General features: G+C 46.1%; 2 long non-coding RNA genes across 2 annotated transcripts; both read left to right on the top strand.

Annotated features, from left to right (window-relative positions):
* Positions 1 to 32347: 32347 nt before the first annotated feature.
* On the top strand, positions 32348 to 41600 carry LOC117096520. Its single transcript, XR_004442511.1, has 3 exons — positions 32348 to 32522; positions 35167 to 35237; positions 41379 to 41600. It is a non-coding gene; the product is annotated as an uncharacterized LOC117096520 (long non-coding RNA).
* Positions 41601 to 68181: 26581 nt separating this feature from the next.
* On the top strand, positions 68182 to 69009 carry LOC117097759. The gene is made up of 2 exons (XR_004443052.1): positions 68182 to 68278; positions 68713 to 69009. It is a non-coding gene; the product is annotated as an uncharacterized LOC117097759 (long non-coding RNA).
* The last annotated feature ends 2763 nt before the right edge of the window (positions 69010 to 71772 follow it).

Genomic DNA, 71772 nt, shown 5'->3' with positions numbered 1-71772 from the left:
CACTTCAGTTGTCACGCAAGACACGCTGTTTCTGACAGGCCGCCGCGGCCGGGTAACACGGGCAGATGCAGAGGTCACTGTCCTGCAGCGCTTTTTTGAAAGCACGCCATTTTTCTTCCCTGCCCAATTAACTTTCCAGAGACCCATCCCGAAGGACTGGATTCATCACTAGAACCAACAAGAAGAGGATTTGTAGAGCTGGCTGCCGCACCGCCGAGGCTCCTAGTGGGTCATTTGCGTGGCTTGCCTGACCTCAGCAGAAATCCACAGCGCCGGGCCCAGAGCTGTGCAAGCACCTGCAGTTGAAGAATTCACAATCACAAGTCATGGGTCTAAATTGGCAGGCTTTCAAGAAAGTCCCACCGATCTTCAAGTATACAGCCGCCAAGGGCCACGTAAAATGTTTGTAGCTTTAATATACAGTTTCATTTGCTTGAATATCAGCTTGGGTGCAGATAATCAAAGAATGGCTCAGGGTGGAGAATTTAATATGAGAATTCAGCCGGGGCTGCCAAGCCGTATATGTGCTAATGTTGCAATTTCAACCTTGGACTTAAGGTCAAGATTAATTTCGTGAAAAATATTATTTTGTGATGTAACAGACACCTTCTGAGTTGGAGAGCGGAGGAATTCAGGAGGATGGATGAGGCACAGGTGTGTAGAGCCCTCATGGCAAAAGTGGCTGCATTGCTCCCTCAAATGTTAGTTAATATTTGGGCAGATTTGAGAGATAACAACATAGGCAGATTTTTCTTTAACTTTTTATTATGGAAAATCAAACATATGCTGTATTAGAGAGAATAGTGTAGGAAGTGGAAAACTTTTTCTGTACAGGGCCAGATAGTAAATATTTTTGGTTTCCCAGGCCATATGTTCTCCGCCTCAACTGTACAGCTCTGTTGTCACACAAAAGCAGCTACCAATAGTGTGTCAGTGAATGAATGGTTGTGTCTTCTAATAAAACTTTATTTGTGGACTCTGACATTTGAATTTCACTTTTTTTTTTTTTGAGACGGAGTCTCGCTCTGTCGCCCGGACTGGAGCGCAGTGGCCGAATCTCGGCTCACTGCAAGCTCCGCCTCCCGGGTTCACGCCATTCTCCTGCCTCAGCCTCCCGAGTAGCTGGGACTACAGGCGCCCGCCACCTCACCCAGCTAGTTTTTTGTGTTTTTTAGTAGAGACGGGGTTTCACTGTGTTAGCCAGGATGGTCTCGATCTCCTGACCTCGTGATCCGCCCGTCTCGGCCTCCCAAAGTGCTGGGATTACAGGCTCGAGCCACCGCGCCCGGCCGAATTTCACATACTTTTTACATGTTATTAATAGTCTTCTTTTTTCCTGATTCTTGTACCATTTAAACATATAAAAATTTTTCTTAGTTCCCAACCCTTGCAAAAATAGCTGGTGGGCTAGATTTGTTTGGCCTGCAGGTCACGGTCTGCCCAGCCTTGAAACATGGAGAAGGACCCCCTATCCCCAACACCCTGTTTCAACAAAAGTCAGCTCATGGCCAATCTTGTTTCGTCTATTCTCCTATCCTTTTTCCCTCTCCTTGCATTCTTTGAGGCAAACCCTCATCAACAAATTATTTCATCCGTATTCATATTTCAGTACTTATCTCTAAAAGAGGATTCAAATTTTAATCATAAAACTACAAGATCATGATCCCATCTAAAAATATTAACAATTCCATAACATCATCAAATATCCAATCAGTATTCAGTTTTTCCAATTGTCTTATAAAGGTTTATCATTATATATTTTAGATTTTTCCCCCATTCAGTTCATTTGTTTGAATCAAGATCTAAACAAGATCAATATATTGCAAATACATTGCAATTGCTCGATAGATCTTCTAAGTCTTTTTTGCTGTCGTCGAGACAAGGTCTCATTCTGTCCCCAAGGCTGGAGTGCAGGGGCCAGATCATGGCTCACTGCGGCCTGACCTCCTTGGGCTCAGGTGATCCTCCTACCCCAGCCTCCCCTGTAGCCTGGATTATAGGCATCCACCACCACACTTGGTTTGTATTTTTTGGTAGAGATGGGATTTCACCATGTTGCTCAGGCTGGTCTTGAACTTTTAGGCTCAAGTGATTGGACTGCCTCGGTCTCCCAAACCACTGGGATTACAGGCATAAGCCACCATACCCAACTTCCTAAGTCTCTTTTAAATTGTGAGTTTCCTTTCCCACCCCCACCTCTTTTGTACACATTATTCGTTGAAGAACTTGTGTAGTTTGTTCTGTAGGATTTCCTGGAGTCTGGGCTTTGCTGATTGCATCTCTGTGCTGTTATTGGTTCTGTTGTTTGTCCTCTGTATTTTCTACAATACTACAGTATTTTCTGCCAATTGGAAATTAGAGCTAAATGTTTGATGACATTCAGGTCTTATTGTTGTCTTGTATTTTGGTAAGATTACTTTACAGGTGGAATTGTGTTCTCCCATCAGAAAGCACGGGTGTACTTGCTTCTCTTTTTCTGATGCTAGCAGCCATTGATAATTATTGCCTAGGTTCATTACTTAAAAAAATTAATGGGCTTTATTTTAAAATCCGTTTTAGATTTATAAAAAAGTGAGCAGATAGTACAGAGTTCCAATATACTCCCTTTCATACACAGTTTCATCTATAATTAACATTTTGCCTAAGTGGGGTATATTTATTGCAGTTGATGAACTAATATTGATATATTCCTATTAAGTAAAGTCCATGGTTTACATTGGGGTTCACTGTTTTATACAGTTCTATAGGTTTTGACAAATGCATAGTGACGTGTTTCTACCACAAAAGTATTACACAGGAATAGTTTCACTGCCCTAAGAATCTCCTGTGCTCCACCTATTCATCCATCCTTACACCTAAACCCCTGGCAACCATGGGGCTTTTTACTATATCTATAGTTTTGCATTTTGCAGAACATCGTATGGTTGGGATCATACTGTAAGCAGCCTTTTCAGATTTATTTCTTTCACTTAGCAATGTGCATTTACAATTCCTCCATGTCCTTTCGTAGCTTGACAGTCCATGGTTCTTTTTAGCACTGAAAAATATTTCATTGTATGGATGTGCCACACTTTGTTTATCGGTTCACTGAGTGAAGAACATCTCAGTTGAGTTTTCGGCAACTCTGAATAAAACCTCTATAAACATTTATGTGCAGATTTCTATGTGGACGTAAGTTTTCAACTTAATTAGGTAACTACTAAGGAGCATCATTGTTGGATTATTTGGTTAGAATATGTTCAGCTTTTTAGAAACTACTAAACTATTTTTCAAAGTGGCTGTACCATTTTGCATTCCTACCATCAATGAATAAGAATTCCCGCTATCCCACATCCTTGACAGCATTTGGTATTATCAGTTTTTTTGGATTTGGGCCATTCTAACAGATATATAAGGATGTGCCATTGTTGTATTTACTTCACAACGTAAGATATCAAATGGAATGTCTTTTTTATATGCTTATTTGCTATCTTTGTGTTTTCTTTAGTGAGGTTTCTGTTCAGATGAAATTGAGTTTTTTCATTGTTGAGTCCTAAAATTTATTTGTATATTCTACATGTAAGTCCTTTGTTAAATATGCACTTGACAGTATTTTCTCCCAGTCTGTGGCCTTGTCTGTTCATTCTTTTAATAGTGCATTTTACAGAGCAGAAATTTTTAATTTTGATAAAGTCCAACTTCCCAAATTTTCCTCTCATGGATCATGCATTTGATTTTGCGTCTAAAACATTATCACCCAATGCAAGGTAACCCATATTTTCTCTTATATTATCTTCTAAGAGTTTTATAATTTTGCCTTTTACAGTTGGGCCTATAATCCATTTTGAGTTAGCTTTTGTGGAAGGTGTAATGTCTGTATCTAGAATTGTTCTTTTGCATGTAGATGCCCAGTCATTCCTGCAATTATTTGTTGAAAAGCTTATCCTTTTTCCATTGAATTGCCTTTGTTTCCTTGTCAAAGATTAATTCATTGACTACATTTGTGTGGATCTATTTCTGTTCTGCTCCACTGATCTATTCGTCTATTCTCTCATCAATATCACGCTGTCCTGATTACTGTAGCTTTATGGTTAAGTATTGAAGTCAGGTAATGTCAGTCCTCTGGCTATGTTCTTTTTCAGGATTTTGTTGGCTTTTTTGGGTCTTTTACCTTTCCATAAAAACTGTAAAATTCAGCGTTTTGATAGCCACAAAAAAACTTATTGGAATTTTAATAGGGATTGCATTGACTCTATAGATGAAGCTGGGGAATGTTGGCATCTTAATAATATTGAGTTTCCTTATCAGTCAACATGTGATATTGCTCCATTTATTTAGATCTTTGATTGTTTTCATTAGAGTTTTACAGTTTTCCACATATAGATTCTATACATGTTTTGTTTGATTTATAATACCAAAGTATTTCATTTTTTGGCGTTAATGAAAATGGAATTATATTTTTTAATTTTAAATTCCAATTGCTTATTGCTGGTTTAGATCCATTCAATTTTTAGGACTTGCATAATGGTGATATTCTAATTCTCTTCTTCCTTCTCCATTTATTAGCTGATATATTCTATTAAAAATTCCTCTCATCAACTCTTCAGTTATCCAGAGATGGAGATCATTTAAGAAAGAAAGGAAAAATGCTTGATTTTTTCGCCTTGATTTATCAGTTTTTTGAAAGTATTGAATTGGTTCTTTAACATCTCCAAAGTTGACCAATAAGTTTGTTTATTTTTTAGTATAATTATAAAAAAATAGATACATTTCAATCTCTTGCATTTAGGATTTTTGTTGGTGCTCACACTGACCCTTTGATGGTGGGAGCCTTTTCCATTGACATCTGACATGACTTTGATAGTTTCTTTATTTCCTTAAGTTCATGCTTGTCTTATACACGTTCTTCCCCAGACCTGATACCAGCCATTTCTCCAAGGAGCCTACATTCCCTTTAGTAGGAAACATTGTTTAGAAGCCACTAAGGTATACATTTTTGTCTTTTCAGTGGTCAGAGGTAAGGATTAAAATCTATTTTATTTGTTTAAGATAAATTATATCATGAGTTTACAATGATAAGTCACTTTAGAAGTCTGGGGAATCTCATTGGTTTTGTAAGTTTTTTTCTTTCTTCCATGCTGACATTGCTTTATCTCACAATACACATACAAACCAATGTTATTACCAACAATATCTTTACTGAAAACAGTTTAGATTTTCAAAATTTTTTGTCTAGTCCCTGTCCTTAGAGTATATTCCTCAAGAAGCATACAATGGAATAATGGAATAATTGTGTTTTAAATTTACCTGGTATAGTTCTGTCTGTGTGGTTATAACATCTAGAAGATATGGAGCTAATTTTATTTGTTTCAATTGGTTTTGATTTTAGGAACTGCTTTTTTTTTTTTTAATTTAGGCTTTAAAAATAGTTACACACATTTGTTACACACTTTTCATATTTTTGCCAGTTTATCTTTGGAACGAATTTCTAGAAGTGGGATTGCTGCTTCGAAGGGCAAATGTATATGTCATCTTGCCGGATACTGCCACATTTCCCTCTGCCGCGGTTGTACCATTTCACCTTTTACTGGCAGTGCCTGATGTCCCATTCTGAAGGTTTCTCCCTCATGTTTGTAGAGTGTGTTAGGGGCTCATTAAGAGTTTTCTTAAAACATATCTCACTTTTCCTGGCAATAGTCCTAGGAATTAGGTAATGTTCTCACCCTGACTTTATAGATGGGGAAATTGAGGCTCAAAAGAGCCAAAGTGTCCTGCACAGAATAGGAAACAAGCAGATTATAGCCCTGATTCCTTGCTTAGCCACAGAGGGTCCTTAGGCAAGACACAGAGTCCTATGTCTTCCTGTAGCGTGGCTCTGGGCTTTCCAGTATTGTTTTCGTTTTTCCAGCTGGATTTGCCTCTCCCACAGAGTCTGAGATGGGGGAGTCCCTTGGCTATTTGATTCTTTACTTATTTAACACATGGCACTAGGCGAGAGGCATATGGCAGTGAGGATGATGTTTGCGCAGTCCCGACTGAGCTGATCTGGAGTGTTGGTCTAGAGGGAGTTTCAATACTTAGACATTTGCAATGGGATCTAGTGTCAGGGTGGGAGAGTGGAGGTGCTGGGAAAACAACTGTCGGGGGAGCTTGAAAGAGGAAGAGAGGTCAGAAGAGGTTTCCCAGAAGAAGTGACAGCTAAGCTGAGTCCTGAGTCCTGAGGGTGAGTAAGATTTAGACACACCAAGAGACAGGACAGGGGAAAAGAAGAACCTGGACAGAAACAGGATCAAAAATCAGGAGGCAAAAGAGAGGGCATGGGGCATTGAAGAAACTGAAGGAATTTCTGAAGGGCTCTCAATTTTAGTCTGTGTGATTGTAGCAAACCGAACTGCAGATGGCTTCCTTAGAAGTACAACACCAGTCTCTGGGGAACCAGCTTTTGGAAATCAAAACCTGTGACATGATGGTGAATATCCTAGGTCCTGCTACTTTCTGTGCATGGGGTTATATGCCAGAGTATCTCTGACATATGGCAGAAATGGCCTTTTCTTCACATCTTGTCATCTCCCAGCCTGGTGCAACATGCTATAGACCACCGACACTTACAAGTGACTGGTGCACTAGGAAATTCTGAATGCTTGCCTACCAGTTAAAGGCAATGTAAAAATATGCAGATTAGTGATTTGATTATTAGAAACTAAACTTAGGGCCTGTATCTGAAAACAGAGAGGAAGAAAGAAATGTGTTCAAGAATCCGAATTTGCATTTGTTTACTACAACAAAAAGTGGGTTGATGAGTTCATGGACTGATAATTACACTGCACCTTGATCAACATGTTCTCCGTGGGCAACAACTACAAAAAAACAATGATCTTTGTCCCAAGATTCCACATATCCTGGGCCTGGCTGATAGGGGTTAATCAAATTAGTGAGCAAGATATATGAGCAGAGAGACCTGAGTGAGCATCTTTGATTTTGTACAAGTGAACCATGAAAAGAAAACTTCTGGGACCCATTCCATCTCAATCTCATGAGGATCTGAGCCTGTTCCCCCTGGGGCTGTCTCAGTCCAACCACGCCAATTGGTCCACGGAGGAGTGTGCGTAGTTAGGTACATGCAAGCAGCCTTGACTCAAATTTTGTGATAAGTGACCTTCTTTTTTTGAGATGGAGTCTCACTCTGTCGCCCGGGCTGGAGCACAGTGGCATGATCTCGGTTCACTGCAACCTCTGCCTCCCAGGTTCATGCCATTCTCCTGCCTCAGCCTCCCGAGTAGCTGGGACTACAGCCGCCCGCCACCACGCCTGGCTAATTTTTGTATTTTTACCAGAGGCAGGGTTTCGCCATCTTGTCCAGGCTGGTCTCGATCTCCTGACCTCGTGATCCACCTGCCTCAGCCTCCGAAAGTGCTGGGATTACAGGCGTGAGCCACCGCACCCAGCCTGTGATAAATGACTTTCTAAACACCGGAATCCTGTGTTATTTGATGGTCTGTCCTACTGAAGCCTTTTTCGTAAGGTTTCTCATGTGTAGAGCAAAGCCATTTTATTTTTAGCTCTTACGGTTATAGAGGGGTTGCACAGCAGTGAATGGGTTTGGACCTGAAATGCAGGAGCTTGATTTGAAGTTTCATGACTCATATCAGCTCCACATTCCAGAATCATTTTCCAGGATCCCGAGATTCATTCTGTTCTCTCCCTTGGCTCATCCTTCATGCCCAGACGTTGATGACCATCTAGATGGTGATGAATTCCAAGTTTATGTCTCCAGCCCACGTGCCTCCTCTGCATATCTCCAAAGGTCTGCTCAGCCTCACCACTCGGATATTTCCCCACATCCACCCCTCCAGCCTGGCCCACTCCTGGTGAATGGCACGGCACTCATTAAGTTATGCAAGCCGGACTTGTTGGAGTCCTCATTGATGCACCCGCCCCCTCATCGTCAGAAATCTCTCCTCTCTCAAGTGCCTGTTTCTTTCACCTCCTCTGTAATTCTTGCTTCCACTCCTTATTTCCAGCTGTTCCTGCACTCTGTTTCCTGGCCTCATACCCCAGCCTTGCATGCCTAAGCCAGCTTCCTACCTGGTCCTCCTCTATTCAATCTATTCGCCTAAACACTTTTCTATATGTAAATCCAATTGCCTCTCACTTTGTTAAAACCTATGGGTCCCAGTCTCCTTTAAGATAAAGACTGCGTTCCTAAGGATGTGCCCAAGGCTCCACCATATCAGGTGCCTGTCTGTACCTATCCTGGCTCCTTGTGCTCAGGTGCCTTTGCCCCTTCGCATAGCACGTCCAAGTACTATGTCCCCACCCACCAGCTTCTGGCACCTGCTGCCCCCTGTGCCATCCCTGCCTCACTCCTCCTTCCTGTCTCAGGCATCTTCCTTTTTTGGTCACAGCTGCCCTGACCCTCAGCCTAGGGTGGGTGTCTGGCCACCTGCTCTTGAAAAGCCACTTCTTCCATGCTAAACCTCAGCTCCGCTTGGGATGATTTATTTGTGGGTGTCATTACTCAGTCTTCTTGCGTCTCCCCGACTAGACCGGGCTTTCATGTGACCAGGGGCTGTGTCTGGTTTTGCCACTGTTGTATTCCCAGTCACATCCATGGTGCCTGGCATGACATGCTTGCATAATACGTTCTCAGTAAGTGAATGAACCAATGGACTCACCTACAGAAAGGACCTTTGATGTCTCTCCCAACTCATCAGAGTTATCTAAAATAGTCAGCTTTGAAGGAAAAAGGAGTATTTATTTGATGCCACAAAGAATTCTAACAGAAAAGAATGCTCTGAATCTTCTAAGGCACATGTAATAGGAAGGCAGGTCTGGAGTGAAAAGCTTGTCAAGTTAATGATTAGTTTGGTGTTTCTTTTCCTGTAGGATTATGACAAATGTAACAAGATTGTAGATGTAATTAGCCCTGGTGCTTTGGCCTTATGTTTTACACTTATCAGTTTTCGTGGAAGTAAATCTTGAATCCTACAGCTCGCATCAAAGTGGATGCTGCAAGTGCAGTGACATCATAGCAATAATGATGTGGAGTATTTATGACCAAACTTTTTGGTGAATGTACTTGTAATACATCTTCTGTTTAGTGTTACCAGAACACCACGATAATTATTGGGCTGGTTATTTGTTAAAACGATTTAGACAAAAATTTTAGGAGAAAATTAGGTGCCATCGAATGATAATCTGCCCTTAGCAGAGGATGATGAATAAATACGTGAAGATTTGCTCCCAGCGATTCAGAACTAATACTGAACAGGTAATAAACGAGGTTTTCAGTTATGCCTACAGAGAATAAGTGCGTCCTCCGAGCGGTTCAGACCTCTGAAACCAGTACTATTTCAGAATAGGAGAAACTAGTTAATTTCCACATACTGAGATCACCTCAGGGGAAGCTCAGTTGGATTTTAGAACTATCACAAAGAAATTGAACCCTGGTGTCCTAGATTAAACAAGAGTCAAGATCACAGTGAGAAGAGAAGAAATCTGTGCGTGTGTGTGTGTTGATCAAGGAAGAATTTGCAGGTAGATTTTAAGCCTTCAGTTTGAGCGCATAACTTCCATTGACAGTAATAGGAATTGGATACGTAGCCAAAGAGAGAAAATTCAAACCAGTCCCCAGCACAGAGTATAAATTAGATATGTAAAAGAAAAATGGAACTAGGGATTTGTGAGGTGAGTCTAAGAGGAGGAAGACATCTTGAAACATTAAGAAACACTGCCTATTAAAGTCTGGAGGGGACTGAGAGATAGAACATGGCACACACGGATCCATAATCATCCTCTCAACCCTCTTAATGCTGACGGATGGGGCATTATTCTGTAAGCAGTTCATGTGACCAAAGAAATAAATATGCTGTTCTTGATTGGTTTTGTTTGTTTATTTATTTTTGTTTTTGAGGTGGAGTCTTGCTCTGTCCACCAGGCTGGAGTGCAGTGGTGAGATCATGGCTCACTGCAGCCTTGTTCCTGGGCTGAAGTAGTCCTGCTTCAGCCTCCAGAGTAGTTGGGTCCACCCACCACTATACCTGGCTAATTTTAAAAATATTTTTGTAGAGGTGGAGTCTCACTATGTTGCCTAGGCTGACCTTGAACTCCTGACATCAGGCGATCCTCTTGCCTTGGCCTCCCAAAGTGCTGGGATTCCAGGTGTGAGACATCAGACCCAGCCTGTTCCTGGTTTTTATGCTTGGAACATCTTATACACAAATGGACTTTTTTTTTTTTTTTTTTTGCCTTGAATCAGAGACAAAAATTGAGCTAAATAAGGAAAGGGAGTACATTTGTTAACTCCAACTCACTAACAGCTTCAGCTTTTTAATATTTTAAATAAGAGAAAATCTCTCCCTTCATTTTCATTCATCTAGCTGTGCCCATTCCACAATAGTAAATTTTAATTCATTTTGGCCAAACCCTGATCATTTTGACTCATTTAGAAGGTCAAGGAAGTAGAGTATGTCAGGTTGATTTATTTCCCCTATAAATTCTCCAGGTTGTCTGTTAAAGGGATTTATGGACATAAGTCATATCTACTTTTTTAGTTACTATAAGCCTATAACTTTTATTCTGATTTCAGAGAGGGAATGTCTTTGAAATAAATCTAAGATGGTAGCTCCCCAACCAAGATGATTAATAAAATCACTTGGGGAACTTAAAAAATATACAGATTCCTGGATGTCATCTCATATCTACTGAATCAGAGACTCTGGTGGTGGGGCCAAGGAGAAAAGGTCCTCAGGAGATTCTGATGCTGTTCCTCTGGGCCAACAATTAGAACGAGACTCCAACTTCTCTCTCAAGATAGTGGCCAGAAGGAAATCATTGCAAGTTCATGTTCTAGCATGTTAGAGGAAGGAAAGTTAGACTTGTGAAGAAACTAAATATCTCCAAGTCCAATTCAAACTCTTTTAAGTCACCAGAGGATTTCAAGTTTTTTCTTTGGGAGCAATTCAGGTCCCGGGTGTAACTGGGCCTTTAAGACTTCAGTTTTCCTTGAGTGGTTCCAGGTGACTGCTCCCCTGTAGGAACATTCTACTTTACCCACTCTGCTCTGCACCCAAAATCTAGGGAATACTTCAAGGCTCAGCCAGAGATCACCTCTTCCATGAAAACAGCGATGACTACAGGAGCTTTTTCTCCCTCTGAGAATCCCCTGGGTTAGTCAGAGGCGTATAATTTAACACTTAATTGTTTTCTAATTGCTTCCGATCTGTTCTGTTGCCTCACCCTATTATAAGCAGCTCAAGGGTGGAGACCATGGTTCTCTCTCAGTGTCTTTAACAAGGCTGGTTGCCTGCCTGGCTCACCACTGTGGCCCCAGAGGCCCAGGCTGGCATGAAATTGGCTCTCCATGAATATTTGTTGAATTAATGAATTTGTTGATGGCATGAGTGTTGGAACATTTAGTCAGAAAATCATGGCCTGAAAACAAATCACCTCGTAACGTGCTCCATTCTATTCCATTGGACCAACATTGAATCCATAGGTATGGGGGTCCTCCTCTGGGCTGGGCACTGTCTGTCCTAGGTGCTGGGGAAAGAGCAAAAATGTCCTCGATTGATGCACTAAGTGTGAACCTGTAAGGGAGGGTAAATTAAAAGCTTTTGAAAATGGAATTGCTTGGCTGGGCGTGGTGGCTTATGCCTGTAATCCCAGCACTTTGGGAGGCCGAGGTGGGTGGATCACTTGAGGTCAGGAGTTCGAGACCAGCCTGACCAACATGGAGAAACCCCATCTCTACTAAAAAATACAAAATCAGCCAGGCATGGTGGCACATGCCTGTAATCCCAGCTACTCGGGAGGCTAAGGCAGGAGAATCGTTTGAACCTGGGAAGTGGCGGTTGCAGTGAGCTGAGATCACGCCATTGCACTCCAGCCTGGGCAACAAGAGTGAAACTCCGTATCGAAAAAAAAAAAGAGAGAGAACATGAAATTGTTCTTCCATCCTGGAAGCTATGAAAAACAGTTCAGAGATCATTTCAGTAACAACCGTAGCTCAGAAAACATGGGACGATAGTCCAGTACCAGTAATTGGGTGTTGCAAGATTGCAGTTCAAAGTAGCCCAACGGACGAGACAGAACCACAATGAGAGCTGTTTTTCTTCCCTCCCAGAGCCTTCCTCAGCACATATTCAGACTGACAGAGGCCTCTACAAACTGGGCATTGTGGCTTGTTTTAATTTTGAATGTATTTTATGTTGAAAGTTTAGCTCTTTGGCAGCATGAACCGGACAGGCAGGCCTTGCCCGTTGGCCCTTGGTGTGCCTTAATGTTTTCCCATTTCATGACAGAATTCTAGAGTCAAGATGTGAAGACCTCACACTAAGCCAGTTGATTTGAAACCACCCAAGACTTGGCGATTTGGTCTAAAGAAATAATAGTATTAGCTTTGCAGAAAACACTTCTTTTCTATTTACAGTGATTTTGGTTTTTAATAATGTGATGGGTCCGTCTGTTCTTCCTGCTCCATATTTTACATGCCAGCATTGTCTTTCTGTGCACATGCTAAAGTCAAGAGTAGGCATTTCAGCCTAACCCAACGCTGCCCTTTCCTCAGCACACGGCTTGGCTCTGGCTCGTGGTAATTACCTAAGGAACTGATTGCAGGGAGAAGTGGCCCACTGAGATTTCTACTGCCAAGTAATTAGGGCCGGAGAAGTTCCACAGACCATTAGTGTCACTTTGGGGAACAGGATTTTACAAACATTGTGGTAGGCACTTGAGCTGAAGTCCTGTGTCTTTTTAAGGAGGAACGAACCTCAGAAAAAGAGAGAAAAGAGGTGAGACGCAAATGAGAAACAGATGGAGAGAAATTAATCCAAAAAGGAATATGAGGGAAAAGTAGAAAGAAACACAGACAGCCTTAGGTTTAGGTAGTTTTCTGTTTATCCGAGGAGATGGCCAGTGTATTCATTTAGAGGATTAGTTAGTTTTTTGACCCTGTGTCTGTCCCTGAGTCAAGGGGTGCCTGTCACACAGGAAGGGAAGTTTTGCTAGGCAAACTGCTAACCAAATGACACCCCCCATTTGTTTCACGCTGGCTTTCCTGGATTGGGAGCCCTTTACTGTAATGTGGTCCCCGGAGTCCCTCGCATGCAACACCAGATAATGGAGCCCTCTGGTGCTTCATCTAAGTCATCTTCTACAGCGGTCCAAGTCATTCTTCCTAGCAAAGGCGTCTTGGTGAAGTTGCGGTAATTATTTTGAAGCATTATTAAAATGCATTCGGTGTCAACAAATAGTCCTTTGATGTAGGGGTGAGATGGGACTACGAGATGCAGGAAAATGATTCGTTTCCTGTTATCGTGCTCAAGATATATTTGCATAGATCGCTTTTCTGGTTACTTTGAATAGAGGCACCACTGCAATGCACCAAGGCAAAGGTCAGAAGTGTCTCTGTGTAAAGTCCAGCATGGATTTCTGACCACCTGTACCCCTGAGATTTTCTGATTTGATGTCATTAATATTTTCATTAGGAACAATTATTACATGACAAAACACATAAGACTTCATTATTATACCTTTTTTTTTTTTTTTGAGATGGGAGTCTTGCTCAGTCGCCCAGGCTGGAGTGCAGTGGCGTGATCTCAGATCACTGCAACTTCCACCTCCTGGGTTCACGCCATTCTCCTGCCTCAGCCCCCCGAGTAGCTGGGACTACAGGCACCCGCCACCATGCCCGGCTAATTTTGTGTATTTTTAGTAGAGACGAGGTTTCACCATGTTAGCCAGGATGGTCTCAATCTCCTGACCTCGTGATCCGCCTGCCTCAGCCTCCCAAAATGCTGGGATTACAGGCGTGAGTCACCGTGCCCAGCCCATTATTATACTTTTTTAAGACCTGAAGATGAAACAAATCAGAAAAATAAAATGATGATAGTCTGAGATGTTTGTCTTAGAAACTGGGTCATTCTCAGAGACCTCAGAAATCTTAGACTAGGTACCCCCAAATTGACTCTCTTTCTTTTTCTCTTTCTCTTGTCGATCTATCATCATCTAGCATCATCATCATCATCATCTATCATCTATCTATATCTAATCTGTCTATTGTCAACTATTTATTTGCCTATTTCCATAGTATTTGATTCCTCACAGTAAGCTGTCTCCCCGGGTTCTGGAGAATTCTGCTGAACGTCCTCACTTCTTGTGGCAGAGTCCGGCTGTGGTTTGTAATCCCTGACACTATTCCTTGGGGCAGCAGCCATGCTCCTTGGTGTTTTAGATCTTCTGAAAACTCTGAAAGCCGAGGCCCAGCCAATCAACACCTCAGTGGGGGTTGTGCTAGAATTGCCTCTGTTTGATTTGGTCAATATAACTTGTCTCGGGAACAACCTGTTAGTTCCCCAGCTTGAAAACAATTCTACTTGCCAAGTTCCTGCTGACGGGCTGTGCTCCCTCGCAGCGCCAGTGGCAGCCAGCAATTCACCTCTAGGGGCCAGGGGGTGGCTCCGTACGAGATGAGACCCTGGGATCACAAGAAGTCAGAGGTGGGGCCGGGCACTGCATGTGCCAACAGATTTATATTCCGGCTTCACCTTGGCACTGCCTACTGGTCTCCCAAGCCCAGATGCCCCCTCACCTTTCCTGTGGAAGGGCCCTGTGGGCACTTTGTACTTGCTTCCCCAGTTGAACAATTGAACCAACCTTGAAACCATTTGTGGACACGACTGTCACCCACTGGACCATGGGCTCCCCAGGATGGAGGCCGTGTCTGATTCATCCTTGTTTTTCACAATGAATACAACACTCAGGTGTAGAGTGTGTAGCATTTATTTAGTGTTTATTATGTGAAAAAAATGAAGATACAAATGGAAGGAAAGGAGCAGGGGTGAGGGCATGGGACTTTGACAGTCATCACATCTGGTTCTAAGATCTCCTCTTTCTTCTCCCATCTCTGAGCAGTCCCTACGGGGTACATATGAACTTTTATGTCTCTTTCCTAATCCTTCTTAGTCCCAGAGAAAAAGTGACAGGGACCAGGCAAGACAACAAATGATCCACTCCCGTATTTGTTAGGATGGGCTAGGTTATGCTGTGGTTAACAAATAGCTACCTGAATCCTAGCATCTAAACGAAAAAGCTGCTGGGCACGGTGGTTCATGCCTGTAATCCCAACACTTTGGGAGGCCAAGGCTGGTGGATCACCTGAGGTTAGGAGTTTGAGACCAGCCTGGCCATCATGGCAAAACCCTGTCTCTATTAAAAATACAAAAAATTAGCCAGGCATGGAGGCAGGTGCCTATAATCCCAGCTACTCGGGAGGCTGAGGCAGGAGAATCGCTTGAACCCCGGAGGCGGAGGTTGCAGTGAACCGAGATCACGCCTCTACACTCCAGCGTGGGCGACAAGGGTGAAACTCTGTCTCAATTAAAAAAAAAAAAAAAGAAAAGAAAAGAAAAGGAAAAAAGCACTTAAAAATGTTCTTTGTTTATTAGATCACTTACTGTAAATGTGTATCACAGACTGGCTGGTTCTCTGCTCCATGTCGTTTTCCTCTTAGGACCCCAGTGCTGGAGAAACTTCCATCTGAGATGTTATTGATTGACAGCACAGAGGTCAAAACACTACAGCGAATCCCTCTCGCTCCTGATATTCTCTCACAGAAGTGACACCATCTCTGTTCACATTCCCATTGTCGAGACCGAGCCACACAGTCACACCTAATCTCAGGCAGCTATGAAATGCAATTCTGCCATGTGCCTAGGAGGAGAAATGAAAATATTTGGTGCAAGGTGCCAACAAGAACCACAGCTCAAAAAATGAGATCTATCTGTCTATATCTAGGGCTACCTCTCTCTCTATCGAATGAGACTCTGCCACGCTTTCTATTTTGCCGAATCCCATCTCCCTTTTCATCTATCTATAGCTAATCTGTCATCCGTCTATTTATTTGCCTATTTCCATAGCATTTGATTCCTCACAGCAAGTTGTCTCCCCGGGTTCTGTGACGTGATCCCAGTCCACCCAGCAAGGATAGGTCTGCAAAGATCCAGGTCCCTGACAGCTGTGAAGGGTCTATGGGAGCCTCTTGTCTCATTGGAGAGGTCTAGAGAAGCAGACATGATGAGACCACTCTTCCTGGTAGGTGATGAATTGAAGGGGGAGGAGAGCAAAGATTCTCAAAGTGAGGTCTCTGAACCAGCAGCATGGTCGCCACCTGAGAACTTGTTGGAAATGCAGATTCTTGGGCCCATCTAGAGGACCTGAAAAAACTCTGGGGACAGGAGGCAGCCCTCTGTGCTTCAGGCGACTCTGATGCTGCTGGTATCTGAGAATCACTGGCTTTGGCTTCGGCCGGTCTTTGTGTCTCCTGCAAACACATGGGGCATCTGTTGCAACTCACACTCTTAGGCCAACCTCAGACCTACTAGGTCGGAATGGCTGAGATTCCCCCAGGAGTTTTCACTTGAATAAATGCCCCTGGGGACGTTACTGTCTATCAAAGGTTACAGAAGACACTGGCAAAAAAAGGCCAAGGGCTCCAGGGTCTGGAAGGGTGGGAGTTCTGGGTTTGGAAGGCTTAGGAAAGTCAGGGAGTTGCTCTAACTACAGGAGACCAAGAAAGAGAAAAATCTGGGAAGTGTTAGCTGGCTAAATTAATGTAGTCAGCTTGTGATTATCCAGCTGGAGGACATATAGGCGCTTTGACCAGCTGTTCCCATTTAACCCAGTTAGGATACTGATGCTCCTTCAGCTCTCCGGCTGCACACTAGCACCTCTCTGACTTTCCCTCCACTCTTCCTGAGAGCTTCCTAGTGCTTCCTCCATGTGCTGGGGAGATGCTCCAAGGCTGCTGCATCATCTTCTCATCCTGCCCCCCAGCTCCATCCCAGCGGAGGTCCCCGGGGGACCCCTGTTGCATGGCAGCTGTCCTCTTTGGCCACAGAGTTGGGAGGATGCTGCTCTCCTCAGGTCCAGAACAGGTCCTCACCACTCTTCAACAGAGCAGGGACCAGGCTGAGATTTCAAACAAGGCTCTAGGGAAGGTTCAAGGAACAGTGAAAGGAAGTGCGACTCCAAAATGTGATCCTTGCTTTTCAGCCCTAGACCCACCTGGCATCTGGTGTTGGGCAGGCTTCCCCCTTCCCCTTCCCCTTCCCCTTCCCCTCCTCCTCCTCCTTCTCCTTTTTTGATGGAGTTTTTGCCCTCATTGCCCAGGCTGGAGTGCAATGGTGCAATCTCAGCTCACTGCAACCTCTGCCTTCTGGGTTCAAGCGATTCTCCTGCATCAGCTTGCTGAGTAGCTGGGATTACAGGTGCCCGCCACCACGCGACCAGCTAATTTTTGTATTTTTAGTAGAGACGGGGTTTCACCATGTTGGCCAGGCTGGTCTCAAACTCCTGACCTCATGATCCACCCACCTCGACCTCCTAAAGTCCTGGGATTCCAGCGTGAACCACCGCACCCAGCCGTCTCCTGCTTTCTTCTAAACCTGCCTCTACATGGCCATTGTAAATGCTCCCCAAATTTCTGTGTCTTGGAATCAGGGTCACAGTGGACTTTTGGCTTCTAGGAGGGTGCTCCCTTCACCACGGGACCCTTTCCCTGTCCCAGGGCTGGCTGCTTCCTGCCATGACTCTCTGTGGGTAAGACAGTTCCTTTTAAAGGAAGGTCCACTTTCACCCCAGTCAGTTCAGGTCTCCTGGGAGGCAGATACCAGGGCAGGATGAGACACACAGGAGAAATGTGTGTGGAGCATGAAAGGGGCTTAGCCTTAGTCATTGGCTGTCTTCCGTATCTCATCACCTGTCTGTAGGGTGTCAGAACAAATTAGTAACCATCAGCCAACTCTCCTGTCCTTGCAGGCATTATCCCCTTGTACACGCCAATGTCCAGTACTGGCAAGGGTGTCCCCCTTGGCCCAGACATTTTCACAGGTTGCAGCCTATGAAATCTTCAGCACTTGGGCTGTCACTCTGAGTCTGGGAATATTCAATCCCCACTTTCCATTCCAGAAGGAGTCTGACTTGCCAGCTGGGCAGCAAGTGAGCCAGTCTCCAATATCATCTTATCATCACTTTCCTCACACCACTCCTGGTACCCACTGTGAGTTCTCTGAGAAGTCAATGCCAGGTGACATGAGGGAAACAAGAGATTTACTGGGACAAATACCTGTGAATGATAAAAAGGGAGAGCAGCATCAGGTTGGGAGAGACTTCAGACTGAGAGGCAGCTCTGGCACCTGAGAAGGGAGAGCAGGAAGGAAAGATTAGACCGGAGGAGCCTCAGGCTGTAAAACATATTCTGAGAAAGTCTTGGCCAGGCCAGTTGGGTGACCCAAGCAAAGTGCATTTATTGGAAGAGCCTCATGCTGGGCAGCAACGGCCTGGGTCTGGGACCCCGGCTGTGCTCATCTTGTGCTGGGAGCAGCCCAGGGGAAGTGTGGCTTGGCATGAAGCCCATGGGGGGTCTGAAGGTGCAGCAGCTGGAGGCTGCCAGTCATCCCCATTCCCTGCAGCAGGCTCTCTTGAAGAGGGAGCCAAATGATGCATTTCTACGGCTGCCACATACCCAAAGAGTTTTGGTCCACAGTCCAATAGCCCAAGAAGACATTTGCACAGCCATGTCCTTTCCCAGCCACTGTCCCAGTCCTGGCTGTTGAGCCATCAGTGGTCTCCTGTGGCACAGCAGCAGCCTATCAGGTTCAGTGCCATTCCTTCTCAGCCTCTCATCAAAAGCTCAGCTATGCTTAGGATCCACTCCCATGCAGAGATGACTTGCTTCCTAATACAGTAACTTCATGGAAAGGTACTAGGAATCTATTTGAGTTTTTTCATAGCTGGAAGTTACATCAGAGAATTTTGTTTTAGTCCCTCCCCCAATCAGTTACGACCCCAACAGGAAACAAATGGCACACTCAGATTAGGGTAATTTGGGGAGGGCTTATTTACAAAGGTGTGGGCAGGACGCAGGAAGGCCACAATGGGTAGTGCAGTGCTCTGGGTCAGTGACAGCTAAGTTCTCACCATCCCTAGGTCCCGGATGGGGCAGGAGGACAGAGTCACACAGAGGAGACCATCTTGAGAAGAACAGTGAGCTCTGGATACAGGACACAGAGTCTGAAGCCGCCACTCCAGGAGTGAGCCTGAGGAGAAGGAGTCTGCCCTCACTCCATTTCCTCCCCCCATTGGCCACACCCAACCAGAGACCAGAGGGGAAGGGAGTCCCTGACGTGGTCCAAACAGGTGAGCTTCCCAGGGTGGAGAGCAGGTGCTGAGTGGACTGGGGTGGGGGAACAAGAGCACACCCTCTAAGCATAGAAGTGAGGTGCAGTCCAAGGTCACACAAATGGTTGAATAAAGGAGACGGGCAACAATTCATCCTTCATTCATCTACTTAGCAAATATATTTTCCAGGCAGCACAGTGTTAGGTACCGGAAATACAAAGATGAACAAGTATTAACTTTGTTCCCTGCTGGGCATCCTGAGGCCTTAAGGACATTGAGTGACATAAGGTTTGGAAGCTGTGGCAGTTCTATTTTTCTTAATGTCATGGTCTCCTATTGCTGACAGAGAATTGAGATATAAGCTACAGTTACTATTCTGAGTGAGAATCTGCCTGTATCAACGACTGAGAGGGGCTGGGAGGGGTCTACTCACCCACTGAAGCCTGAATCCCATCATTTGGGTTCAGAATTGGGTCATAAAGGGTTTTTTCATTTTTGAGAGTTCCGTATGATAATGCAGCCTCCAGCTCTCACCCCAGGAGGGTTAAGTCCTTCCGTCCCCAGCTCTCAATGTTGGCTGCTCTTGGGAATCGCCAGGAGAGCCTTCAAGAATGCAGATGCAGGCTGGGTGGGGTGGCTCATGCCTGTCATCCCAGCAGTTTGGGAGGCTGAGGCAAGAGGATCTCTTGAGACGAGGAGTTCAAGACCAGCCTGGGCAACATAGTAAGACTCTGTTTCTATAAAAAATAAAGAAATTAGCTGGGCGTGGTGGTGCATGCCTGTAGTCCCAGCTACTTGGGAGGCTGAGATGAGAGGATCCCTCGAGCCCAGGAGTTCAAGGCTGCAGTAGTGAGCTATGATTGCGCCATTACACTTCAACCTGGGTGACAGAGCAAGATCCTGTCTCTAAACAAACAAACAAACAAACAAAACCAAAAACAAAACACAGATATCTGGACCCACTCCCAGAAAGTCTGTTTAACTGGCCAGTGGGATCCAGCCTGCTACATGTTTAGATTCTTACCTACAGCCAGGCCTGAGTGCCAGGGAACCACTACCTGAAACCTTCACTGAGAATCAGTTATGAGCAAAACTGGTGCCAGGGTTGGAGGCAAACATTAGCACTGAGAGGGGAAACAGGGACACCAAAGACCCTTACAGTTTTGTTCAGTGTGGGCCACGCTGGGGTGGGGGACATTCGTGAACCTGCAGCAGGGCTTGCTATAATCCAACTGGCATGGGCGGCAGGGCCAAGGGATCCCTATCTGTTGGAACGAAGATGATTTGGAGGGGTGCATAGTGGGCGCACGTGGACTGCTTAGGAGTGAGCTGCCCTTGAGGGCAGGGCCCATCTGGGGTGAGGTGAGAGAGGATTTACCCTAAGGGAGCCCAAGTACTGGGCTGGGTCCTGTCTTATTTACAATTTTGATATTTTATTCATCAGGGATTTTTGCATTAATTTTGATTTGCATTAAAATATCATTTATGGTGATCACTGAGTTCTCTGGTGCTCCTTTCCATGTTTTTTTTTTTGCCAGAGCTGGTGAGACTCAGCTCACCTGGTCCCGGCCCTACTGTGGGGCAAGGGACATGCCATTTATTGCAGTGCTGTTGGCTGCAGCTTATGATGATGAGAACAGGCTTCTTTTGCAATGGGACAGACGTGGATTTGAACCTCAGCCTCAGTGGTGTGACCGTGGGCTGGTCACTCACCTCTCTGAGTCTCAGTTTCATTCACTGTTATCCTGGGGATAACAGAAATCCCTAGGCTAGGTGCTAGGGCTGCCAGGGTGAAATTCACGCATCGGAAGTACCTGCAGTGCCCTGGCAGGACCTGCATAAAGTGGGCCACCAGAGTGGGGTCATCAAGGCTCCTGGGTGGTGGTGCCCAGCACTGAGTCTGAGTGGGGCATGCTTCTTACCCCCCCAGCTCCCCACAGCCCTACCCCCACCCCCACCCTCCTGCGCCCCCACCTCCCTGGCTCAGCAGCAGATGGTTCTGCGCCTCCTCTTTTCAGGTGCGAGTGAGCCTTGGCAGCTCCAGCTTCTCCCTTTCATCCACCGGCCCCCTGCCTCCTCCTGCCCTGGCTGCCTCTCCAGGCTCCCTGACACCATTGTCCAGCCCCCGCGGTGTCCCTGTCCCTGCAGCGCACAGAGGCCCCTTTGTCTCTGGCCCACACCTGACTGCGGCTCAGCGAGGCGGTGACAGCACTGCTGGCGGGCAGCCAGGCACTTTCGGCAATAACAACATTAGTCATGCCTCTTCCAGAAAGGCCTCGTAAACCTGCAGGGGTCCCTGGCGGCCCTGGGCGGGTGTTTTTCATTTCCTTTCCCTGTTGATTTTTAAATGCGGCTGCTTTTTGGTGCCAAATGGAGACCCTCTGGGCCAGCCTTGGGACAGCTCCCTGGTGCTCTGGCTGGAGGGAACCGTCGCCACCTTGGCCCCTGCAGAGCTGAACACTGAGCCTTGTGAGTTCTGGGGTCGAGAGCTCCAGACACAAAGGCCAATCTGTGGGTTTCCCCTGGGCTGTTGGAGAAAACCCTGTGGCAGCTCCTGTTCTCCTTCCTTCCCAGAGCACCCTGTTGCCCATCACCTGGCACTGGCAACCGCCGAGGTGCAGGCCACTCCTTACTAGTGGTTTTCTTTTTCCTTTTCTTTTCTTTTTTTTCTTTTTTTTTTTTTTGAGACGAAGTTTCGCTCTTGTTGCCCAGGCTGGAGTGCAGTGGCGCCATCTCTGCTTACTGCCACTTTTGCCTCCTGGGTTCAAGCAATTCTCCTGCCTCAGCTTCCTGAGCAGCTGGGATTACAGGCGTGTACCACCATGCCACGCTAATTTTGTATTTTTAGTAGAGATGGAGTTTCACCATGTTTGTTGGTCTCGACCTCCTGATCTCAAGTGATCTACCCGCCTCGGCCTCCTAAAATGCTGGGATTTTGGGTTTTCTTAATCCTCCCTTGGAGACATCCAGAAGGAGGTGGGGATCATGACTGCTAAGGAGTGAAGCTACCTGCCCAGCATGTCAGGACGAAGCAGCCCCGCACGCAGTGGCTTCCTTCTCCAGAAACGCTGGAGCACAACGTGGAGTGGGAGGGCTGGCTTTGGGGAGGCTCTGGCACTGGAGTGTCTGCCTTGCGGGGGCCTGGTGCTGAGGGGGTGTCCCTGTCAGTGGGGGCTCCTGGCATTGAGGAGCCCCAGGCACTGAGGAGCTCCTGGCACTGGGGAATCCCTGGCAGTCAGAAGCCAGGCTGTTGGTACAACTGAAACGCAGAGCTGACGGTGGTGATCTTCAGGGCTGTCTACAAAGATCTGCGTGTTTTTCTCCCCCTAGGCGTGTGACAGGATTGCATTTTCTTGTCTTCTTGAACGCAGGCATTTTTTAGGTGGAAATGACTGTGCTTCTATTGAGTGAGCATTTGAAAAGCCTGTGCTTTGCTTTGCAACATTCTTTCCCTTTGCCATGGTAACTGGCAATGTCCTAGATAGTGGCCTCCCCTCCTTTCCCCCCACCCTCATCATCCTGGGGTCTGGAGTGAGGACGATGAGCCACTGACCCTGGTTGTCCCTCAGCATAACCTGGCCCATCCTGCCTGCTGCACTGACCGGCCCTCCCAGCTTGGCGCAGGCCACGGGGACAGGCAGGAAAAATACAATTTCTTGACCCCTTATAAACCTGCAGAGTCTTCTTGGTGAGCTGGGAGACTCTGCAGCAGGTCAGAGGAGCACCCTAAGAGCATGGCACCCATGACTCTCCATCTGCTCACGCCTTGCCCATCTTTAAAAAGGTGGATGAAATATTATTTACACCATGAAGTCTTCTATAAACAGGGTGGACAGTCTTACCACATAAAAACCCAGGACACACAGCTGAATTTGAATTTCAGATAAACAGTGCTATACAATGTATAATTTTTTAGTATGAGCAATGTTTGTGACATACTTACACTAAAAATTGCGCATTGTTTATCTGAAATTCAAATTCAGCTGGGTGTCTTGTATTTTATCAGGAAATCCTATCTATAAACCTTTCTTTCCTCGAAACCAATATAACATTTTTAACTCTATTTATGACTTTCTGCCCAGGATTGTAATAATAATGTTCCCATTTTATCTGTCCCGTTGGACTCTGGGCTTCTTGAGGGTACACCCATAAAACTCAGGTATCTGGCACAGCACCTAACCCAGGCCCCTCACTTAGTACAGGCATTAACTCAATGAAAAAGTTGGTTCTGATGTGCCAGAAAGCTTTTAAAGGTGCTCAAAGAGAAAAAAAAAAGAAAAAGGAAAGCACAAAGTATTAGACATTTGTATTTTTCTCCATTTTCCTGCTTCCTTCCAAATAACATCAGAGTCTAGCATTTTGTATTTTGCGGTAACCATGGTCTTAGTAGTTGGAAGGAGACCCTAACTTCTTTTCTAGGTTGTCATCGTCCTTTCCCAGCAGACCCTATGCTGAAAACCGAGCTAGTGCTTCCAGGGTCCCTGTGCCTCTCTGAGAAGCTGCTCTACAAACTCTTGCATCCCGGTGGGTATGGGGGCACTGGGAGGCACCGTCCTGGAAAGGGAATGTGCCACAGAGAGTCAAGGCACTGGGCCTTCCTGGGCTGCAGCACATAGGTGGATGAACTCCTGCGGCACTTCCACAGTATCAACTCTGCTACAGAACCCTGGGAATAAAGCTGTAGGGGACCGCAGTGGCCGCTCCTGTGTTGAGCGCCTTGGGTGTGGCACACACCATGCTTTCGACCTCAGAAATCAGCGTTGGGAGCATCGAGGTTCCTGCATATTGGACATTGGCCAGTTCCTGCTATTGAGCCCTTAGAGAAATGTCAACATCCAAGAGCAGATGTTCCTCACTCCTCACTGCCAAGAAACTACTTAATGCTTACCTCACTTTCCCTTAGTCTGGGCTCAGAGTAAGGAAGTTTCATCCTCTAATTGCAGAAGCCAGCACTGGGTTTCTCTCCCCATGATGCGCTAGGTAGCCGTGTTCTCCCTGGGGTCCTGGATTATTGCGGAAGGCAGAAACAGCCCCAGTTTTCAGAATCTTAGGAAACTTTAGACGACTACTACTGCCAGTGGTAGACAACGTACCTCTAACTCAACTCAAACGAGGACACTTTTACAAACATTGATGCAGCTGGTGAACTTCTCTACATTGCCGGTTTTCCCCACATTCATCCCAGTTCAGCTTCTCTTCCATCTCCATAACCGCCTGCATCTCAGGATAAACAGAGAGAGCCATGATCACCAGAACTGGACTTAATGGGCGTACGCCCAGTGTTTCTTTGTGGGGGTTTCTTATCTTCTAGCAGATGCTTGAGGTATGAAACCTGCATTTAGTCCCCAAAATGGGTTCAAATGGATCTATTGGCTCCCAGTGATCTCGACACTTAGGTCCATGTGAATATGCCCTAGCAGCAACATCCATGCCTCACGTACACACAAGGTAAGCACAGGAATACACAGACCTGCAAAGTGAACGGAAGCCTCACCTTTCCCTGGCAGAGAACAGGAATGATTCTGGAAGTTGAAAGTAGGAAGTGAGTCCGGGAAAGGCATCAAGGACAGCCATGACCCAGTTTAGCAATCCAGATCTCACCCTGACTCCCGTTCCGTTTCTTTTGGGTTCTTATTTTCCTTTCTGCATCTGCAGATGTTCCTTTATCTCTGTCCACAGTCAACCCAAGCATGGGATAGACCCCCTTGGCTTCCTGCAACACCTTCCCGCCCACTCCCCTTATCAGACATGTTAGGAATGTCCACTGGAAATTGAAGCAAAAAGGCAAATTCACCACATCCTGAGCTTTCCCTGCTTCTCTGTCTTCTTTCCCAATTTCTCCCACCCACGAACCCTGTTCACCTGAAGCTGTGACCAGGATGAGCTTCTAGATCCTTCTAGATCCTGGCCATGCTCTGCATCTTGACCTTGGTGATGGTTCCATGTGCATTTGCTTTACGATTATTTTTAAAACCGAACATATATGACTTACTCTTCTATATGTGCAATGTGTCTTACATTTAAAAAAAGAAGGGAAGACTTTCTGTTCATTTCTCATGTAGTGTGGCTCAGCTATCTCTTGTTTATTTCCTTCTATGTCCTTGGAGGCTTATCTTCTATTTCAAAGCAGTTTATCTAGGTATTTTGCTAAACATGGGCAGTCCTCCCATTAAAAGGAATGTCTTGGCATAAGATAAGGCAACATTTCATAGTAGGATGGACAGGACACAGTTTTGAGAACTGCTAGGGTCTGGTATGGCCAGAACGTAGGGTGTGAGGGGGCAGGGCCAGATGAAGATGGCGAGGTTAAGTGGGCCTGCTCTGGAGGACCCTGCAGGCCAGGCCAAGGCACATGCATCTTATCTTAGAGACAGAAGGAGCCATGGATCTAAGCAGGAGTATGCACCATTAGATTGGATCAGAGGTTTCTAGAAGTTGAGTTCAGGGCCTGGGAAACGAGGTAGGAGGGAATGTAATGAGTTCAGTCAGAAGAGTGGGCATGAGCAGGGGCAGTGTGGTGGAGAGGAAGAGGGGACAGGAGGCGTGCATTGGGATAGACAGGACTCCCTGGTTGCGTAGATATGACACGGACGGGAGAGGAGAGACTGAGATACTGTGGCATTTCTAGCTTGAGCAATGTGTGACTGTCATGCTGTTCTCGGAGACGGGGTAGTGGGAGGGAAGCAGGCCCTGGTCAGTGTCCACACGCGGATGCAGAGCACACGGAGCCCAAGGCAAATGACAGACAGAATTCTAGGGCCCATGGCCAACAGTCTACCCCTGTTTAGTTAAAAACAGTGACGAGCCAGTCCCAACCCTCGGTCTCACGGCCAGGGTGAGCAAACTCCTTAGTTGTGGGCATCACCATCTTAGGCAGGGACAAGAGTGGAAAGAAGGAAAGGAAGGGAAGAGAAAAGAAAGGGGATCAGGCGAGTCAAGGTAGAAGAAGAGGCCAGGAATAGCAAGTGAAATGGGAGAGGAAGCTAGTAGAGGAGGAATGTGAGAATGATGAGATAAAAGACCAATGACTGTGGTTATTGTTTTAGTCCATTTTTGTGCCCCTATAAAGAAATCCCTGAGGCTGGGAGCAGGGGCAGAGGGCAGGTGACACACTCGTTTGAACAACCAGAACTCCGGTGAACTCAGAGTGAGAACTCACTCATTACTACAAGGAGGGCACCAAGCCATTCAGGAGGGACCTTCTGTCATTGGTCCCATGACACAGATACCTCCCACCAGGCCCCACCTCCTGCACTGGGGATTACATTTCAATGTAATTGAAATGTAATTGATTGGGAGGGGACAAACCATATCAGTTGTCACAGGGAACAACCTTTTCTTCAGAGTGTATATTCATTCACTTATTCACTCATTCGCTCATTCATTCAAGAGGAGCTTAAGTGTCTGTTAGGTGCAGGCCCTGTGCACAGGCTTAGTGAAAACTCCGTCGTAAACAAATCAGATGTGGTTCCTACCCAGGTGGAATTTACAATCTGGTAGGTGAGGCAAATAATGAACAAATAAAAACAGAACAAATGTGTAATTACAAAGTGTGATAAGGACTGTGGAGGAAGAATGAAGAAGGCTATGAGAGAATAACAAGCGGACTGGATTTAGGAACGTGTCTGTCGCTGTGTGTATCTGCAGTTGTATGTGTGGTTGTGTGTGTGTGTGAGATTCTGTAAGGCAGGGTCAGGGAAGGCTTCTTTATGGAAGGATGAAAATCTCAAGGATGAAAAGGCAGGCTGTGCTCGTTGGAATAGGTGTAACAACCAACCCCCAAGTCTCAGTGGCTTACCATAATACAATTTTACTTTTCATTCACAATAGTCAGTGGAGAATCTGGGCAGCTCTTCAGGGCAGCTGCCTTCCAGATGTGGCTCAGTGTTCCAGGAGGCTTTGATCTTCCAGCATCTCCATGTTAACTTGTCTTCCAACAGCATCACAGCAGGGAACGGAGCGTGGAGAAATGCACTCTGATGCCGAAATTCCTCTGCTGCTGACACATGTCCCATCCACCGACATCTCACTGGCCACAGCATACCCCATGCCATGCCTAATTTCAAGGGGACAGGAGCTTAAAAGGCGAGAGAGCCAGAAATCTTGGGGAGTGCTAGTAATGCCTACCATATGGGCCAAGCCTGGGGAAAAGGGCATTCCAGGCAGTAAAGGAGCTCAGGAAATGGGGGAGGGGGGTGCGGGTGGCTGAAGTAGAGTGAGCAAAGGTAATGCAGTCAGAGTAGATTTTTTTTTTTTTTTTAAACAGAGTCTCACTGTGTCTCACCCAGGCTGGAGTGCAGTGGTACGAGCTCAGCTTACTGCAGCCAGGTTTAAGTGATTCTCCTGTCTCAGCCTCCCGAGTAGCTGGGACTACAGGCATGTGTCACCACACCCAGCTAATTTTGTATTTTTAGCCGAGATGGAGTTTCACCATGTTGGCCAGGCTGGTCACAAACTCCTGACCTCAGGTGATTCGCCCGTCTCAGCCTCCCTGAGCCACCGCACCCAGCCAGAGTTGATTGAAGAGGTGATCAGGCGTCAGATCCTACACAGGAAGGATTATGAATTCTATTCTAACTACAGCCTAAGGTTTTAGCACAAGGGAGTCAGGGTACATGATTTCTAGTTTAAAAAGGTGGTTTGAGTTGTTGTATGCAGAAATGGAGGAGTAGGCTATGGAAGCCGTTGAGGCTAGAAGTGATACTGGCTTGAGCCTAGAGCAGTAGTGATGGAGAGAAAATATAATTGAGACATATATTGGTGGTAGAGTTGATAGGGTTGAGTGATGGATTGGAATGGAGAAATAAGAAGGGTCAAGAATGACAGATAATTTTCTGGATCAAGCAACTTAATGGATGGTGATGCTGTGTTCGGAGGCAGGGAGATGAGGGGAGGAATAGAGAGAGATTGTGTGTGTGTATGTGGTGTGTGTATGTGGTGTGTATGTGGTGTGTATGTGGTGTGTGTATATGGTGCGTATGTATGTGGTGTGTGTGTCTGTGGTGTGTGTGTGTATGTGGTGTGCATGTGTGAAACTGGTGTGTGTGTGTCTGTGGTGTGTGTATGTGGTGTGTATGTGGTGTGTGTGTGTAGGTGGTGTGTGTGTATGTGGTGTGTGTGTATATGGTGTGTGTATGTGGTGTGTATGTGATGTGTGTGTATGTGGTGTGTATGTGTATGTGGTGTGTGTGTATGTGGTATGTGTGTGTGGTGTGTATGTGGTGTGTGTATATGGTGTGTATGTATGTGGTGTGTGTGTCTGTGGTGTGTGTGTGTATGTGGTGTGCATGTGTGAAACTGGTGTGTGTGTGTCTGTGGTGTGTGTGTGTCTGTGGTGTGTGTGTATGTGGTGTGTATGTGGTGTGTGTGTGTATGTGGTGTGCATGTGTGAAACTGGTGTGTGTGTGTCTGTGGTGTGTGTGTATGTGGTGTGTATGTGGTGTGTGTGTGTAGGTGGTGTGTGTGTATGTAGTGTGTATGTGGTATGTGTGTGTATGTGGTGTGTATGTGGTGTGTGTGTATGTGGTGTGTGTGTATATGGTGTGTGTATGTGGTGTGTATGTGATGTGTGTGTATGTGGTGTGTATGTGTATGTGGTGTGTATGTGGTGTGTATGTGGTGTGTGTGTATGTGGTATGTGTGTGTGGTGTGTATGTGGTGTGTGTGTGGTGTGTGTGTATATGTGGTGTGTATGTGGTATGTATGTGTATGTGGCGTGTATGTAGCATGTATGTGTATATGGCATGTGTGTGTATGTGGTGTGTATGTGATGTGTGTGTATGTGGTGTGTATGTGGTGTGTGTGTATGTGGTGTGTGTGTATGTGGTGTGTATGGGGTATGTGTGTGTATGTGGTGTGTATGTGGTGTGTGTGTATGTGGTGTGTATGTGGTGTGTGTGTGTGTATGTGGTGTGTGTGTGTATGTGGTGTGCATGTGGTGTGTATGTGTATGTGGTGTGTATGCGGTGTGTATGTGTATGTGGTGTGTATGTGGTGTGTGTGTGTGTATGTGTGGTGTGTGTGGTATGTGGTGTGTGTGTGTGTATGTGGTTGTGTGTGTGTGTATGTGGTGTGCATGTGGTGTGTATGTGTATGTGGTGTGTATGTGGTGTGTATCTGGTGTGTGTGTGTGTATGTGGTGTGTCTGTGGTGTGTGTGTATGTGGTGTGTCTGTGGTGTGTGTGTGGTGTGTGTGTGGTGTGTGTGTATGTGGTGTGTATGCGTATGTGGTGTGTATGTGGTGTGTGTGTGTGTATGTGGTGTGTCTGTGGTGTGTGTGTGTGTGTATGTGGTGTGTGTATGTGTTGTGGTGTGTGTATATGGTGTGTATGTGTGTGTATGTTGTGTGTGTGTATGTGGTGTGTATGTGGTGTGTGTGTATGTGGTGTGTGTGTGTATGTGGTGTTGTGTGTATGTGGTGTGTGTGTGTATGTGGTGTGTATGGGGTATGTGTGTGTATGTGATGTGTGTGTATGTGGTGTGTGTGGTGTGTATGTGTATGTGGTGTGTATGTGGTGTGTATGTGTATGTGGTGTGTATGTGGTGTGTGTGTGTGTATGTGGTGTGTGTGTGTATGTGGTGTGTGTGTGGTATGTGGTGTGTATGTGGTGTGTATGTGGTGTGTGTGTATGTGGTGTGTATGTGGTGTGTGTGTATGTGGTGTGTCTGTGGTGTGTGTGTATGTGATGTGTATGTGGTGTGTCTATGGTGTGTGTGTGTGTATGTGGTGTGTCTATGGTGTGTGTGTGTGTATGTGGTGTGTGTGTGTATGTGGTGTGTATGTGGTGTATGTGTATGTGGTGTGTATGTGGTGTGTGTGTATGTGGTGTGTATGTGTATGTGGTGTGTATGTGGTGTGTATGTGGTGTGTATGTGGTGTGTGTGTGTGTATGTGGTGTGTATGTGGTGTGTCTGTGGTGTGTGTGTGTGTATGTGATGTGTATGTGGTGTGTCTATGGTGTGTGTGTGTGTGGTGTGTGTGTATGTGTATGTGGTGTGTGTGTATGTGATGTGTATGTGGTGTGTCTATGGTGTGTGTGTGTGTGGTGTGTGTGTATGTGTATGTGGTGTGTGTGTATGTGATGTGTATGTGGTGTGTCTATGGTGTGTATGTGGTGTGTCTGTGGTGTGTGTGTGTGTGTGGTGTGTGTGTATGTGTATGTGGTGTGTGTATATGGTGTGTATGTGTGTGTATGTTGTGTGTGTGTATGTGTGTGTTGAGGGGGAGAGCTCTAGGGTTCGGTTTTGTACAGTGCAGTGAGAGACCCCTGTGAAGCACCCAGGTGGGAATATCAGAGGGCAGTTGAGTGTGATGCCTGACTCGCAGGGGTATTAACGTTAGATGAACAAATGCTCCACTGTTGCACTTACAGAGAAGGAGACTCTCATGTGACACCCTGGGCTGTCTCCCTACTCACCCGCCGTCCTTTCTGCAAGTACAAATGGTACTGCTTATTTTAAAATATAGTGTATTAACAGGAAATTGGAGCCACAATAAAGCCAACAGATCAGAAGATGATTGCCACTGAAAAGATAGTTGTGGCTGAACGCGGTGGCTTATGCCTATAATTCCAGCACTTTGGGAGGCTGAGGCGGGACAGGAATTTGAGACCAGCCTGGGCAATATAGGGAGACATTGTTTGTACAAAAAATTTAAAATAAAAAAAAAACAGGCACAATGGTGTGCGCCTGTAGTTCCAGCTACTCAGCAGGCTGAGGCGGGAGGATCACTGTTACCCGGGAGTTCAGGAATGCAGTGAGCTATGGTTGTGGCACTGCACTCCAGCCTGGGCAACAGAGCAAGATCCTGTCTCTAAACAAATTAAAAAAAAAAAAAAACCCCAAGAAGAAAAGATAGTTTGTTACTCACAGTTCCTAAGAGAAGAAGGCACAGCCTGCATGGGGTGCCACGTGGGGAAGCACTGGGTTGGGGAACAGAGGCAGAGGGAGAGGGAGGCAGGGTGGACAGGGCTGGGATTGGCTAGTTTGAACACTTTCAGTGGGCTCTGGGTCGTAGGGACTGTCCCTAGTCGTCTGCTCCCTGGCCCTGGGGTCATTAGGGGAGGTGCATAGTGGTTTGGAGCAGGAAAGCTGAATAGAGGAAGTGGTTTGGGTATGAACTCTGGATTGGTTCGTTTACATTTTAAAAGCATCCTCCTGGGTGAGTTGTTTAATATCTTCAGGAGTTGGCTGAAGAGAATTTGATCAGCAGGACTCTAGAGGTCAAAGCATAAGAAAATAAGGGACATAATGTACTGACACATTGTGTAACAGAGGCCCACACTGCGCCTAAGCCCCCAACAATGTTGAGAGGTTTAATGACTTTGTTTGTTTGCTTGTTTTGGAAACAGGGTCTGGCTCTGTTGCCCAGGCTGGAGTGCAGTGGTGTGATTATAGCTCACAGCAACCTCAAACTTCTGGGCTCCAGTGATTCCCCTGCCTCAGCCTCCTGAGTAGCTGGGAATACAGGTATGCGCCACTACACCCAGCAAATTTCAATTTTTGTAAAGGTGGGGTCTTATTTTGTTGCCTCAGCTAGTCTCAAACTCCTCAAGTGACCCTCCTGCCTCAGCCTCCCAAACTGCTGGGATTATAAGCATGAGCTACTATGACTGGCCTTAATGACATTTTTAAAAGCATTTGTAAATGATGTTGTTGAGAGTTATTCCAACACACTTACCATATAACACATTTGTTAGTCATCTGCTCTTAGAGATACATATAACAATAGGATGTATCTATCCTTCTTTCCCACCTCCTGACACCACTACCAAACAAATACCTTTCTTGGCCTCAGTGACTCTAAATGAACTCAGTTTAGATCAAACATGACAGAAGAAAAGATGAAGGTGTATATTTAATTCTAATTTCCCCTTCTGAGAAACACTGTATTTTCATTAGAGGCATGGGTTGCCTGGGAGATATGGTTATCAGGCCGGATTTTCAGTTGTCTGCAAAGTAACATGGATATTACCAAAAAGAGTTCTCATGCAATTGAATGATTAGGGAAAGGACCACCTGGATGGATGAAGCTGTTGGTCTCAGCTGTGCACTCTTGCTGCCAGATTGCAGGGCTTACCTATCTCCTGACACTGGGCGGTTTCCTAGCTAGTCACACAGATACCTAAGTCGGTCAGGTGCTCACAGCAAGACTACTAAGTAGTTGCTCACTCCGCAGGAGGAGGGGAAAGAGCTCGTCTGCTGCTTGCCGCAATGTTTGCTGCTCACTCAAAAAGTGCTGGGCCCTTGACCCTGGATTCCTCTGCTGCAGTGCATCCCACTGAGTGTGTAGCCCTCACCTGGGCCTGTTGTGCCATGGGACTCGGGGCAGGACGCCGGCTGCAAAGATGCTAGCGCTCTCTGAAGTAAGTGAGAGTGCTGTGAATAACATATTTTGTCTCTGATCCAGGAGTGTCATGTCTTCTGTCAGAATCCATGAAACTTGTTAGCTCACAGCTGGGGTAAAACCTTAAAGCTTCCATAGGTCTTGACATAAGAATCCAGCTATTGCATTCAAATGTAAGTAGTATATATTACAAAGCAGCTGTCAGTCCATGGAACAGGGAGACCTTGTGCTTAGGCAAGAGAGGCACCTGGCAATGAACACCAATGGCCGTTTTAAAAAGGAGGCAGGTGCTTCTACTTCATTTGGATCTTAGGCAGTAGGGCATTCACATAAGATCATTGCTGGTTTGAAGGAAAGAACCAAAAAAAAAAAAAACAAAAACAAAAAAACACAACCTTTTAGTGTTTAGTATGTATAATGTTTCCAGCAAATTGATGAAAACTCCTAGAAGGGGTCACTGGAAAGGAAAACCTTAAAATGATGATGATCTGTAGGGTGATTTTCCTGAGAGAAAAGCATACTTTGCACTAATGGCTACCTTCCTAGTGAATTCATCTGGAAGCCAAAGAGGATAATTCCCAGCAGCCAGCCTCCACCCCAGGGGATCTGTCCCCCAGTCATCCAGACAGCAATGCTGATGGTGGACAGTGGGGCAGCCCAGAGCCCAGTCCTTCCCTCACCCTTCCTGCCTGAAGTCCCGTCCCTCCATCAGCAGGGAGTGTTGTCAACTCGTTAACCACAGAGCAGGACATGGACGACTCCTCGTTTCCTTATGTCTCTTTTAAGCACGGCTCCATTGCACCCATGTTCAATTTTAGCCTCAGCGTCTGCCCTTAGCCACAAGTTCCCGGCATCTCCGTGGGAATTCATGATTGTGAGAGGAAGACAAGCACCTGTGTGAAGGGATGATTCACCCTCTCCCTTGAGAGTTTCAGTCTCAAAGCTGCCAGCAAATGGGTCTTGATGGAGACAAGTAGGAGACTGAGTATTTGGGCAGATGTCATCATTTTAAATCTTTGTTGGGAGAAAAAAAAACCCCGAACAAAATCAAAACAAAAGCCCTGTCAAACGGCACTATAGCCCTTCTTTACGTAATTGCTAGGGGGTCAGAGTTGCAAACTGCATAGAGAAGTATTCCTGTTCTACGAGTCCTTTTAGGACAGGAAGAAAAAGCCATACAAAACGAGAAAGGCCTTGTTAAGGCTGGAAATGCTAACGTTTCACTAGTAGGTGTCTGCCCTCTATGCCATCTGCCCCTTGGGTTCTGTGGTCCCTCTCCTCACCTTCCCTCTGGCTGCCTCCCCATCCTTCGTCTCCTCCTTGCTTTTTGCTCAAGGTTGCCTTCTCTGCTTCTTAGTCACCTTTCTCATTTCTGTGGCTTCATTTTTGTCATTTTGTCCTTTCTCTTTTGATAGACCATGTTCTGGTTTGAGTTCTTTGTGCACACACGTATGTGTGGGAGATATAAAAAAAATTAATATAATGCAGTGGGCAAAAGCCTTAGGGCAGCTTGGAAACAGACCACAGCCTCAGCCTACTGCTTTGGATTCAGTACCTTGCTTCATCCTGCAAAAATCCTATGGAGCATGAATAGACCCATTTTACAGATGAGGAACTGAGGCTCACAGAAGTTGAGTAGCTTCCCGGGGGTCACACAGGTGGTATACTGTGGAGCCATGGCCAGCTCTACTGCTCACACTCTTCATTTCAGAATGTGTCTAGCTAAGGGGGCTGGAAGGGAAGTAAGCCTTGAGCAGTGGGGTAGCTTGGACACTGGAAGCAGCACACTTGGGTTCATAACTTGGCTTCTTCATGGACTAGCTCTCTGAGTTAGCCTTTCTGGGATTAATAATAGTGGTTCTCAGAGGGTCATTGTAAGGATTAAATGAGGTGATGGGGTGTCCCGACCCGCAGGACAGTCGAACGGGCCCTGGAAGGGGGAGTGGGAATGGAGGAGACAAGAAAACACGAGAAACGGAGACAAGACAAATAGCCCGCTCAAGGCTCATTTATTGAATGCAGGGTCATGCCTTATATAGGCTGGCAGAGGAAGAGGTTGGGCCAGGGCGGTGACGGGGGGCCGGGTCTTCTCAAATTACAATCGCGCATGCGCCGTGGGTTTGTACTTTTCCCGGGCGCGGGATCGCGCCTGCGCCCTAGGCTGCATGTCTTCCTGGGCGGGAAAATGTTTGCGGGCGCGCGGGAAAGGTTGGCGCGCGCGGGAACAGTTTAGGCGCGCCCGGGAAAAACTTAGGCGCGCGCGGGAAAAGCTTTGGGCGCGCGCGGGAACAGTTTTGGGCGCGCGCGGGAACAGTTTTGGGCGCGCGCGGGAACAGTTTTGGGCGCGCGCGGGAAGGGTTTATAATAAAGAACCCGGAAATGTGCCGTCTTGTCTCCGCTTTGCGGAGATCAAGCAACAGAGGTCGGCTAATTCCGGGCCTCGTGGCTCCGGACAATGGAGGAAAAGGTACTGTGCCTGGCGCATAGTAAATGCTTCATTAATGTAACTAGGTCTGAAACCTAGGAGTCATCCTGGAATCTTCCCTTTTTCTCACATCCCACATCCAATCCATCAGCAAGTCCTGTCAGTTCTACCTTCCATATATCTAAACCCAGTCACTTCTCACCACCACCTGTTAACCTCAGTCCTTGTCTCTTACCAGGTGATTGAAACTTCCAGCTGGCTCCGGGTTTCCACTCTTGACCCCTTCAGCCAGGACGATCCTGTTAAAAGGTAAGTCAGATTACACCCAACGTTTGGAACCCTCTGAAGATATCCGATGTTACTGCACAAAGTTAATAGCTGAGGCCCAACAGTGGGATGCTTAAGCCCAATAGCAGCACTTTATAAACTGTAATGTGCACGTGAGCTACTGAGGATGTTGTGAAAGTGCAGCTCTGACTCAGTGGGTCTGGGGTGGAACCCAAGGTTCTGCATTTCTATCAAGCACTCCGCTGCTGCTGCTGCTGGTCCAAGACCCTGGTATTGAATAGCCAGATGCTACATTATCTGCACTCCACCTCCACCTTATCTCCTCTGTTATTCCCTTGCTAAACCTGCCCACCTTCATTAGCCTCCTTGTTGTGCCTCAATGCACCAAGTAAGTTCTACCTGAGGGCCTTTGCACCTCCTGTTTCTCTCTGTCTGGGAAATTCTATCTCCAGACACGTGATTAGCACACTCCCTCACTTCCTTTAGGTATTGACTCCAATGTCACCCTCTCGGGAAAGGGTTGTCTGACATCTGTTCTTAAAATTGCATAACCCACCCCCAGCAACACTATTGGTTTTCATTCTCTTTTCTTTTGTTCATAGACTACAACTTTCTACATCATACATATCATACTTATTTTGGTTTTTGTCAATCTTTCCCAGCTAGAAAGTAAGCCTTTTTTCAAAAGGTGAATTTATTTTTATTTATTTGTTTTTAATTTTTTAAATGTTAGATTCAGCGGGCACCTGTGCAGGTTTGTTACATGGGTGTATTGCATGATGCTGAGGTTTGGGCTTCTAATGATCCTGTCACCCAAGTAGTGAACATAGTACCCGATAGGCAGGTTTTCAACCCTTGACTCCCTCTTTACCCTCTTTTGGGATCCCCCACGCTTATTGTTCCCATCTTTGTGTCCCTGTGTACTCAATGTTTAGCTCCCACTTATGAGTGAAAGCGTGGTATTTGGTTTCCTGTTTCTGCACTAATTTGCTTAGGATAATGGTCTCCAGCTGCAACCATGTTGCTGCAAAGGACATGATTTCATCCTTTTTTATGGCTGTGTAGTATTCCATGGTATATATGTACCACATTTTCTTTATCTAGTTCACCAGTGATGGGCACCTGGGTTGATTCCATGTTTTTGCTATTGTGAACAGTAGTGCGATGAACATATGAGTGCAAATGTCTTTTTGGTAGAAGGATTTATTTTTTGGGGGGGGGTATATACTCAGTCATGAGATTGCTGGGTTGAATGATAATTCTACTTTTAATTCTTTGAGGAATCTCCAAACTGCTTTCCACAGGGGTGAAATGAGTTACATTCCCACCAACAGTGTATAAGTTATTCCCTTAACAATCTCACCAACATCTGTTATTTTCTGACTTTTTAACAATAGCCATTCTGACTGGTGCGAGGTGGTATCTCATTGTGGTTTTGTGTCTAATCATCCTGTGATGATTTGTGATGTTGAGCGTTTTTTCATGTTTGTTGGTCACATGTATGTCTTCTTTTGAGAATTGTCTTTTCATGTACTTTGCCCACTTTATAACCAAGTTAGCTTATTGATTTGTTTAAGTTTCTTATAGTTTCTGGATACTAATCCTTTGTTGGATGCATAGTTTAGAAATATTTTCTCCCATTCTGCAGTTTATCTGTTTACTCTGTTGATAGTTTTTTTTTTTTTTTTTTGCTATGCAGAGGCTCTCAGAAGCAAGCTTGTTGAGGTCACACAGCCTTGTCTCTTTGTTCGGTGCTATATATCCTCAGTTACAAGAAAAGTGCCTGGTATATCAAAGACATTCAGTAAATACATGTCAATCAAATTATTATTATTTTATTCCTGCTATCCAGATAGCATTGAAACAAGCCCCCTAAAAACAAAACAAAAATGAAAAATAAAAAACAAAACAACAACAAAAAACCCTGTCTTGTTCCATTCAGACTATAACAAAATATCTTGGGTTGGGTAGCTTACAAACAGCAGAATTCATTGTCCACAGTTCTGGAGGCCGGGAAGTCCAAGATCAAGGTACCAGAAGATTCATGTATAATGAGGAGGGTTCCTCATAGTCGTTGCCTCCTATGTGTACTCACAGGGTGGAAGAAAAGGGGCAAATAAGTTCTCTCAAGCTATGAATAAAGGCATTCATCCCATGCATGAGGATGGAGCCCTCATGATCTAATCACCTCCAAAAGACCTCACCTCTTAATACTATCACATGGGGGAATAAGTTTCAACATGAATTTGGGGGGAAAACATTCAGATGTTTTTGAGATCATAGCAGGCCCTCCCTCTCCCCTCCCCCCTCCAAAAAAAAAAAAAAAAAAAACAATTGGCAGGTCCTCTGCCACACTACAGGTATTCAGTGATTTCTCTGTAAATTGAGTTTCTGTACTTTAAAAGCAAAAGCTTGCTTCTGTCTAATGTATTTCTATGGTGTGTGCTGGGTCAGTTGTTGAGAGTTGAGGCAGAATGTAAAATCCTGAGCAGAGACTGTGTGGGAAGACAAATTACAAAGTGCAGCTGGATGGCCAGGCTCAGCTGCCTCAGTCTTGCATACAGAGCATGTTTTCACATTGTCTCCAGTTTCATTACTTTGTGCTACTCTTGGGTCCATTCTCCAGACCAAGCCTGAGTTCCTGATTGCTCAGCAGGGCTGCCCGTGTTGGGGGGAGCCTTACACCCATCTCGTTGCTACAGATCTTGGTCTTGAGTTAGGACCACCTTAGACCCATCCGGTTTCTCCAGATCTTAGTCCTGAGTTAGGACCAGACTCTTGTCAGGCAGCCCTTTGGCTTCCCGAGAGAGAACATTCTTGGTCTCCCACTCACAAGGCATACCCCCAACTTAATACCTTTCCTGGATTCTTTCTAGCCCCTTGGTGGTGACTTGTTTTCAAGCATTCCTAAATGCATGTTCTAAAATTCTCTAATTAATGATGATGAGGCTTCCCTGGCTGCAATCAGATCATGTTCATTTTTTATTTTGCTTCCTTAGTGAATCAGCTTCCTTGTGTCTTTCTCCATGTCCCATCTGAAACAGATATATACATAAATTGAGGTAGTATTTTGGGATCAATTTTTCTGTAGAATATGCACAGGGTTTTCCCTGTTTTTACTTTTGCTGTGAGTCATCTCCCACAGCATTCTAGCCATAATGTCCAATGAAAAGGGCCGTCCTTTTCTATGTATTTATTTATCTGTGGCAAGAGCACCTGCCACGAGATCTATCCTCTTAACGATTTTAAGTACACAATACAGTATTGTTAACTGTAGACACAGTGCTGTACAGCAGATTTCTAGAACTTATTCATCTCGCATAGCTGACACTTTATACCCATTGAAAGTCAGCTCTCCATTCCCACTCCCCCCAGCCCTCGAGAACTACTCTTCTACTCTCTGTTGCCATGAGTTTGACTATTTTATTTTATTTTATTTTATTTTTTTTGCGGCGGAGTCTCGCTGTGTCGCCCGGACTGGAGTGCAGTGGCCAGATCTCAGCTCACTGCAAGCTCCGCCTCCCGGGTTTACGCCATTCTCCTGCCTCAGCCTCCCGAGTAGCTGGGACTACAGGCGCCCGCCACCTCGCCCGGCTAGTTTTTTTGTATTTTTAGTAGAGACGGGGTTTCACCGTGTTAGCCAGGATGGTCTCGATCTCCTGACCTCGTGATCCGCCCGTCTCGGCCTCCCAAAGTGCTGGGATTACAGGCTTGAGCCACCGCGCCCGGCCGAGTTTGACTATTTTAGATATCTCATATAAAGGGAATCATGCAAAGGACTTGAATAGACATTTCTCCAAAGAAGACATACAAATGGCCAAAAGTCATACGAAAAAATAATCAACACCACTAAACATCAGGGAAATGCAAATCAAAGCTACAATGAGAAAGGCTAATTCCTTGCCTCTGTAAAATGACACATTGTTTTTCTAATAAGCTTCCATTTTCTTTAAGTTTGCTTAGTTGGGTTCTACCACTTACAATAATAATAACACCAATAATTTAATTAAACTAAGTGCTTAATATGTGCCAAGTATTTCATATTTAGATAACTTTCAATCCCAGAGGAATCCACTTTACAGATAAAGAAACGGAAGCACGAAAAGAGAGGTTAAGTAACTTGCCCAAGTCACTTGGCCAGTAAGCAGCAGAGGCAGGATTTGAATTTGCAATCTGATGCCAAGGCCTACATCCTTCACCACAGTGATGTAGACCCTCTCCCAAAAGGAGCATGGTGTCTCTCCTGTGGGCAGCCTCTCCGCATCTCTCTTTTAGGACAGATTCTCACAGGTGTAACTTGTATCTGATCTTAACCACACAGAAACAATGTAGAATAACGGCAGGCATCATTTGTTCCCCAATAATGTCTTTGGGTTCTAGATGAAAACATAGAGAAGGAGAGAAATGCCATGAACAAACTTGTGGCACCATGATTACGCCTGTTGTTTCAGATGCATTTCTTTTAAAATGATAGGACACTGGCCTGCCTCAAAGTCCTATTAAAGGCAAATCCAGAAGTAAAATAGCTTCGGTTATACCTGTGGTTGGACATACCTCAGTTTCTCTGGTCCCTACCCCTCTCCTCCATCAGCCAGAAGTTTTTGTAGCATGGAAAATACCAGGGAAAAAAGAATTTCACTAGACAGGAAGAGAAAAGCATCAGCTGTCATTTAAGGGAATTGAGGAATTAGGTCCCATGAGAATACTAGTAAAAGTCTTGGTTAAAAATAAAAACATCTATCTTGGCTCTAATAGATAGAGGGGTGCGCCTGAACTCACCGAAGTGTCTGAATAAAGATGAGCATTTTCCTGGCAGGAGACATAGAATTCTTTATTGATACTTATCTGTGGCAGCAAAGTTTGTGATGAAGAGATACTCTCCAGCCAGCCCAGAGGGAGGGCGTTTGGAGACACAAATGGTCAGGGGCTGGCTTAGAGGGGACTGGGCATTGAGACTAGAGACGTAAGGTAGGTAGGATGGGAGTGTGTTATCAATCTCGCTCATGGTCAGTGAGCAATTAGATGTACTTTAGCTGATCATAGCAGATGCTCAGTTTTTTTCACATTTTCAGAGATAGGGTCTTGCTATGTTGCCCAGGCTGGCCTCAAACTCCTGGCTTCAAACCATCCTTTTACCTCAATCTCCCGAAGAGCTGGGATTACAGGCACCACCTCATCTAGCTCTCAAATAGTTTTGAATACATTAGAAATAAAAATCGCTTCAATGTATTGAGCACTCTCTATGCCAAGGACTGAGCTGAGTGTTTTGCTTATCTAAATGCCTCTCCCAAAAGGCATTTGGTGACCATCCTTCCGCAACGGTCAGTTGGACGTGTCCACTTGACGAGGCTGTTACTACCCAGTTGTGGAGTCAAATATTAATCTAGGTGTTGCTGTGAAAATGTGGTTTGTAGATGTGATTAACATCTATCATCCGTTGATTTTAAGTAAAGGGGATTAAAAGGGTGGGCTTCAGCCATCAGTTGAAAGGCCTTATGAGCAAAACCCAACGTTCCCATAGGAGAAGAAATTCCCCCTCAAGGCTGCAGTATCAGCTCCTGCCTGAATTTCCAGCGTACAGGCCTGCCCTACAGACTGCAGACGTGCTAGGCCCCATAATCTTTTTTCTCTTTTTTTTTTTTGAGATGGAGTTTTGCTCTTGTTGCCCAGGCTTACTGCAACTTCTGCCTCCCAGGTTCAAGCGATATTCCTGCCTCAGTCTCCCAAGTAGCTCGGATTACAGGTGTGTGCCACCACACCCGGCTGATTTTGTATTTTTGGTAGAGACGGGGTTTCACCATGGTGGTCAGGCTGGTCTTGAACTCCTGACCTCAGGTGATCTGCCTGCCTTGGCCTCCCAAAGTGCTGGGATTACAGGCGTGAGCCACTGCACCCAGCCTTAGGCCCCATAATCTTGTGAGCCAATTCCTTAAAACCAATTTCTTAATATACGTAAAAGACACACACACACACACACACACACCCCTCCTGTTGGCTGTTTTTCTGGAGAAACCTGACTGATATATCTTCTAACAATCCTATGATTATCCTCATTTTTTAATTGAGGAATTTGAGCCTCAGAGATATTAGGAGACTTGTTCACAGTCACACAGCTAGTAAAAGGTAGGGCTATGCCAGTTTCTAAGATCTGGACTTTTCCAGGATAGCTGAAATCCAAGAAGTGCAGCCAGGGAGTTCTGGAGAAACGAGTGCTCGAATGCAGGTTACCTCTGCCGTCATCTGCAGAAAAGTTATCAGGAGTCTGGGCTGAAGTACAAGTAAAGTTCTTGAAGTACAATTCTCAGAGAACCAGCTTCTTCACAACCTTGACATCACTAACAACCCATTGCTGGCCTGCTGCTATGCTGGCACCCTCGACTTTTCTCACCCAAGCTAATGGTATGTGCATTCTGGCTGCCTGGGCCGCCTGCCTCTCTGTGAGTACGTGGGCCACCATGCTGCGTGGCTGCTGGATGCTTCAGTGTAACAGTTGCCTGGTCTGCCTCCTGCATTTCAGTCTATAGGACAGACTATGTGTCATCTTGCTCACCAGCAAATTCCAAGCATGCAGCTCAGAGCTAGCCACATAGTCTACTTCATCAGCCTGTGCAGAAGGAAGTCATGAATGGCTGCTGTGACATTTCTACTTTGCAGGTTGATTTGAACTTTGTCTGCATCCTACATTTTTTCAAAGGTGCTTAAAAGAGGCCGATAGCCCCATGACCTGAAGTCATTACAAATCTAGAGCTCGGATCTCAGCTGCAGGATTAGCTGCCAATGAATGAATGGACAGCTTGCCGCCGGTTATCAGCGAAGTGCCCAGTGCCTTCCTGCACTGGCCAGGAAGACACAGCTTGAGAACATCACCGTCATTCCTGGGTGGTCTCCTCACAGGAAGTCCACGCTCATGCCATGCCCCTTGGAGCAGGCTGTCAGAATCAATAAGCTAGAGATGTATTTGCAAAGACCTGTCATTTCACGTGTAACAGGAGCAAACGTTTAGAAAATGAGCATTCCTTTAGACTCGGTAAACATCCGCAGGACAGGCAGAAACTGGCATTTAGGATAAAGGGAGCTGGGCTAGAAAGGGGTGGGGAGAGCTGGATGTTTATCACGTGAATGTCAGGCTGTCGCCCTGAAACAGCTGGGGAATTCTCATTGAGCTGAGTGGTCTGGTGTAACATGTAAAATCATGATAGAAATAAAAAGAATCCTGGCTTAGGATTAGACGATTGAGACAAGGCCTGAAACCTTCCAGGCCTTCATTTCATTATCAGAGTAACCGGTCATCAGGAACATCCCTGAATTTTTAAGATAGGATTGCCTCGAACTTCTGCTTCTACAGCTTCAAGGTCTAAAGTCCTTGCTGCATTTGTGCAAAGCCCTGGAAGCTTCACTCTCGGCTCCCTCCTTATGTCCCTTCTTGTGGGTACTGCCTCCCTTTCACTGGGCACCGAACTAGACCCAAAACTCAGCACCTTTGCTTGTTTCCTCTCATGGAATCCATCCGCTCTTGCGAAGATCTGCAAACCACAAGATGAGTATCCCAGGACGGCAAAGGGCTTCATCGTGTCTGGGTGGTGAGTATATGGGGCCCACGGCTGGCCTCCAGGCACTGCCACGGTGTCTCTGAGTCCCACAGCCTCACACTGATGCCACCCCCACCTCCGCCAATCTCCAGCACCACACCTGAGACCCTTGAACTCCTGATGTGCCTGAAACCAGAGAAGTTCCTCACCACTCTCTTGTCTTACACCCTGCATAGGGCACCAGGATCCCCTCTTTGTGTGCTCACGTCTCTCAGAGGGTTTGGCTAAATAATCAGTCTGCTAAGATGCTGGCCTGAGGACAAACCTGGTGTCCACTGCCAGGCCATGTGGAGGAGCTCACCTGCCTCTGACCACAGAGCCACGCAGGACCCGTCTGGCTTCCTCTTCTCCTGCAGGGTTTTTTGTCTCAAGAGGTTCCTCAGTGGCTTGGTGAATGCAGCTATGGTTATGGTCCTGTTCTCCAGCCAAGTGGATGAATCGGGAGTGGATGTAGCTAAAGGTTGAACAGAGATCTCCACTGTGAAGGAACAAGTGAGTTCTGTACGCTTAGGCATCAGGAAGCCGGATTCATGTGCGCTCCAGAACACACCAGCCGGTGACCTTAGGCAAGTCACTCACTTTGCTGAGCCTCAGTTTCCATTTAAAAGGGACATAAGGTCATGTTTTCTATTTATTTCACAGTTTGTATGAAGCACAAATGAGTGCACACGTGTGAGAGAACATAATTTATTTTGCACAGACTCTCCATATAAGGTGTTACAAAAACACAAAACATACAAAAGGAGCCTATCTCTAAGTTTTCGGATTTGAGATTCTCCCCCGATGTCTGCCTGGAACAAAGCTATGTTGGGGATGAGCTCTAATTTTGCCCCTTTTATTGAGGGAGAGTCAGAATAAAATTCCACACTTGCTCACAGAAGCAGGAAGCTGAAAGCATTCCTTCACATAGTCAGGGCTCGGTTAGATCCTCATCTGAAAAGCATTTAAGCAGCGTGACTGAGTTTTAGGTGGTTTTCTAAGATTGAGAGGACATGCACCTGATGTTGAGCTTCTGCAGCTTTTTGTCACAATGGCAATGTTCTTCCTTGCTGAGCCAAGGCTATGTGTCCGGGGAGCAGTGTCGTGCAGGCAGCCTCACAGTTTACCACTTCAGCCAACCCATGTAACATAGCCAGACAAGCAGCAGGAGGGTAGACGGAGCTTCCCCCCGAGTTGGGGTATCACCCTGGTGTCCATGGGTCCATTGTTGTTTCTGACTCCCCCATACACGCTGATTCCTTCTCAGATTTCTCAGCTAGGTCAGCCTCCTGAGCCCTTGCATGTCCCTCAGCACTGGCTGAGAGCACAGGGGTTCTACCTAGTCTACATTTCTTTATCTTTGGTCTGTTCTGTTCCTTCAATTCTTAGGATAGGAAATCAAGATCTGGTTTATCAGTGTTAAGTACGAGATGTTCTTTAGGCATCCAAGCTAAGTAGGCAGTTAGATATAGTATTACTGATTTACTGCTGTGTAACGAATTATTCCTAAACTCAGTGGCTTAAAACAACAAATAATATCTTACAGTTTCTGTGGCAGAAGGCATCTGAGTGTGGCTTAGCTGGGTCTTACCTTTAGGTGCATTCCCCAGACTGAGCCAGCACTGATGGCTCCACTTATCCGCTTAGGAGGAAGCTGCAACCTGTTTGGCTCAGGGTATCTCACAGACTGAACTTGAGGAGCTGTGATCTTATCTGAAGGTTCTTCTGGGACGGATCTGTTTCTGAACTCATGCGTGTGGCTATTGGCAGGATTGGGTTCCTCCCAGGCTGTTGGACTGAGGGCCTCAGGCCCTCACTAGCTGTTGGCGGGAGGCTGTCCCCAGTTCCTTGGCATGTGAGCCTCTCTCCAGAGTGGCTCACAGCGCAGTAGCCGACCTTCATCAGAGTGAGCAAGCAGGAGAGCAAGAAAGGGCCAGCAAGACAGAGGCCTAATCTCAGAAGCAATCCAGCCCACCCTCAGGAAGCCGTGTGAACACCAGACAGTGGGGAAGATGGGAGTCGTCTCAGGGGCCACCTAGCAGAGCACATAAGCCTGACATTCTGGGGAAGACAGACATTGGCAAGCTGTCAGGTGACCTAGAGATGCAATAACAGGAGTGAATGTCCAAAGAAAAGATATCCTTGGCCTGAGCCCTGGATCCTCCAGCCTTTAGGAATAGGAATCCTGGAAGGAACAAGCAATGGAGTGAGAGCAGGAGGGTCAGGGAGGTCTGACAGCTGGTATAGGCTGAGGCTAATGAGAAATGACCACTAAGAAGTGGAAATGGAAGTGAAGGGATTGGGAAACGGGACCACAATTCTTAAAGAGGTTGCCTACTGAAAAGAGGAGCCTTTTCCCAATCTTCAGAGCTCAGCATACCTCTCCTCTTACTCCTCCACCCTAGCACATTAAACAATGAACCTATCAGGTGGCCATCCTGTCCTCCTGGGTCTCCTCTTAACTTAAGGCTGGTGGGGGAGTCCTAAACTCCTGGGAAATGGGGAAGAACTTTGAGGGAGGTCAGGCAGTACAAACCAGGAAGCATCTGCTGGAGAGAGAAAGGTTAGCGGCTCCAGCAAATCATTTCCCCAGGACTTTGATCCGTGTATTTAGGCCCCAGCAGGCAGATCCGGCTGGCTGAGTCAGCACCAGCACACTGTGCAGCGAACAGCCTGACTTTTCTCTGAGTTCCCCTAGAGCTGAATTGCAGGCCAGGCAGTCAAATGAGAAAAGGTGCAATTAAGTAAATAGAAACAAAGAAGAGAAATAACAACAGGCAAGCCAGTGAATTAGCGGCAGTGTGTGTGGTCTGTTTTCTGTCTTCCAAGACATTCCCTGGGCTTAGTATACTAGGTGCTCACTCATTCATTCATTCAGTAAATTCATTCACTGAGCATCTGTGTGTCTCAAGTCCAGCGTAGGTGCTGAAAGAGCATGGTAAGCAGAAGCCAACGATGGCCTTGTCCTCAAGGAACTTACAGTCTAGAAAAGGAGACAGCCGTGAATCCATGGTCACATGGATACATAAAAATTAGATTAGTGGGCTGGGCGCAGTGGCTCACAACTGTAATCCCAGCACTCTGGGAGGACAAGGCGGGCAGATCACCTAAGGTCAGGAGTTCGAGACCAGCCTGACTAACATAGAAAAATCCTATCTCTACTAAAAATACAAAATTAGCTGGGCATGGTAGCACATGCCTGTAATCCCAGCTACTCGGGAGGCTGAGGCAGGAGAATCGCTTGAACCTGGGAGGCAGAGGTTACGGTGAGCCTACATCGTGCCATTGCACTCCAGCCTGGGCAACAAGAGCAAAACTCTATCTAAGAAAATAAATAAATAAACAAATAGACTACTGGTAACTGACAAAGACTCTTTCCTTGACCAAGCTGACCAGGTTCCTCTCAGCACTCTTCTCAACTAGGCCCAAGCTCTGAGCTTGGCTCTTGTTCTGTACTTGTGGTGCTTATATCACCCAGTCTTTGCAAAAATCAGTTTAGTAAGAGTAAGTCAGTTTAGCAAGAATGCCCTTATCCTTGATATGTGATCACTCTCCCTGTTTGATCAAATTCCTCATTCCACACCCTCAATTTTTATCACCCTGCCTGCCTTCAGCAAGAATCCTAAGTCAGTTTAGCAAGAATCCCCTCCCTGTGAGGTCTTCTCTTAGTAATTTTCTATCCATCCACCCCTCACTCTGTTTCTTGGCTATAAATCCCCACTTGTTCTTATCGTATTAGGAGTTGAGCTCCATCTCTCCCTCCTGCTGCAAGAATCTTGACACCTATTGGAATCGTCCTGAATAAAGTCTTTTTTTTACTGTTTCCACAATGTCAGGATAATTTTTAATGTAACTGCTGAGAAGGCAAAATACCTGACACTGTGGAAGCAAAAGTGAATGGGGGATGTGACCTCGTCAGGGAGGCCAAGGAAGGCTGGCTTAAGGAAATGACACTTGAGTTGAAATCTAACATCTTAAGGCAGGATGTAAGTTAGAAATTATCCCAAACTTAGAAATAAAGCAAAAGGATGACCACAGGACTTTCAGTGACGTATTGAAACATTGTCTAAGAGGCGTAAGCACGGATCACCCAGTTCTCTAGGGGAGTATACCCGGTTTGACGTACTGGTAACTATTGATTAGGGCCCAAACTGTGTGAAGTTAAAGGTTAACTTGTAGGAGATTGTTAAGCTGCAAATGATTTTTTTTTTTTTGTCTGGTTGGAGATGTAAACATTTCTGTCCAGTGGGAAAGGTAACCTAAAAGGTCATAGTTATATTGTCCTGTAGGGTATTCACTTGCTTTGTATCTAACTTTGCAAACCTGTTTCAATATTCCTTTCCTGAGAAAGCATGTCAGTGTCCGTTCCACAAATACTCTTTGGGCAGTTTTACCTCCCTGTCCGTTCCCTCATTTGTGAGTGAAATCAGTCTTTATCAGGTGTTCAGTATATATTTGTATGAGAGTCATGCTTCTAATTATATACAACTCATACTTGGCCAGAGGTGGGCAGAAGACATTAAATAAGTATGGCGAGCACCTATTTACTCCGGACCCAACACCTGGACTTATTTTTTTCAATTTTCAGTTTTTGTGGGTACATAGTAGGTGTATCTATAGAGTACCTGAGGTATTTTGATACAGACATGCAATACATTATAATCACCTCAGAGTAAATGCGGCATCCATCACCTCAAGCATTTATCCTTTGTGTTACAAACAATCCACTTATACTCTTCTTGTTACTTTTAAATGTACAATTAAATTATTATTGACTATAGTCATCTTGTGCTATAAAATACTTGGTTTTATTCTTTTTTTTTTTTTTCTTTTTGAGATGCAGTCTCACTCTGTCACCCAGGTTGGAGTACAGTGGCATGATCTTGGCTCACTATAATCTCTACCTCCTAGGCTCAAGCAATCCTCCCACCTCAAGCTCACAAGTAGCTGGGACCACAGGCACATGCCACCATGCCCGGCTAATTTTTTTTTTTTTTTTTTTGGTAGAGATGGAGTTTTGCCATGTTGCCCAGGCTGGTCTTGAACTCCTGAGCTCAAGAGATACACCTGCCTCAGCCTCCCAATGTGCTGGGATTACAGGCGTGAGCCACCACATCCCACCTTTTTCTTTCTTTCTAACTACTTTTTGTGCCCATTAACCATCTCACTCGCCACCCCAACCCCACTCCCCTTCCCAACCTCTTGTAACCATCCTTTTACTCTCTATCTCCATGAGTTCAATTCAAGACCTAGACCTTGGGCTCTGAGAAAACTTGGAAAAACCTAAATGTGGTCATTGTGTTCATGGATCTACCAGACTTATGAGTAAAAAAAGTAAGAGTTAATAAATTGTCTACTCAGCAAAGTGTCTCACTGCTACAGACACACTGTTTCCCATTCAGCAACAGTTGGGGGCTGTTGGTATCCATCTCCCAATACAAGTTTATGTATCTAAAAAGAATCCCCCTCACATTGACTCCTTTTGCATATTTTGCTACTGTCAGTGTCAGTGAGGCATTTTCCTCTCTACTCGCCAGGCTTGCAGTCTCAGTGCGTCTTTAGGTTCCTCTTCCTCTCCTTCCTCGGCCAGTTGCTCACTAAGTTCTGTCAATGCTTTCCTCAGCCACTCTTTGGGAACTGCCCCATTCTCTCTGTCCTGTGGTCCCCTCCCACTCCAGGTGCTGGGATCTGTAGCATCCTCTTCCCTCTCCAGGGCGTTCCACTTGTTATTGTCAGATTAATCTTCCTCATAAAAATGATGCTTCTCCATGTCACCGCCCTGTTTAAATCCTTGCGCACTTCTGCAGTTGTAACCCAGACTCATTTCCAGGCTTCCAAAAGCTTTCTACGGGAAAAGCCAAGTGAGGTGTTGGTCATAGTTTTTCCTTCTCGGAATCCTCAGAATGTCTCTCCCCATGCAGGCCTCCCCCAGCGGGGGGTTCTGAGGATAGCTTGCCAAGCCAAGAGACCCACTAATAAATTGATTAGACAATGAGTAGGTGCTTGATTCATGGGCAGCCGGCACGCGCGGCCTGACATAAAGAGCCACCCAACGGGAGCAGCCAGGCCTGGCTGGAAGCCACAGAGACAATCTGATCCTGTCCCGGGAGTCTTAACTCCAGACAGGAGCCGCAGAGGAGAGTCAGCGTGGGGCCGAGGGCTGGTCACCCAATCCAGAGCGCTGGTGGCAGCCACAGACGAGGGCACCGCCAGAGCTACATCGTGTTCTGAATGTTCTCTTGGTGCAGTAATTGTGTCTTTTATTTTCTATATTCTGATGCTTTGACGTCTGGGCCTTGCTAGCCCTGGAGGGACTGTCCCTCCCAGGGTTACCAGTTATTCCAAAGATAGAAAACTACTTCCACCCCCCCCCCACCCCCGGCAATGTGCTTTTCAAGTGCAAACCAACCCTCCACAGCCCTGCCCCAACCACCTCTCCACCTGCCCTAATCACTCCTCCCGCAGGGCCAAGTCCCTAACTAAGGACAGCCCATATACCCCAGAGCCCACTGAAACCAGCCCACCCTGAGCCTGCCTGCTCTGCCTTGCCCACACCTTCCAGCATGCGCCACAATAAGGGCCCTGTCCACAGGTCCAGCCTCTCCGGCGACCTCCCGACTCGCTCTGGGGCTCCCCTGTGTGCCCCCTCTCCACGTGGCATAGCATGCCCCCTCCTCTTGGAAACCGTAGCAAGCTATCTTTTTGCTGGCAGTTGTCTCCTATCTGTTTGCCTTACCATACCTCAAATTTTTAATTAATTCATGAGGTTTTAAAACACTCAGCTCCCACACTGCATTCCTGTCTCTCCGGAGTTTGGCAATGTGACTGCCCCTGCATTTTTAGAGGCAGGGCTGTGTGCTCTTCCTGCCTCATTCCTGCATCTCAGAGTCAACCCCCTTCACTTAAGGTGCTTCGAGTGTCTCTGCTCCTTGCAGTCTAAAAAAAGCCAACTTCAGGAATTCCCCATCTTACCCGTATCTGCTGACACCTTTTCTTCTACTACGCTCCTCAGACTCTCCGCTTCAACCATGTAAGCCATGTTTTCATTCTCGTGTGTTCCCGTTCTCCGTTATCTTGCTAATATAAGGTCTTCAAGGAATGCCCTCCCTCCTTTCCGTTGCCAGATGAATCTATTCTTCCTTCAAGACCTGACTTGTGTTTCATCTCTCCTGTGGTGGCTTCCATGACTCTACTTCCCCGGGTGGCTTCTCTGTGACTGTCTCTCAACACCTGCATCACCTACTCCCGGGACACGTCCAGGCAGCCTACGCCACCTTACACTAGTCAGTATTTACTTCTCAATATTCAGGAACCGTCTTTCCCTAAGGCTTTATGTTCTCTTGGTTCAGGGACCAAAGTTTTGATTTTGTGGGATGACAGGATGCATTTGATACCAAATACATCCCCCACATCTTCCTTCTCATTGAATTGCTGTATACAATTCCCAGTTCCCAGAACAGTTGTGGCCTATGGACCCAGGGCCTGGCCTACAGGGGAAGCCAGGTCCCTGCTCAACTCTAGTCTAGGCTTTTCCCGTTTGGGAGGTGAGGTCGGCCTGTCCCCAGCTTTACTGAATGGAGAGCGTGCGTTCATTTCCTAATATGTCAGGATTCTTGGGAAGATTTTATTTGCTTTAGTTTGCTGTCAGGCCTGGAAGGGAAGGTGAAGTGGGGAGTCAGCAAGGAGGGGCTGGACCACCTGGTGGGATGTTGGGAACTATTTTCTGTGCAGAGGCCAAAGCTGGGGCTGGGGGTGGGACACATGGAAATCAAACGTGTACTTCACAGTTTGGTCCTGGGCTGACCTGTTTATAATAAAAACATTTGGTTTGACTTCCACAGACTCCAACCCATGATGTCAATGTTGATGCATTTCAGGCCACATTCCTTTTAGTCTCCGGAGAAGTTCTTTACAAAAAGCATGAGAGGTGGAATCAGATAGTTCCTGGGATGATCTCCAGTCTGAGGCATCACATTTGCACTTTAAGCAAATAATTCAGATACTAAAATTCAAGCCCTAAATATGCCTTTTCAACTGCAAACTAATTATTTGTGTCTAAATCAATGGACGGTGTCTCTTTAAATGTTCCCTTCATTCCTCATGCATGCTATAATCAGCAGATGGCCCTACCTTCCCCCACCACCCCCTTTTAAACAGATCCTTCTAATAGCTAATATCCTGCAGTGACCGAAGCCATTAGAAGGATTAGGCCATTACTATCCTGTCCAGCAAACACACAATGCTCACGGGGATTGCTTTTTTTTTTTTTTTTTTGGTTGTTGTTTTTATGGATGAATCAGGGCCCGATGGTGGGTTGAAAAATCAAAAACAGGGACGGCCAAGGCTTATAGTCATTCTTTTCAAGGACACTCCCAAACAGCCTTAGGATTTGAGATTCCTTTGTTAGAATGATGGCAGATGTCAGCTTTGTGGCTAGTACAAGCTCCGAAAGGACGCAGTACGCAGACCTCTGTCCCTCATTTCCTTAATATCTAATACTCATCCTTTCCAGAGCACCACCACGACTCTCTCTTTGCTCTGCCTGTCCACACAGGCCTGTTTGTGCTGTCACAAGACAAGCAACCAGCAGCCCAGCCCAAAGCCACGTTGCAGGGCTCAGGACTGCTCTGAGACACTGCCACCCAGTGGCACTTCTGAAGCATAACAGCACATAGAAAGGAAGCAGGGAACCCAGTTTTAAAAGCATGGAGGGGGTAGGGGGTGCAAAAGCTGGCCTAGAATCTTGAGGCCAAGCTGCAGAAAAGCATGCTCCATGGCACGGAGGCAGGTAGCTAGTTTGGAGATGGCTAAATAGGGCAAGTGACAAAAACACGAAGAAAGGCAGCTGGAATATGGAGAGGAATAAAGAAATGTAATGACATGGAAAGCGTGAGCAGTCTCTTCTAAATGGAAGAAATACGCACTTTCTCTAAGTGAGAGCTGGAGCGAGATGACCGAAAGATGAGTCAATGGAGCCCTTTTTTGGAGTCGGCCTCAGTTCGGATTACTCAATATCTCACATGTCTGAGTTCTTACGGATCCTTGAGCTTTGCTGACTTTGGGGAAGTCATTGTACTTCAGTTTTGTGATCCGAAGGGGCTGAGCTGAACCTCTAAACAGCTTCTCTGAGCCCTAACAGTGAGTATGTTATTAAATACCTGAGATGCTGAGTGAACAAGAAATGCAGAAATACGGAAAATGCAGGCTGCGAGCAATCCTTAAATCTTGTGTTTGATTTCAAAACGCTGTGAGAGAGAACCTGAAAAATACATCCACTTACACCTTTGGTGGTTCGGCTCTTGTCAGGAGAGTGCATGGAAGGGACCCCTATCCCACAGGGCGTGGGTGACTCTACCTGCCATCTATCTTCCCTGAATCTGGGCAGCAAAGGCCAGTGCACTGAGATCTGGCACCTCCAGCACTTTCAGTGTAGTGGGAGAGAGGTTTAGAAGGAATTGGGCTTCTCTAACATTGAAGCTAAACCAGAAGTTAATGGATTAGTAATTTCATAGGCCTCCCTTTTCGGCAATATTTTCATTTTAAAAAGAAAACTTCTGTTAGAGGGCAAGTAATTCCAAAGAAATGAGATTCTGCTGGTTGAAATGTAAGAATCCAGCAGGCGGTGAGGGAAATTTGTTTTCTGGCTTCTCCAATCTAATCTGATAGTGACTGTCTTGCTTCAGTCGTTAATATTTCTCGGGAAAAAGCAAATGTGATCACTCTTTTAAAAACTGTTAGGATCACTTTCCTATCCAAGGTCTGAAAGAAGATTTGGGCTCAGGCTCCATTTGAAGAAATCCAGGTTGTATTTCCCCCAGCATTTAGGGTTTGATGGTTTCTGCTTATCTAAAGTGCTCACATTGCAAATATGAGCAGCAGGGCTGGGGATTTAAATTCTGTCTTGATGGGAATTTGAACTGAAATACTCTGCCCACTGCCACTTTATAAGCTGGGAATCATCAAGCTAGCTACAGATACCTCGAGGGGTCCTTGCAGTTGCTCAACATAAATCAGCAAAATGACAGGCAATTGACTTTGAAGACAGTGCTCACATGGCTGCGTGGCTGGAGCTGCTGGAAGCAGATGAGGGCATTTTCCTGTAAACATGATTGTGATTAGCACCAGAGTAAATAGCGAATCGGGCTCTATCTGTCAGACTCCAGTCTGCTCTGGATTTTTCATTAGGTAGAAATCAACATGTGACTCAGTGCAGCAAAGTTGGCAATGATAAGAAATAAGTTTCTATTTCAACACCTGGTGAATACTTCTGATTTTCCTAGAAGGTAAGCAAGAAGGAAACGATTTTGCCATGTTTTCACGTAGGGATAAAATAGGAGTGCGGGGATCAGTCCTTTCTCTGCAAGAGCAATTCAGCTTCTAGTCCAGGCTCTGATGCTATCTGACAAAATGTCTGGCATAGCTCAGATTTTGGTTAAGTGGAAAGGTTCACATTTGAAAGGTTGACCCTACCAGTGTCATCTGAGGTCACTAATTTATATGTGTAAAGAACCCAGGAAGGTAACATCAGTAGCTAAGCTGGCTGGAGGGGCTGAGGCCAAGTGGACTGTGCCGGCCCTGTCCAAGGAGGCAGGCTGACCCTGCTCCAGCATGGACTGCTGCCAACTGGGGCAGAAAGGCTTGGGTTGTCATATCAACTGGTTTTTCAAAAGAAGCCAGAAATTGGGATTTTCATGTAAAACACTAGGTGTGCCAAATCAAACATGTCTACAAACCCAAAAGCATCTAGCCTGTTTACAACCTTGTATTGGGCTACCTTCATGTTGGATTCCTCCACACTCATTCTAGCTACACTAGGTCTGTAAGCCATTTCAAAGGATTTCCAGAGAGAGCTTGCACAGACTCCCTTAGCAAGGAAATGAAAAATCTATCGGCTCTCCAGATCTAGAAGGTTTTTTTTTTTTTTTTAAATTCTAATTTAGATCTTTCGTGCTGCAGCATAAACCACTTCTTTTTATTCTCAATCAATGGAAATGAATCAACGGAAATGATAATCATAACTCGCATGGGAATTTTAAACTCAGTTGGCACTGAACAGAAGGAAACCTCTTAAATGCTCTGGAGCTCCGTTCTCTCAAAGGTAGCTTGTGCTATAGAGGAGTGAGAACAGTTGTAACTCTGGTGGGCACGGGTCAGGTCACCACCTGCTTTGGACCTCAGTTTTCTCCTTTAAAAATGGGTTTTCTCCACCTCATGGGCCCTGTACTGTGAAGAGTGGGTACTGGCTGACAGCAGGAAGATGTTTGTCTCCTCTGAGGTCAGCTCATCTGGCTGGGAATCTCAACACCACCACTTACTCCGTGTGTGACTCTGGGCAAATTTCTTACCCTTTCTAAACTGGGTGTCCTCATTTCTTTCTTTCTTTCTTTCTTTCTTTTTTTCTAAGACAGGGTCTCTCTGTCACCCAGGCTGGAGTACAGTGGTGTGACCACAGCTCACTGCAGTCTTGATCTCTTGGGCTCAAGTGATCCTCCCACCTCAGCCTCTCAAGTAGCTGGGACCACAGGCACATGCCACAACACCTGGTTAATTTTTGAATGTTTTAGGACATGTAGCCCAGGCTGGTTGGTCTTGAACTCCTGGGCTCAAGTGATCCTCTTGTCTTGGCCTCCCAAAGTGCTGGGATTATGGGTGTGAGTCACTGTGCCCAGCCTGAGTGTATTTGTGTGTGTTTGGTGGGGGTTGGGGGAAAGGTGTCACTCTGTTGCCCAGGCTGGAGTGCAGTGGCACAATCTCTGCTTACTGCAGCCTCTGCCTCCTGGATTCAGGCGATCATCCTGCCTCAGCCTCCGGAGTAGCAGGGATTGTGGATATGCACCATCATGCCTGGCTAATTTTTGTATTTTTGGTAGAGATGGGGTTTCACCATGTTGGCCAGGCTGGGTCTCAAACTCCTGACCTCAAATGATCTGCCTGCCTCAGCCTCCCAAATTGCTGGGCTTACAGGTGTGAGCCACTGTGCCCAGCCTGGGTGTCTTCATTTTTAAGACAGAGGTAAAATAGTGCTTTCTCCGTAGCATTGTGGAGAGGAGGAAATGGAAAGCTCTAAGTCAAAAGCTTGGCTCAGGCCCCGGCCCTCAGAGGGCCTGGAAGGACTGGGCACAGTGGCGATGATGAGGAGGGAGGAGTCTAGGGTGATCCCAGGTTTCTGGGTGCCTGGGTGGATGAGGGAGCATTAATAAAGACAGATGATACCAGAGAAAGAACTGGGCTGGGAGACAGGTAGTTTCTTCAATTCAGGACATACTGAGTTGAAGTCGCCTCAGAACTTTTCAGGAGGAAAGGCCCAGTTGGAAGTTGAGAAATGGCTTTGAATACTTGGCTGGAAACAGTCTCAGCTATAAGCAGCTGTGGCAACTGTGCATGCGTGAGGATGCCTGGAGAGAGTGTAGCTTGAGAGGAGAAGAAATGCTAAGAGGACCAAAACTCCAAATGGGATGCTAAATGCTGACGCAAGCCAGGAAAGACTGAGATTGTGCATCCTGAGAGGTCAAGGGAAGACCTGCAGAAAGGAGCTTCCTGGAAACCAACAGAGAAATAGAAGATAAGGTTTCCATCTTCGATGGCTTTACAATCTGATGAAGGGGCCAAAACAGAAACACACGCAACAACCAAAGGACTTTCTCAAGACAAAATACCAACGAGGACCAATTAAAGCAGCCCCAAATAGTGTGGACATGCCGGGGGACTTCAGCAAGAAGGAGACACGGGAGGCAGGCAGGGTGCACCACGGGCTGTGGAGAAGACGTGCTTGAGCTGGGTTTGCAGAAAGGAATGCATCTGGGCTGGCCAGAGGCAGGGAAAGGGCATCCGGGTCACAGCTGGGCTGGAGACCAAGGTTCTGCAGGGTGGAGTCAGGATTCTGTAGGGTGGAGCAAGCCCTCTTCAGAAATATAGATGGTTTCAGGCAGAAATGTCGAGGCATTTTGCTCTGATGGAGCAAGTATTTTCTTCTAAATAGAGACTTTCTTCTCTTGTGTCACTTTTCTTTTTACTTTTTTCCTTTATTATTGGGCTCTGTTCCTCAGCTCCTTCTGTCACTCTAGAAGCTCGTTTCCTCCTACCTCTTCCCTCTGGGTGATATGCACACTTGAATGTCCCCAGTCAGAGGCAGACACTTTCCAGGTTGATTTTAATTTCTCTAGGAGCCTGAAAGGTTGGAAAGAGCATGGAATCTGAGCCCAGGGCCCTGGGTTAGAGCTGCTGCCAGTTACAAGCTGTGAAACTGTAAGCAAATCATGACATTCCACTGCGGTTGCTTCTGGAATGGAGAGGATGCTACTCCGCTCCTTCAGTTTGTGACGCATGCTATGTGAGGTCATCTAAGGGAAGCCATTAGGGAAACAGTGACAGCACAGGGGTGAGGAGCTCACATAACTCCTTGTCCTACATGGGACTGAGCTTCAGGGGACACTGTGGGGTCGAAGTCAGGGATTCTGTGGGGTGGTCAGGGGCTCTGTGGGTGGAGTCAGGGGCTCTTTGGGGTGGAGTCAGGGCTCTTTGGGGTGGAGTCAGGGCTGTGGGGTGGAGTCAGGGCTGTGGGTGGAGTCAAGGATCTGTTGGGTGGAGTCAGGAGCTCTGTGGGGTGGAGTCAGGGGCTCTGGTGGGGTGGAGTCAGGGGTCTGTGGGATACAGTCAGGGGCTCTGTTGGGTGGAGTCAGGGCTCTGAGTGGAGTCAGAGCTTTGTGGGTGGAGTCAGGGGTTCTGTTGGGTGGAGTCAGGGCCCTGTGAGGTGGAGTCAGGGCTCTGTTGGGTGGAGTCAGGCATTCTGTGGGTGGAGACAGAGCTCTGGTGGTGGAGTCAGGGCTTTGTGGGTGGAGTCAGGGGTTCTGTTGGGTGGAGTCAGGGTTATGTTAAGTGAAGTCAGGGCTCTGAGGGGTGTAGTCAGGGCTCTCTGGGGTGAAGTCACGGCTCTGTGGAGTGGAGTCAGGGCTCTGGGGTTGGAGTCAGAGCTTTATGGGTGGAGTCCGGGGTTCTGTTGGGTGGAGTCAGGGCTCTGTGACGTGGAGTCAGGGGCACCGAGCTTCTTATTGGAGACTCTCTGGAGGGAGTCCGTGGCTCTGGCAGGGGGATGGTTGTGGGGTAGTGGAGCTGCACTGGGGGCTGGTGCCTGCTTGCTGACTGATGAGCATTCTGGGGACTGACGTGGGGAGCAAAGGCCCACCTCTCTCTCTACCTGTTTAAGGCCCACGACATGGCTACAGAGTGGAGAAGGTGCGGAGGCTGACCCCCTGTCCTGAGAGGACAGCAGGGGCCTGGGCATGTCGGCACGGTGCTCCTTGAATCTCAGGACGCAGAGGGATGGTGGATGCTGGGCCCTGGCGGGTGGATGGAGGGAACCGAGACGGATAGAAATTCCTGGAAAATGAAGACAGCGCTGTTTCAGAGGGGGAATATCCCTGCATCAGAGGAGGCAGCTGCTGACTTTTGCTGAAAGGGAAAGGAACCTGCAGGACAGCGATGTTGGCAGCAGCTGGGCCGCTGAGGGCAGGCGAGTGTGTGCTCCGCGGCCCTAAGTCTGCACCGGCCCGGTCCTTCCCCTGGGGCAACGGGACCTCCCCACAGGGACCTGCGCATGGGGACTGGGGCACGGGGCAGGGCTCCGCAGAGAAGACCGGCCTGCGCGGGGCAGCTGGGCCCACCAAGGCTGCCAGACAGCCCAAACCCTTCCCAGGCTGCAGGGAGGCCCCAGCTGGTGTGGCCTCAAACCCGGCATCTGTTTCTTCACTCCTGGGGCTCCCTTTGAACTTGAACCTTGCAAAGCCCAAGTAACAATAAAAAAGCCAAGGAACAGGTGCTGCTGCAGAGGACGGAGGACAGGCCGGCTGGGAGCCTCAGCGGGTGCCGCCTTTGTTTCAGCGCCTTCAGTCTCCCCACTCCCGCATGAAACTGCTCGGGACCCACGTCAGCGCCAAGTTCCAACAAGGAAAATATAGCAGCGCACAATATGTTGTTTTGGCAGAAAGCTATGAATTTTAGTATGGAATGTCTGTCACAGGGCCCATCCAATTAACTTACTTGTCGAGAAATCAGAATAAATAGTTGAGAGGAGGCGACTGCAGCTTTGCTCAGACCTTTATTTCTTATTTGTTTTCGTGGTTAAGCAGGTCTGCAGTCACCAGGATGTATATTTAGGGCAGGGAAGGAGAGAATACGCATCTTCACGGTGGTTCTCCCTTTGGAGGGAAAGAAGGGTATTTTCTATGCATTTTGGAGGAGGGAACTCTGGTGAGCTTCTGTTTTAGAAAAGTGTTATGGAGGCAACCCTGGCAAACTCCCTCGAGTTTTGGACTCAGTGCTGTTGAGTCTAAGACAAGGACTGGGCCCGACCAGAGAAGTTTATCTTCCTCCTTAGGTTTTCCACAGTGGCTGGTGAGCGTGGCAGTGCCGGGTGAGTGGGTCGGCAGCCCAACCTGACCCTGCATCTGAGCCTGGGCCGAGCTTCCTGATGGGAGGACACTGGGTGCTCTGGGTTAGCAATGGCAGCTGGCACTTGGGGGTGCTGGCATGCCTCCCAGGGTGCCTGCTGTGCCCAGAAACTTTGACATTTGTGTGAACTCCCTGTCAGAAGTCCTGCTGCATAGTCGAGGCCCTTGGGAAAGAGGCACCTCAGATATTCAGCAAGGGGGCTTCTCTGGGAGGGCACCGGCCATGCCTGTGCTCACCCCGTGTGAATTCCCAGGAACAGGAGCTCATTGCAGCCCCGGGCAGGGTGCTCTTCCTGTTCCACAAATTGCCAATTGTGATGTACAGACATTCAGCAGATAAAACTCTGAAGGAGTCTTCTGGTGGCTCTCTGAATTTAGAGCCTTGCTATAGCGGAGATGAAACCCAAAGCCAGTTTATAACAGCCTACATTCTTGAGTTTTGAAGGAACCTCATGTGAGCCAGTTTTATGTAGCCAGAGGGACAGCCAGGGGAATACATTTCAGCTGCCCAAGCAAAAACTTGGCCCATAGCTCCCCCACACCTTTTTCCAGCCCAGTGCTTCTGAAAACCACCCTCTCTCTAATCCCAAGGGCCCCTGGCCTCCCCTTTGAAGTGTTCACACTCTGGAGGTGGGGTGCGGGGTTTACATCAATATTTCCCCAATAGTGGGGCAAGAGCCAATCCAAGGCAAAACCATTTTTTTACCTTTGCTCTCATGAGCAAAGTGCCCCCAGGTCATGAGGACCTGGAAGAAGGGAAGGGCACCCTCTCTGTAGCCTGCCATCCGCATCTGAGGCTGTCAGTCGGGAGGCAAAGGCATCGTCTTCAAGGGCTGCAGACTAAGTTCGTCTTTGTGCTCCGGTGCTGCTTCCATTTCAAAGGCTTCGCCAGCGAATCCCGTGAGTCATTCCTGGAACCTTCAGGAGTCTCCATGGTGATGGGGTTGAGTGGGCCTGGGGGAAGCCAGCATTCACTCCACTTCCCCACAAGTTCCTCTTTTCTGATTTTTTTTTTTTTCCTTTTTTTTCAATAGAGACTGGGGCTGAGGCTTGAGCTTTTTTGTTTTTTTTAAACAAATCACAAAATAAGAACTCCCTAAGCCTTTTTTTCCCCATTTTATTGGAAACCCATTCTAAGTAAATATATCATCTATTGTTACTTGCCTCTATTGAGACCATGTAAAACAACAAAGCACAATAAAAACTGTGCATTTGCTTTCTTTCTTTTTTTTTTTTCTTTTCCTGCAAGTGTTTTCAGAAGGGATCTGGTTTTCTTGTTTTCCTCAGTGAAAAGATGAAAAGGCGTTGGGTAAATGATTGTAGTCTGAAGCAGAGATGCCTGCAGCATCAAGCCCAGAGGAAGGCAGGCCTGTCTAGCCTACTACTGCCTCCGTGGAGGTCTACCAGGAGTCTGAAAATGATGCCCAGTCATGGTTGGCAGAATTGTGTATATTCTTATAATCCCCAACGTTCTTCATATGCACAGACCTCTCCTTCGTTCTGTAATGCTCCTGAAAAGCATAGTGTCTGGGGTTTATTACGGAACCAGCATTAACGTTGCCATTTTAGCTACAGAAAAATGTAGCTAGATCTACAGGAATCTATGGGATTTTCCACATGGTACTAAATATTAAAATTTGAAATGAATTTCATGGGAATTAATGAACATAAACAATCTTTGGGGGTATAAATCCTCTGTCAAATTTCATAATGGTGTGTGGCCCCAAAGTTCCCACGCCTGAGGCTGAAAATGAGTTTTCAGTAACATTGAAAACTTGAATTCTGCTGACTTCGTTATCCCCTCGGGCTGAAGCAGGAGGTGCAGCTTCCTGAAGTTCTGCTCCCAGATTTCTGGGGGTCTCGGGGGCATCTCGCACGTGCTCCACTCTGGAGAGTGCAGCCGATCTCTGCTGGTGGCTTAGAGTGCCAAAGCCTTGCCGGGGCTGGGGGGAGGTGGGGAACGGCTTTCTCTGCTGTGTTAGTCCCTGTGTGGGGCTCCACAGCAAGGCTGCTTGGGCCTTCATGGACCAGCCATCCAGTTTTTGCTTCCAGTCTGCTCTGTCCTCCCTCAGCCCCAGCCTTGCGCCCAGGGGACGGCTCCAGAAGCATGCCAGGTCACATCTTTGTATCTGGAAAAAAGCCACATCTTTGTATCTGGAATCCTACTTTGCTCTGACAACGGAGGCTTTTCTGACAGGTCAAGCTCACCGAATCTCACTCTGGGTTCTTACGGCATGGTTTCTTAAGCCGTGAAACCTTTTCAAAAGATGATAAAAGCCCCAGCAATTCTCTCAGAAAAGTGAACATATAGGTAACATTTCACAGACAAACTCAGGAGTTTCTGGGTCTTCGGGAGAGAATCCTTCCTCACAGGAATTTTCTCTCGAGAACTTTCTCAGCCCCTGCGGTGGATGTCAGGCCAGCCTGGCTCACTACCGAGCCTGGTACACTTATTCACGGCAGAAGCCTCACCGTGGGTGTGTCCCAGGCCACGCTGAGGCTGTCACAACACGCACAGTGGTTTTCAAAGCCCATGTTCCACATGTGCTGTCAACAAATAAGTGTGCAAAAAATACGACTTTCTACTCAAGCCTGTTCTTCAAGATCTCTCAAAAACTCTGCTTGGAAACACGGAGTATCAAGGCCTGATTTCAAATCCCAGCGAGCCCAGGAGTCCAGTACCTGGAGCTGGAGGATCCAGAACGGATGGCCTTGGAAAAGATATGTGTGGGAGTCCTCCTCTAACATGGATTTTCAAAAATTCACACAATTAAATTTTTCTGCCTATTGTTTTGCTGGTAGTGAAGTAGCTTTTGCTCTGTTGCCTAGGCTGGAGTGCAGCAGTGCCATCACAGGTCACTGCAGACTCGAACTCCTGGGCTCGAGTGATCCTCCCACCTCAGCCTCCTGTGTATCTGAGACTATGGCCTCATGCCACCATACCAGGCTAATTTTTTTGTTTTTATTTTTTGTAGAGGGAAGGTCTTGCTATGTTGCCCAGGCCGGTCTTGAACTCCTGGATTCAAGCAATCACCCTGCCTTGGCCTCCCAAGGTGCTGGGATTACAGTTATGAGTTTCAGATAAGCAACTTACCTCTGACTTGTCCCCATCTGCGTATTGTCCTTCAGCTCCTAGATATCGGGATGCTGTTTGTATTCGTTTCCCAGGACTGCTGTAACAAATTACCTCCAACTTGGTGACTTAAAACAGCCAAAATTTATTCTCCCATAGTTCTGGAGGCCAGATGTTTGAAATAAATATGTCTGCTGGGCTGTGTTCCTCTGAAGGTTCTAGCGGGGACCTTTCCTGGCCTGGTCCAAATTCTGGTGGCTCCAGTTATTTGGTGGTTGCGGCTGCATCACCCAGCCTCTGCCTCCATCTTCTCACAGCCTTCTCCTCCTCCTGTGTGGGACTCTTCCATTTGTCTCATAGAATGTTTGTCACTGGATTTAGGGTTCACCCGGCTAATCTAGGATGATTTCATCTAAAAATCCTTAGCTTACTTGTATCCACAAAGACTTTTTTCCAAAGAAGGTTACTTTCACAGGTTCCAGGGATTAGGATGCGGGTATATTTTTCAGGGGCCACCGTTTAACCCACCACAGTATTGCTCATTTATATCTCTGCATCTAACAGTGCCTGGCATGCTGAGTTTGACAGTCACTAATGTATTTGTTTTTGATGGTTTAGATTTAAACTTGGACCCAGGCACTCTATCTGCTCCATTCCCAGATCTCAATAAAGGGTGGTATGTGTTTGGAATACAATCAATGTCTTTGATACTCCTTGACTATGAAATAAGCCACTAGGCTAATTAGGATAAACAATTTCTTGCTTTCCTTAGGGAGTTCTGTTAGAGTATTTTATGCTATGGTTTCCACTTATCACATGCTAAGTATGCAGGAATCACATAAGCATAAGGCAAATATGTTTTAAGGTCTTTTTTCTCCCCAGAATGGGGTCTTTTCAGACCCTCAATGTCTGATTATAAATCGGATTTTATTTATGAGATAACCTTTCACGTATGTATTTCATAATATTTATGAGGATACAAAGACAAGTATTTATAGGAGTACAACTATATATGTAGACGATTTTATTTCCATCATGTGGCATTTCATTGCCACCTGATACTGACTTCCAAGTGTCCATTTAGACGATATGCATACAAAGGAAGTGACATGCTTCTTCTTCCTTTAAAAATATAGCTGATGTGATGCCCCTAATAGAGAGTAAATGAATATAATCAAGTTTTCCCTGCTTTGGAGTACAAATTTTAAGCTTTTATATTAAAACCTATTTATGTCTAGTGTTCCATTATTGGAACACTAAGCATGTGGGAGTTATTTATATCCTACTGCTCGAAGTTATCACCAGGGTCTGATTTTTCACACTCAAAAAATTGCAACCTCAGGCATAAATGGGTTAAAATGTACTATGACGTATCTCCGACTTCACCCTGGAATGGTTTTATCTGACAGGGTTAAAAGTGGCAATGAGAATAAGTCTGATTTTGCCAGCAGGAAATTTTAAAAACAACCTCTCCCTGTGTATGTAACTCACATGGTATGTACCTTACAATTCATGCAGCTGGTCATATTTTATTTATGAAATATTTGGAATCTGGAATCCAAAATCAGGGAAGGTGCAGATTCTTTGTTCCCTATTCATAGTGGAAATTAGTTCAAGTTGCTTTATTTTTAGTGTTGCCATTCCACATTATTTTAAAGATAAGACTTTTGGGGTGACACTTGATTATTATTTTTATCAATGTTTATTCATTTTTCCAATAATCAAGAAACAGAAAAATCAGAAGAAAGCCAGAGAAAAAGTGAGTTTCCTGTCTGCAGTGCTCAAAGCATACCACACACATTAGGAAATGACAGAAATGCACAAGCTAGACATCCAGCCAATCAAAACACATTGCCCAAAACAGTCAAGTTTAAATGGGAGCATGCATTCCAAGTCTTGAAGTTTAAGACACATTAATGTTAAGCCTTTCAACTTCACGTAGTAATACAATCCAGCAACAACACAGCATCAATCAACAAAATCAGACTTCACTAAAAGAAAGAGCTTGTGCTTCCCCCAATTGTCCCCAGATTGCCCCAATCTGTAGACAGATTGCACCTCAAAGTTGAAAGGACAGTTAAAACTGCCTCCTCCTTGTTGCGTTCTCTGTTCTGGGACCACTTTGCAGTTTTCCTTCTTTCCTGAATATGTTTTATCTCAGAGACAAATAGGTTGGCTCTTCTGCAAAAGACTAGCCAACTAGTCTACCACAGAGTTAATTAAGTCTCATTGTTTCAAAGAAATTTGTGTTTTATTTTTAAACTCATTGACAGTTCTATGTGTTTTTAATTAACTTCTTTGACTTCAGTTGTTTGAAATCCAAAAATGGGCTTGGATAAAAATTAGCTTTATCAGTTTATGTCAGTGTGTGTTTAACCAGGTTTTATCTTTACTATACATTAAGGCTGGCTTTTCCTGCGTATCTCTGTGGCAGACACTGGTTGGGTTACCTTGTGCAAAATGGCTCACACCAAATAGGATTGGGGGAAAGAACTGACACTTCCAAAACCAACTATGGTTGCAATTGTATACAAGTGTCAAAGAGCCCACATTCTTTATACAGCTTTGCTAGGCATTGAGCTATAGGCTTTTAAAATATGACTTCTTTGTGGGGTTGTTTGGTTTTTCGTTTGTTGGTTTTGAGACAGGTTCTCACTCTGTTGCCTGGGCTGGAGTACAGTGGCACTATCATGGCTCACTCTAGCCTCGACCCCTTGGGCTCAAGTAATTCTACCACTTCAGCCTCCTGGATAGCTAAGACTACAGTTGTGTGCCACCACACCCAGCTAATTTTGTTTTTTTGTTTTGTTTTGTTTTGTTTTTGTAGAGATGGGGTTTTGCCATGTCGCCCAGACTGTTTTGGAATTCCTGGGCTCAAGTGCTCCTCCTGCCTTGGCCTTCCAAAGTGTTGGAATTACAGGCGTCAGCCACCATGCCCGGCCATGATATGACTTCTTAAGCACCTTTATTACATCTAAGTGGTGAGCCCTGTCTTTCAATTTGCTAGATGCAGGGTGGCCATATAATTTATTGTCCATGCAAGGATCTTTTTGAGAATGGTTAGGGTTGCTAACCAAATGGGTTGCCAGGACATCTGGTGTAAACCTGGACATCCATATATGTGGGACTCTTCTGCCCCATGTGCCGCTACCAAGTATTCCTGAAGGCCACGTGTATGTTGAAAATATCACTAAATTTCACCTGTTAATTGTTGTGATGAATCTATGCATTTTTTCTCATCCTGGAATCATCCATGACTTCCTACTTGATCCATCAGATATCGGTATCTCACTATTTCTGGACCCCAGGACACTTTTCTACCACCAAGTTCTTCTTCTGCTTACAGTGCTGCTGTCTGTGTTTCCCATCTCTGTTTGTGGAGATCCCAGTAATTCTTTGGGACTTAACTCAGCAGGATCTCTTCCATCACCGTAGCTTCCACAGGGCTGTACTTGTACCCTCCTTAGGGCACTCACCTCTTTCTGTTTTGTTATATTTTTATGTGTTGTATTATTTTCATTACTGAACTGAGAGAAGGAACCAACCACAAAGTCGCACCTCTACATTACTCATTGAATGTGAGCCCCTTGTTTTCGCTACTTCTTATGTGTTTAGTGAATTGTTTTTAAAAGTGTGGTAGGAAATAAATATCCAAGAAGGTAGAAAGCCTTGTTGTATTTGGCAAGGAACAGGCCGATGCTACTGCTGGATTTGAATGCCAGCTGCTCCAACTAAGAGCTGTGCAATCTTGTGCAAGTTACTTAACCTCTTGGCGGCCTGTAAAATGGGGATAATAATAGCACCGACCTCCTAAGATACTGAGTATTTAATGTTACCAGGCACTGTCTTCACAGAACAGTGCTTGGCAAACGGTGCCTGGCAACATTAAATACTCAATATCTCAACTATTTTTATTGTTCAGACTTCATTTCCCTATTTTTTGAGGTTTTATTCCCATTTTTGAATTGTATTGCAAATAAAAGAAAACCAAGAGCTATTGGCATGTGTAATGGAGGGAGGCCTAATGGCCACCTACGTCAGGCACACCAGCAATATCCACTGAGAACTAATGCCTCGGTGACCCGAAGGACACTTGTTGGGACAGAATAAAAAGTCCTCTTGACTTGAAGAACCAACCAGGCCAACCCCTGATCTCTGGTCTCTCTGAGATCAGACAATTGAGGTGCTGGTTCTCTGCACATCTGCAGAATAGGGACCATAATAATACCTATCTCATGGGGTTACAGTAAAGATGAAATGAGATCATCTGTGTAAAGCACTGAGCATAGTTTCAAGTACCTGCTCTACATTTGCTGTTGTTCACAGCATCTGTCCTGGAACATGAGCTGATTGTTGAGAGAGGTGTGGTGGGTGTTCAGGGAAAGGTATCCTCATATTTCCTCCAGCCATCAGGAACCTCATGGGCAGCTCCACCAGGAGAAGCTCGGCAAGAAAGTGAGAATGCAAGCTTCTCATTTTTTTATTAGAAATGGTGATGAGGAGAGCACCTTACCCTCTCTGCGAGCATCCGGTGCAGGAAGGCCAACATCTACAGCTGCAAGAATGATTGGGTCGATGCTGAGGCAAGAGTGAGGATTAGCAACAGAAGTGGCATATTAAGGCCACTGACTGGCAGGCTGGGAAGAGCCAAGAAATCTGTATTAATCACCAGGGACAGAACATGAGCTCTTTGAGACCCTGCAGGGAGAAAAGAGGCTTGAAAGTATCCACAGTTCTTCTGGAAGGGGGCTCAGAACCAGTGAGTTTTCATTAGCATGGCTATTGCATCCTATAACCCTGGAGTGACTCACCCAGACTACGGTGGCCTAAAGAACTCAGTTCCACACAGCACAGAGCCACTGTCCCAGGGAGAGAAGTTTATTTGCTTCCAGGTGCCTCTGTACCTAACTGTTACTGCTCTTTTCCCAGGGTCCCCAAAGAAGAGAATTCCACCAACTTTTCGTGGCACTCTCTGCCAATAATTAGCAATTTTTTCTTTATGTTTGTCCTGATTAATGCCTATTCCTGTTCAGTTGTGCTCATGGAAAGATAGCCAGCGTGGTTTGCCCTCTCCCAAGCAAGTACATCTCAGAGTCCAAATGGCACAGTTGCCTTCAGTTAATTTTCACTTAGATCTTAACCTTCTCAGTTTATTTCCACTTGAACTCTGGATATTAAAGTAGAAATAATGCTTTGTGACCTTTAAGCAGGACACCAGCTGCTTCTCCACCCTTTCCCCTGTGGTTTAGTGACCCACACAGTCCAATTCTGCAATAGCCTTGTTTCTGGAGTTCTAACCTCCTTCCCAGCAGGGAATGACTAATGCTCAGAGCCACACATCACACCAAGGTTTACCGGGCAGAGCAAATAAATGGTCATCTGAGACACGCTTTCAGACAGAGATCTCTGTTCTTGGCATGAAGGTTAAGGTTAGTGAAAAAAAGTCCCACCTCTGCCCCTTTCTGTTCAATTCCGCCCCTTTATCTTCCCAAGGACATGATGAGAAAGATTTTTAAAGTGATCACAGTAGTTTATCTTCATGACAAGGGCAGAGTTCCATGAGTCCTGTGACTCAGTGACACTCCGAGGGACCCATGACTGGGGGGTGGGCTTGGAACAAACTCACTGTTGGCAGAAACTGTCCACTGCCCCTATTTCTTGCCCTGGCAAAAATAGATTTCAATGGCAACTTAGGAAGGGGCTGCGGTGGGGGAAGAGGTTGTGGTAAGAGAACGTTCTCTCACATTCTCCAAATCTTCCAAACCAAGCTTTGCTCCATGGGACCACTTCGCCCAGAAGTCTGGGCAGGAGCTCAGGCTCTGACATCGTCACGGCTCCCAGCTTGATGGCTGGGAGGAGGCGGGGAGCTGGGTTTCCAGCCAGGAACTAAGGGAACTCTACGCTTCTAGAGTCCCTTGTACTTACTGGGATGGTGTTCATGGCTTCTGCCCACTGAGCCTGCCAAAACTCATTTTGTCACAGGCAAGCCCAATCACTCCCCATTCCCTGCTCCAAAAAAGAAACCTCGCTGCAGCTTCATAGACACTTGGTCAATCTGCAATAATAAAAATTAGAGGCAGTGGGGTATGGGGAGAGGGAAAGAAAAGAGGCTGGGGGCTGGTGATGGGAGAAGCTGAGTTTGGAGTTGCAGAGTGGGAAACTACAGGATGCTGGAAATACACAGGGGAGGATGCCTCCTTAAAGCAGGCTTCGGACTGTGTATATGGATCCTCTTTGGGTTTTGGGATAATTAGGGAAAGATCAGAGTTATCTTGAAATTCCTTTTGTTTGCAGGACTGCATGTTTGGCTGCTCTATGGGGGTCCAGGCTGTGTAAAGGTCACACGTGTAAGTGGATTATGGGCTCATTCATCTCCACAGGGCAAGTTGGAGAAGTTTTTCTTGACTCACTGGAAACAGAAGTAAAAGGCTGAGGAAGGCATTGTGGGGCGGGTGTATCGCACAGGCAATGGTGAAAAGTGGAGGTGATGTGGTAGGGAGGAAGGCATCCGTGTTTGCTATTGACTTTCTATTTCTCCCGCCAGGGAGCCTGGCATCCAGGTCGCCTGTTGCCCGGCAGTAGAGCAGTCACTTCATGTCACTGTGTCTCACAGTTGTCTCTGCTGTTGGCAGCTGGATGTGGGAGGGAACAGTGAAGAGACTACTAAAGTTTAATGTCCTTTTTGTGACCAACTTTTGTTGCTGGCACCTTCCTCTTGGAAAAAGACGCTGATTTATGACCGAACAATTTCTACACACAGAAACCAAATCGTTCTTTCTGTCTCTTAGCTTATTTTTGTTTAGAGGAGCGGATGGCTTCCATAGGCTGTTCAGAAAATGGCTGGGACAAATCGGAGTAAAAAAACTTAAAGTTTTTATAGTTTGAAATTCTTGCTTCAGGCCATATGGAGTGGATATTCCTTCCAGAAGGAAATTACAGACCACTCTCTGTTTCTACTCAACTGCTTTTCAATCCGTAAGTGGACTCTTTGAAGCAGCCTTTTATTTACCTCAGATTCTGACATGAATAATTGTTTAATTGCCTTTCAGCCTACACAAGATAAGGAACCATGTCTCAAAAGTTGTGTAATTCTCTTAACCAAACAATAGCCAAACCATCCGGAGTAGTTTTCAAAGAAAGAAAAGAATTCCTCACACATGTTAAGCATTTTATTCTTTTCAAAGTGCATTGCTCTGTATTATTTCACTAAATTGGATAATATCTACGAAAGCACTGTGTAAATTACATCACATAACAAAAAAGTAAAATGTTATAACAATGATTGATTTGATTTTCCATGTGGGAAACTGAGGCTTCATGGGGTAAGTTACAATCCCAAATCAGAGCAGTTAAACGGAGCCCAGATGGAGGTCTGTCTTCCACCTCCAGATGTGTCATCTCCTCTGCAGAGGATGCTTCACCTCCTGGGGCCTTCCCAGTGGAGTCCCAGGATCACCGGCAAAAGGTTTCCCCAAGGGTGGGGCCGGAAGCAGGGCTGTAGGTATGTGTCCGGAACCTCCCACGGACCCTGCTGGCTCCCTTCGAAGGCTTCCGGCATAGCGACTTGCCTTTCCATCGTGTTCAGTCGTCACCAATCAGCCGTCTGCAGACTCTTCTCCCTCATGTTGTGGCAGAGGAGTTGTACATTCTCTAGATTTTAAAAATATATAGGTTACTTGTTCTTTAAAAAAAAGTCTCTGAAATAAGCTCCCAATCCATTTGCATATTTTTAAAATGTGTTAGCAAATTCTCATAATAGGATTTGCGTTTGTTAAAAGAGGACCTGGGGCAGAAATCACAGAGGGATGAAGCACCTGCCACTCCCCCATCCCTCAGTGGGTGCAGCCCACCCAGGGAGGCAGCAGGATACAAGGTCGAGGGGTACTCCCAATACCCCAAAACCCAATGCAAAGTGCAGAGCAGCCTGACAATAGGGGCAGGATACCGGAGGGAAGGGCTCAGGAGGGTTTCAAATGCATCAAAGGACACAATCAACACAGTGAAGAGGCAACCCTAGGAGAATCAAAGAAAATATTTGCAAATCATGTATCTGATAAGGGATTGGTATCCAGAATATATAAAGAACTCCTGGCCAAGCACAGTGGCTCATGCTTGTAATTCCAACACTTTGGGAGGCAGAGATGGGAGGATTGCTTGAAGCAAGGAGTTCAAGACCAGCCTGGGAAACAAAGTAGGGCTCCATCTCTACAAAAAGAAAAAAAAATTAGCTGGATGTGGTAGTGCACACCTATAGTACCAGTTACTTGGGAGGCTGAGGCAGGAGGATCGCTTGAGAACAGGAGTTGGGAGGCTGTGGCGAGCTCTGATCTCACCACTGCACTCCAGCTGAGCTGATACAGTGAGATGCCCTCTCTTTAAAAAAAGAAAAAAAAACTGAACATTTAGAAATAAGAACTCCTGTAACTCAACAACAAAATCAGTCCAAATAAAAAATGGGCAAAGGGCTTGAATAGACATTTATCCAAAGATGATATGTATACAAATGGTCAATAAGCATATGAAAAGATGCTCAGCATCACTAATCAATCATTAGGAAAATGCAAATCAAAACCACAATGAGATACTACTTCACACTCATTAGGAAGGCTACTAATGAAAAAAAAGTATTAGAAAATAATGGCCAGGTGTGGTGGCTCACGCCTGTAATCCCAGCACTTTGGGAGGCCAAGGCAGGTGGATCATGAGGTCAGGAGATCGAGACCATCCTGGCTAATACAGTGAAACCCTGTCTCTACTAAAAATACAAAAAATTAGCTGGGTGTGGTGGCAGGCACCTGTAGTCCCAGCTACTCAGGAGGCTGAGGCAGGAGAATGGTGTGAACTCAGGAGGTGGAGCTTGCAGTGAGCCCAGATGGTGCCACTGCACTCCGGCCTGGGCAACAGAATGAGATTCTACCTCAAAAAAAGAAAAAAAAAAGAAAAGAAAAGAAAAGAAAATAACAAGTGTTGGATATTGAGAAACTGGAAGCCGGATGCATTGGGAATGGGCAAGAATGTAAAATGGTGCAACCACTTTGGAAAACAATATGGTGGTGCCTCAACAAATTAAACATTGAATTTACCATATGTTTCAGCAATTCTGAAGCAACGTTGCTCTCTGGGGTAAATATCTGAGGTTCGCCATCTTATGCCAGGGAAATTGAGTATGCAGACACACAGGAAGTGGGTCTAGGAGCAGAGTTTTAATAGGCAAAAGAAAGAGAAAGGAAAACGGCTCTCTCTTTTGCAAAAGAGAGGGGCTCCTGAGTGGGAGTTCTGGCCAGTTACAGAGTGCACAGGGTTTTACAGAAAGGCTTGAGGAGGCAGTGTCTGATTTACATAGGGCCCAAAGATTCGTTGGACCAGGTGTGATGTGTACATAGCTTGAGGGAAGCTGGCTGCCCCACTTTAATCTTATTATGCAAATGGGCTGTTTGCCTGACTAGCTCCATGTTGTCTGCCCCCTACTGCACATGTGGTTGGCGAGGAAAAGAGAAGATAAAGCTGCCATTTTGAACATGCCTATGTCCCAGGTAGCCCCTTTCCTATTGGCACAACTGCCAGCACTTAGAAGAGGAACCCATGCCCCTCCTCACCTCTGCAGTGTGTGAAGATCCCTCAAAGGCCCTTTCCCAGTGGGTACATGGCCTGGGAAGGATGAAGGATGAGGTGTCCACCTCCTCCTCCAGGGTCATCTATCTGAGAGTTCATCTCTCCTGTCCCATCCAGATGGCAGAGAGGACAGGCTGTGCCCATCAGGGACCATAAAGGAAATTCTCCTGATTCACTTGGCTCCTCCAGAGGGTAAGAGAAGAAACACCCTGTGTATACAGAATTAATACAGAGGGTGCTATATGACAGAAGTTTGACCTCATCCCTTTTTCCATTGGTTTTTAAGCTTTTTTTAAAGCCAAAACAAGTGGTTCCAAATCGGCACACACACACACACACGTTTTATACTCAATAGTTATTAAGGCCAACTATAAATTTTGCTAATGTCTTTGCTTCTTGCTGGACTACAGTTTCCAGCAATTCTTTCAGGATAATTGATGGTTGGGACATTTTCTCAGGTCTTATATGTCCAAGAACATCTAATTTTACCCCTCACACTTGAATGATAATTTGATTGGGAAGAGAATTCTGTAACAAGGCCACTTTTCCTCAGCATTTCAGAAAGTGACTACTCCACTGTCTTCTGCTGGGTGCTGCTAGTGAAGTGTGATGTTAGACTGATTCACATGCCATGGTGTGTGACCTGCTTTTTCTCTCTCAAAGATTTTAGCTTTTCTTTATCCTTGATATTCTGACATCTTACTCTAATCTATAGGGGGTTATTTGTTTCATTTTTTAAAAATGTGTCTTGCTTTTTCCTCCAGGGAACTTTGAATTTGAGGACCTCAGTTTTACGAAATTCTTCTCTGTAATTTCTTTGTTAGTTCTGCTCCCTCTTCTCAATTTTTTTTTTTTTT

The sequence above is a fragment of the Trachypithecus francoisi genome, unplaced genomic scaffold, assembly GCF_009764315.1.
Source record: "Trachypithecus francoisi isolate TF-2019V2 unplaced genomic scaffold, Tfra_2.0 Contig01461, whole genome shotgun sequence".
Lineage (NCBI taxonomy): Eukaryota > Metazoa > Chordata > Mammalia > Primates > Cercopithecidae > Trachypithecus > Trachypithecus francoisi.
The sequence above is the reverse complement of the archived record's forward strand: the minus strand, read 5'-3'. Positions and strand labels throughout refer to the sequence as shown.